This window comes from Lepidochelys olivacea (assembly GCF_965140295.1).
Source record: "Lepidochelys olivacea isolate rLepOli2 genome assembly, chromosome: 2".
In the NCBI taxonomy this organism is placed as follows: Eukaryota; Metazoa; Chordata; order Testudines; family Cheloniidae; genus Lepidochelys; species Lepidochelys olivacea.
In genome coordinates, this window is record NC_140412.1 from 68,013,802 (window position 1) to 68,085,890 (window position 72,089).

Genomic DNA, 72,089 nt, shown 5'->3' on the forward strand with positions numbered 1-72,089 from the left:
AGATAAAAAGACAGAAAATATAACACTACTATATAAATCCATTATATGCCCACACCTTGAAAACGGTGTGCAGTTCTGGTCACTCCAACTCAGAAAAGATATATTAGAATTGGAAAATGTAAAGAGAATAGCAACAAAAAATGACTAGGGATATGGAACAACTTCCATGTGCTGAAAGATTAAAAAGACTGGGACTGTTCAGTTTAAAAAGCAGATGACTGATGGGTGGTGGAATATGGTAGAGTTCTATAAACTCAGGAATGGGTAGAGAGCACAACACAAGAACCTGGGGTCACACAATGAAATGAATAGGCAGCAGCTTTAAAACAAACATGAGGAAGTACTTCTTCACACAATGCACAGTCAATCTGTGGAACTCATTGCCAAAGGATGTTGTGAAGGCCAAAAGAATAACTGGACTCATAAAAGAACTAGATACCTTCATGGAGGACGGGTCCATCAATTCCTATTACCCAAGATGGTCAGGAATACAATCCTATGCTTCAGCTTTCCCTAAAACTTTGATTGCCAGAAGAGATGGGGATGGATCACTCCTTCATTGCCCTGCTCTGGTTCCTTCCCTCTGAAGTATCTGGCACTGACCACTGTTGGAAGACAGGATGCTGAGCTAAATAGACCATTGGTCTGACTCAGTGTGACCATTCTTACGTTCTTAAAAATATCCTTAAAAAAAAACCCAAAGAACAAATGCCTCAGAATGGATACTCATGGAAAACCACAACACGTCAGTGCAGCAAAGAACATCTCAGTGGTTACAGATTGCAGGCAAATTAAATAAGAACAGAAGATACCCAAAGCACTCCCTGACAGATCCAGAGCAAGATGTTTGCAGTACATTTTCACAGTATCAAATGCACTTATGCTAATGAAATAAACCAAATAGACATAAAGTGATTTGATTGCTTAACCATAAAGGGAATTCACAGCTTTAAAGATCTCTCACTGTCTTGTAAACAAACTGTCTAGAAATATTGTATCATGTCTTGGTTTCGAAAATAGCAAAGTGCCAAGTCTGGTTTGCATTGTTACATTATACAGTATTTTCAAAGTTCTGTTCCACAGTATCTTCTGCTGTTGATGCTTTTCAGTAACAGTGTGTATAATACAAATAATAGTTTGTATTATAGTGTGTATTAACTAGTGGGCAATTAATTTATACTGGTGTAGGGAGAGACTATACAGTAAGCTTAAGCACAAGGTTTTATAATTCAGATTTATCTTTCAGCCTTCATACTCCATTTTCTGATTTATGAATGCTTGTTTTCTCAACCTGAATATTGTATTAACTCTGTTTTTTGCAGACATATATAGTGTGTTGGATTACAGCTTTTATTAACACTGCCATATTGTCATCATTGTAGCTGTTCAAATGTCCCGTAATCTCAAATTTGTTTCAGTTTAGTGGAACTGAGACTGAATGTTTGATCCACACTTGTTAATACAATCTATTATCTTTTTCAACGGCAAAGAATTCAGATAAATTTACACCTGGAACAGTGAGATACTGTGAACACTAGAGATGGAACATTAAAAGTTATATTAAATCAGGAGATGGTCCACTTAGAAAAAATAATGTAAATAGGAATAAGATATAAATGTATTCTCTTGTCATTCTTAGCTGCTGAATCCTTCCTCATAGCATGAATAAAAGAGTTCAACATCATACGTCAGTTGTATATCCATGGTGAAAATTAGGGGGTTTCATTTAGAAGTATAATATCTACATCTATAAAGAGACAGGGATCCTGGATGAATGATTATTATAGAACATTTCCAGTAATGAGAGCAGTTATATTAGCTGAGAAAAAGACAGTTCATTTATTACTCAGTAGGACTAAACCAGGTGTAGTCATCTTATTTCCAACTTTACCCACAGAATGATATTCCTCTGCATGCTGTTGTATTATTTATTCATTACTGTTAGGATATAGATATTCAGGCCTGTCTGTAAAGGCCTATATTCTAAGAATTTAGGTGTATTCTTATCACTTAGCTAGTTATAGAGGTATAAAAGAAAGAATCAAAATCACTGTCTGCTAGTGTAAGGGCCTTCTCTTACTGTGACAGTCTGAGGCCCTGTTCTTAGGCTAAGGCCTTTGGCTAAGCAGCAGAGGCAGCCACAAGCTGGGAAGCGAACGGTCACCTCCTCACATTTCAAACTAGTCACATTGAAATAAGGTGCTAACGGGCTGTTAAAAATACAATCCTGTCCTGATAATGCCTATCGCCTCCAGAGAAAGGGAAGTGCCTAGAAGATGTAAAAGGAAACTTAATTCGATAGCATCCTGTCTGGCAAGAACTCACTTATCAATAGCTGGGATGTGAAATCCTCATTTCTGTGTTGTTCTATCATTGTAGTCCCCATTTCCCTATTGTTTGTCTGCATAATCTCTGTCTGGTTCTGTGATTGTTTCTGTCTGCTGTATAATTAATTTTGCTGGGTGTAAACTAATTAAGGGATATAATTGGTTAAATAATCATGTTACAATATGTTAGGATTGGTTAGTTAAATTTCAGGAAAATGATTGGTTAAGGTATAGCTAAGCAGAACTCAAGTTCTACTATATAGTCTGCAGTCAATCAGGAAGTAAGGGGGAATGAGAACAGGGAATGGGGGTGGGGAAATTGGAATCATGTTTTGCTAAGGGGGGGGAATGGGAACAGGGACACAGGTAAGGCTCTGTGGTGTCAGAGCTGGGAAGCGGGACACTAAGGAAGGAAACTGGAATCATGCTTGCTGGAAGTTCACCCCAATAAACATTGAATTGTTTGCACCTTTGGACTTTGGGTATTGTTGCTCTCTGTTCATGCGAGAAGGACCAGGGAAGTAAGTGCGTGAAGGAATAAGCCCCCTAACCGTTACATTTTTTGCAGCCTGAAAGCAGGAGATTAGCAGCCTGTATCCTGAATTCTGCATTTACCAAGGATTTCCTGCCAGAGAAGATATGATCAATAAATATTCACTGATTGCTGGATTGTCTCTCTGCATGTCTTTCATCTGAGTCACTCTACTCACATTCACTAGGACAACAGGAAAGTATATCAGGAAGTGTAGGACAGAATGGAACCATGATCTGGACGGTTACTGAGGCAGGTTGGAAGGCATCACTTTCTGGGGGGTAGTTTCTGTTGTCCAGACAACTGTGTGGAACTGCAGAGCTGCCAAGACGGCACCAGGCTGGTTGGTGACAATGCCCACAAAGGGCTGAAAATGCAGCCAAGGATTGGAATGGTGCCGTGCATCACAACCATGCCTTCTGTCTGCAGACTATGCCTCCTTCTCTTTGCAAGGCTGGCAGCAGGGAGCTGATGTGGCATAAGTGTCCTCATGTCATCTCTTTGCCACCAGAGAATCTCTTTATACTGGAGTGACCCTACCTTGGCTGAATAAACTGACATTAGGGCCAGAGGGCAATAATGGAGCAGGCCTACAAAATCTTTGCTTCTGTGCTTCCATATCACACCCATCCCAACCTTTTCTGTTCATCTTGTGTAATACCCACACTAACCCTGTTCATTCTGGGTCACACTAACCGCATGCCTTCTCCCCGGACATCCAGGAGCGCTTAGTGCTTTAACTGCATCAAATCACACAGCACCTTGCAGACATTTCCTCCCATCTCACATCTCATACAATGAAAGAAGATTTTCAATTTGTCATACAGAGGCAAAAAACCCCAAACCCTCCTTCCAACACCATGCACATTAAACAACCATCTTAGGAATGAAGACAAAATCCCAAGAGCAAAGGGGAGAATAATTCTGAGTGAAGAACTAGTGCAAAATTGGCCCAATCTAATTTCCATTGAAATCACAGGTTGGATTCTCCAGTCCAGTAATATCACTGTGCGGTGTAAGAAGCCTTAAAGCAACTGCACCTGGCCAATAGAGAATTCGCCCTGCACAGGGGAACTCTCAGCCAACTGATTGATAGCTGATAAAGCTGACGAGGCAGTCACGTTCTGTTCCAGATGTGCCTCCTCTTCTGACATAAGGAGATGGAGAGGACATGTCACAGGCATTTTGGGGACAGACAGGAAAGAGGGCTTAGGAGAACAGAGCTCTGCTACTCTCCATTTTCTACTTTTGTAAGGTTCCTCAGGGACTTTATACCAGTGGCTTTCAAGTTGTCCCTCTGCAGCTATAATTTATACCAGGACTGGGTGGCTGAAGATCAGCCCCCTGAACAGATGTCCCGATTTTATAGGGACAGGCCCGATATCTGGGGCTTTGTCTTATATAGGCGCCTATTACCCACCACCACCACCACCACCATTCCCCCTCCCGATTTTTCACACTTGCCATCTGGTTATCCTACCACTACATCTGAGTACAGCAAATCAATGGAGTAGATTGTGTCCAAGATGCAGTAGAGATCTGCTTTGAGAAATGAAGAGGAACATTTCCCCCTAAACCTCCTTGTCCTAAGTTCTGTCTCAAGGGCAGTGCATGAAACTCAACCTCTAGCTCTACTTCTTTCCTGAATCGATACTAAATTGTGTTTTAAAAATAAGAGACAAATCCATGATTTTAGATTCCAAATGCACACAAGAGTTCTAATTTAATCTGATTATTCTATTAACATTGACTAAGTACTTGAGTTCTTGCAGTTTATTAATCATGCGGGCTCTCCTCAGAATAAAACCTGATACTCAGTTAGGAACTTATTTCTTGTGTGTGTTATGCAGAGCTTCACAGAACACAATCAATACATTAAAGATTTGAGAGCCTCTGAAGCCAAGCTGTTTTAATTAATTTACTTATTTTGCATTTTTCTTGTCTCTGAAATGTGCAAATACTGTGAGTTAACGAATAAAGTATTTGCACTACGAATGAAAGAGCTAATCTTTAAAAGGTCACTTGCAAATCAAAAAGGGAAATTTCAGTTATTTTACATATATATCCTGAATGTGCTGGACTAATAGGGAGACAAGGCGAGAGAGGTAATGCTTTTTATTGGACCAACTTCTCTTGGTGAAAGAGACCAGGGTTTGAGCTTACATGGGTTATATCTATATTGTGGGGGGGGGGGGAATCCTGCAGCACCGAGTCTTAGAGGCGGGTCAGCTGACTTGGGCTGACAGGGCTAAAAATTGCAATGTAGACGTTCGGGTGCAGGCTAGATCTTGGGCTCTGAGACCCTCCTGCTTTGCAGGGTTTCACAGCCCGCACTCCAGCCCAAGCCGGAACGTTTACACTTCAATTTTATAGCCCCAAAAACTGAGCCCTGCGAGCCCAAGTCAGATGACCTGGGCCAGCCATGGCCATGCTGTGGGTCTTTTATCACATCGTAGACATACCCACAGAGCTCTTCTGAAGGTCTGGGAAAGGTACTCAGATTGTCATAGCTAAATACAGAATGGAACAGATTGTTTAGCATAACTAGTTAACACTGCTGTAAGTGAAGTGGTCTGTTAACACCTCTGCAGTCATAGAACAAAAGAGGGGGGGTTAGTGGGTTCCATTGTTGTAATCATAAAACCAGTGTCTTTATTAAATCCATGATTTTTAGTGTCCAGCAAAGTTACGAATTTAAGCTCCCAGGCTCATGTTTTGAAGGTGTTCTGCAGGTTTACTTTGAGGATGAGGACTGAGAGGTCAGATATGGAGAGTGGAAAGTGTTCCACTGCTTTGTGGAAAGTGTTCACCCATGGATGATATTGTGTTTTTGTCTTTCATCATTTTACTGTGTGAGTTCATTCGAGAGCACAGTGATTGTCTGGTTTCATCCCCGTAGTTGTTGCTGGGGAATTTAGGATACTGGATGAGGTACACCACATGGTGTGGCATGTGTAGGACCCATGGATCTTGAAAGGTGTGTTGTGGGAAGTCACAGTCAACCTGTGGAACTCATTGCCCAGTGATGTTGTGAAGAACAAAAATATAACTGGGCTCAAAACAGAATTAGATAAGTTCATGGAGGATAGGTCCATCAATAGCTATTAGCCAAGATGGCCAGGGATGCAACCCCATGCTCTGGGTGTCCCTAAACCTCTGACTGACAGAAGCTGGGATTGGATGACAGGAGATGCATCACTTAAAATTTTCCCTGTTCTGTTCATTCTCTTTGAAGCCTCTGGCCCTGGCCACTGTCAGAAGACAGGATACTGGCCTAGGTGGACCATTAGTTTGACTCAGTGTGGCAATTCTTATGTAGATATTGATCATTGTAACATTGGAGATATTTCTACAGGTTTTGCATCAGTTGTTATGGCTGGGTCTGGTGTTGCTTTGAGTTGGTGTGTCCTGTCTGTGTGGAGCTTCTGATAATGAGCTTGAGGGTGGGGGAATTGTTTGAAGGCCAAAGAGGGAGTTTGGAACCACATCCTGAAAGAATCTTTCCTGAAGCCCCTCTTCTGGCCTTCAGACAACACCCCAATGATCAATACCCTCTAAACACACCTTTCAAGATCCATGGCTCCTACACATACCTATCCCAACATGTGGTGTACCTCATCCAGTGTCCTATAATGACTATGTTGATGACATGAGACCATCACTATGCTCTTGAATGAGACCGCACAGAAAAATGATAAAAGACAAAAGCACCCCATCTCTCATGAGTGAACTCTTTTCCCAAAGCAATCACCACATATCTGACCTCTCAGTCCACATCCTCAAAGGAAATTTGCACAACACCTTCAAAAGACTAGCCTGGGAACTTAAAGTCATAACTTTGCTAGACACTAAAAATCATTAATAGGTTTAATTAATTAATAAAGGCACTGGCTTTATGGTTTATTACAACAATGCAACCCACTAAACCTCTCCTCTTTTGTCCTATGACTGCAGAAGTGTTAATGGGCTGCTTCACTTGGAATAGTCTCTTACAGTAGTATTAACTAGTTATGCTAAACAATCTGTTCCACCTTGTATTTAGTTGTGACACTCTGAGTACCTTTCCCAGATCTGAAGAAGAACTCTGTGTAAAGCTTATCTCCTTTTGCAACAGGAGTTGGTCCAATAACAAATATTCCCTCACCCATCTTGTCTTTAATGTCCTGGGACCAACACGGCTAAAACAACACTGGACCAATAGAGGCATTCACCACATGGATCACTTTCTTCTCTTTGAAGGATCATCTAATGTGTTACCAGCCAACACCGGCTGTGCTGCAACATCTCAAATGGTGTGATTCCATGACATCACTACCAAGAAAACTCTGTTGGAATATGTAGCTGGTCCAAATAGGGGCTTGAAAAGAGTAAGTGGTACTCTTTATTTATGATAAGGTTAAAAAGAGAGAGGGAGGTAGGCACGTTTGCAGGCAGTAGAGAAAGGACAGGACTGAGCTAATAAACATGTTCTTAACATTAAACATATACTTAAGTGCTTTGCTAAATAGGGATGGTTTGCTGAACTGGGATTACTGAAAATTCGAGATGGACATGACTGGAGCAGTTGGATCCACACCCAAACTTTCCCAAATTTTACAGCACTTGGCTCCATGGATTGAGTTCTGTTCATTAGAGAGAAAGAAGCATGCTAGTGAATTTGGATCCAGATACAAACTTCCCTACAGTACAGGGTGGTTCAGATCCACAGTTTAAAACATGGGCCTATCTCTAGTGATGACTATTGATTGCCCCTTGGCATTCCACATGGGGTAACTGCTGAAAGACTGACTTTTGGGAATGCCACAGGGTCTTCACTTTCCTCTCTCACCTTTGAATTCAAATATATATGCCCACATGTATTTGTATACATACAACAGTGACAGTTGTCTATCGATACAAGAGAGATGGAATGGAACAAAAAGAGAACCCAGGCAAAATGGATGTTGAAATGAGCACACATGTGTTGCGGTTCAAATACAAGACAGCACAAAGCTTTAAGCAAGCAAACAGGCTGGTCTGCCAACGGACTGGTCCTGTCAGCTTTCCACCCTCTCCTTTATTCTTTCTCTCCCCTCCGCGCATTACATTCTCCAACAGATAAAAGGAATACACTGGCTTTGTTTAACATTCTTATTTACCATTTTCTATCGACCGCATTCCTTGCTCTCGGGCCTTGAGCCCAGTACTGGGAGGTTCATGTCATCTGGGCGAGATTCCAAGGTTCATGCCCTTGAGAGGAGCTGTGTGTGCACAGCTCCTACACAACACTCTGGCTGTGCCCTGAATGTTGCTGAGTGCCTGAACCTTGTATGAATCCTACATCCCCTCCTTTTTTGTTTATTTGTGCTCGGCCATCTCATGGTAGCCATCAATTTGCTTTTGCAATCCAATTAACTCCCGGACAGACAAGGTCATAACTCGTGGAGCCTGCCAGGGTGGGTCTCGACAAAGCCTTAACAAAAAGGAAATACATTGCACACAGCAACAGCAAAAAATAAGCTTAAGAAGGTAAAGTGTAATTGGCCGGGCCCCAATTAGCCATGCTAGAGTACTGGGAAGAGAGGTTCGTGTAAGCAGCGAGCATCATCTCATTCCCAATTTCCTCAGGCTGATGACATACAGGAATAAGGCACGTACCTAACAATTCTTCAGCTGCTACAAAATCAAATAAACAAAAGTGGGTAACATTTGCTATTGAAGCCAATCTTTCCCATAGGTTATATGTCATTTGGGCCCATAACGGAGGAAGCGCTCCCGAGCCAACCCCTACAGGAAATAGCAGGCACAAAAGGCATACAATCAATACAGAATTAGCAGTAATTTGGGCGAGAATTGCCACAAAGTCTCAGGAGTCTCTGGCTGTTGGTTTGCTGCCAGTCTTCGTTGAGCCGCGGCGACCAATGCTTCTACTGCTCCCCATGTCACGGGCTGGCTTGGGATGCTACGCCTCCTCCGTTTCCGTCCTGCCGTTGTTGACCCGGGAGGCACCGTGTTCTCCTCCAAGGTCAGCTGAAACTCCGGTATGGGGTTCGATAGCCCCTGGTGCCACGCCATGCTGTTTCAGTGTCGGTTGCACACACCGGGCCGGAACCCACAACGGTCCTGCAGGGAGAAACACAGCAGCATATCCCCGCCCCCAAGTGATTAAAGGCACTGGGCCCAGCCATTGCGGATCGGGCAGCTGACGGTAATAGACACGTGGTCTTTCCAGTACCTCGGACTTGTGAAAATGCCGATCTGCGGGGGTCTGCTGATCTGCGTTCAGCGTTAAATTATTTAAAGTAAACAAAAGGATATGCAATTGTTGCTGAATGTCTCCTAAGGTTCGGAGACACAGCTCCCCTTGTTTTAATTGTTTGTTGAGCAAGGTTTTTAGAGTGCGATTTGCACGTTCAACAATAGCTTGGCCTGTGGAATTATAAGGGATCCCATGTTTGAGACGGACGTCCCATTGGGCACAAAAGGTGGAGAGGGCTGTGGAGCAATAGGCTGGGGCATTATCCGTTTTTATCTGGCTCGGGCGACCCATAACAGCAAAACAGGCTAGCAAATGGTGACTAACTTTGGGAGTGGCTTCCCCATGCTGTGGGGTCGCCCACAGAAATCCCGAATAGGTATCAATGGAAACATGTAAAAACGAATAGGGGTGGAATTGTGGCACATGAGTGACATCCATTTGCCACAGCTGATTTGCTGCGGTACCTCTGGGGTTAACGGCATAAGAAAAGGTAGGGGCAGCAGCGGCACAGTGGGGGCAGGAACAAATAATAGAATGTGCATGATCAGCAGGAATGTAAAACTGTAGGGCCAAAACAGAGGTAGACTGATGAAAAAAGAAATGACTTTCAATGGGGTCAGAAAAAAGGGAATTTACCTGACCACGTAATGCGCGATCAGTGCGCGCATTGCCTTCAGTGAGTAGCCCAGGCAGAGGGGTATGACTGCGAATATGAGCAATAAAATAAGGGAAATTACGAGTGGTGAGGAGATACTGTAAGGACAAAAACAGGCGAAGAAGGTCCGCATCGACCTGAGGGGTGATGAGGGCAAGGGGTAAATGATCAATTACCTGATAAACATAATGCATGTCCACGATCAAATTAAAGGGACAATCAGCAAAAAGTTGAAAGGCCAAAATAACAGCAGCTAGTTCCAAGGACTAGTGAAGCTCTCCAAGCGCTATGCATGCAAATGTTGTTGTACAAGTGAATGAAGCGCTTTCAGCTTTTCTAGGGGGAGGGGCCACTGGTCAATCCATACGGGCTCTAAGGATTGCCATACCAATGGTAATGAGGATGGCAAGGTGGGTGAGGGAGGATTTTGGGCCATTATATATTAATATCGAGGGTGGTGTCCAGATTTGCAAGTAAGTCACGGCCCCAAATATTGAGGTGGACAGGGAGTACAAAAGGGCGGATTGTAGCAAGGGCACGGCCTCCTGGTTTAGAGACCGTGACCCAAGACAAACTTTGGTGCCCAGGTTTGCTACCCCCGATCCCCCACAACTCTTTAGAAGGAACTGTTGGCCAACCGACCGGCCACTCCGGATCACGAATCACCGTAACATCAGCTCCAGTGTCCACCAGCCCTGTAAAAGGAACATTATTTAAGAGAAGTGTTAACTGAGTTTTCGAGGGGTGGACCGACATTGTTAGAGCAACAAGTGGAGAGGACCTGTTGTGCGACGGCAACTGAGACAGCGTTGATCCAAAGCCGTTCCCACCCCTGGCTCGATCCTCTGCGGCTGGCACCTGATAGGGGACTAAAATCAATTGCGCAATTGACCGTCCACGCGGGAGCAACTGCGGAAGATGGGTCCATACCTGAACCTTAATAACGCCGGTGTAATCGGCGTCAATGACCCCTGGGATGACAAAAAAACCCTGTTTCCCAGCGTGTGAGCAAGGGAGAACCAGACCCACAAATCCGGCAGGGAGAGGTCCCGTCACCTGTGTAGGTATGGTGCAAACCTCCCCCGGCAACTGAAAATCAGCGTCCTCCTGCATAATCAAATCAAGCCCTGCACTTCCGGCAGTCGCCGCCCTCATGGAGTCTATGGATTTTAAGGCAGAGGAACAGTTGTCTGAGTGGGAAACACCCCCGTTTGGCCCTGGGTTCGGAGGAGACCCGTCGTGCGGTTTCCCAACCTGCTACGACACTGATTAGCCCAGTGATAGCCCTTCCGAAACTTGGGGCACTTCTTTGAGGGGCAGGTGGGCACCGTCGATGAGCGGCACTCCTGCTGAAAGTGACCGTCCTTACCACAGCGGTAACAACGCTTCCCCTCCTTCCCGCTTTTCCGCAGGGCGGCGGCCAGAACTCCAGCTTTATGTGCTTGTGTGCCGATGTTTTGGCACGCCCGCAGCATGTCCGACAGCTCTAGAATGCCAGCGGCTTGTGCCGCCTGGAGAGCACGGCGGCAATCCTCGTTCGCATTTTCAACCACCATTTTTAACAGGATCTCCTGAGCTGCCGCAGGATTATCCACCTGTCGGAGGATAGCCTCCTGCAATCTGTTAGTAAAATCCATAAAGGACTCTGATGCACCCTGACGGATACTGGCAAAGCTTTTGGTAGGCTTGCCTGAATCCGGGACCTTCCGGAAAGCATGCTGAGCGCAGGTGGAAATAATGGGGAAGACGGCCTAAGGGAGTTGAGACTGCATCTGAACGGTAGCAAACTGGCCCTCCCCTGCCAAGTGCTCATAAATGATACCTTGCTCTCTATATACCTGGGCTTGGCGTTCTGCCATCTGCCGATACTCACTAAGCCAAATAACATACTGACTGGGTGACAACATCATGCGCAGCAGCGCCTTCCAATCTTCAGGGACGAGGGTGTACCCAGTACCTAGTCCTTCAATGAGACCACGTACATATGTGCTAGTGAGGCCAAACTCGCGAATCGCTTTCTTTACCTCTCTGATCACTGAGTAAGGCAAACTGACCCAGTTTGCAACCTGGTTGCCCTGGCCATCATCCTGCCAGGTCACCGGACAAACTGAGACCAGATCAGCCAGCTCCTCTGCTGTAATATCTGAGCGAGTCTTCGCTGCGTGAACCATTTGTTGCACCAGCAAAAGCCCCTGAGCAGACGTGGACGACCCCCCGGGGGACCCCGGAGCATGGGGGGATGGCGATCACACACCGGCTCCGGTGGGAAAGGCAAGGGAGGCGGTGGTAATAGAGGCACTGGGGGCGAAGCAGGGGGAGGGATGGTTGCAGGAGCGGACGGGGGTGGCGGGATCGGCAGCCCCTCTGTTGGTGCGGGAGAGGGCCTTTCCGAGGCGACATGCTGTGTCGCATCGCCAGGAGGGGGGATGGCTGCAGGAGCGGACGGGAGTGGCGAGAGCACCAGCCCTGTGAGGGAGGGCCTGTCCGAGGTGACACGCTGTATCGCATCGCGGCAGAGATGCCAGGCATATAAAGCCTGCACGGGCGCCCGAGGCTCTTTGTGCAATGTCTGGCCCAACCGCTCTCAGTCCGCTAGCTTAAGGGTTCCGGCTTCAGGGTACCACGGGCACTGGGCACTCACCTCCTGTAGCAGGAAAGTGAGTTCTCGAGTGGGGCAATCATGCTGAGCCTTACGCAGTAAATACTGTAGCTCATTGCGGTGTTGCACTTGCAAAGCAGAGAGGGAGCTTCCCATACTTACCACAATGAAAAGTACTCACCGGGATCCACGAAGCGGATGAGTGACACGTCTGAAACCCTTGCCGGGTGAGGTGCGTGCTGAGGGCTCCATGTTTGGGCGCCAGTTGTTGCGGTTCAAATACAAGACAGCACAAAGCTTTAAGCAAGCAAGCAGGCTGGTCTGCCAACGGGCTGGTCCTGTCAGCTTTCCACCCTCTCCTTTATTTTTTCTCTCCCCCCCGCGCATTACATTCTCCAACAGATAAAAGGAATACACTGGCTTTGTTTAACATTCTTATTTACCAATTTCTATCTACCGCATTCCTTGCTCTCGGGCCTTCAGCCCAGTCCTGGGAGGCTTCCCACGGTTCATGTCATCTGGGCGAGATTCCAAGGTTCATGCCCTTGAGAGGAGCTGTGTGTGCACAGCTCCTACACAACACTCTGGGTGTGCCCTGAATGTTGCCGAGTGCCTCAACCTTGTATGAATCCTACACACATGGACATTGAACTGTGCATTTTCAGGCCAAATACCAGCTCCATGCACAGTCTCCTCACAGTCTACTACTATTAAGTGTAGAAATACTCTGCACAAGACCTTAGCCAATAGGTTATTACCTGGTTAGGGAATTTACACATGCCAACTTGTGGACCATGCCCCCGACCATGGCTCCTGTCATAAAAGGTCTATGGGGTGTTTCTCTAGTTAGACAGAGTTAGTGCAGACAATTTGGCCAACATGGAGTGAATGAAACTAGACTGCTTCTGCCTCAGTTGGTGCAGGAGTTGGACATAGTGCCCAGTATGGGACATTAAACAAAATGGGATACAAATAACAATCAAATAGCTGCTTCAGTCACGAAACACAGTCCATCCTGCACACTCATACTGGGCCTTGGATCAGGCCAGTTGTTGCGGGAAAAATAGCACAGACTCACAAACGTACATTAAAGTCTGTATTATAACAGTCCATACAGACACGAGACAATGGTGTGTTTGCACAGGCAATCTTAACTTTGGCACCTCCTATTTTTGAGTGCTTTATTGTGCAAAATTAAAATAATGTTAAGGGATTTTTCAATTGATTTTTTAGTAATATCCTTCAGTACATTGCCCTTCTGCGTATATTACAGGTTTTGCTAAGGCATCAGCTGCTGTACCATTTAGGTTAGATACCTAATTGCTAGTTTTACACTATAGATTACAGAATTATCTTCCACAGTGAAAATTAGAGTTGATGCATTTATAAGGTTTGTGGATACTATGAAACTTAAACCAAATGGAAGCAGCCTTCAACTGAGCAAAAGTCATAGGACAATATAATATGCAATTGTTGGGATGAATTTTTAGCTTGTTCTGGTTATGATATTGTATTTTTAAGTAGTATAAAAAGTTAATTCTGTATATCCTATCAAAGTAATGCTCTTTTAGATTCATTTAAGTAAGACCAGTTGGCTGAGAGTGTTGCAATATAATGAAAATGAACTGTTTTTAGATAGCATCTTTCATCAAAAATGACACCAGCCTACTTTACAAACTATGGGCCACATCCTCAGCTGATGTAAATCAGTACAGTTCCATTGACTTCAGTGAATCCATACTGATTTACACTAACTGAGGATCCGGCTGCACGTATGTATTAGTCATTTCATACATTCCTGAAATGGAGCCACTTTGGGGCAAATCATGGCAACTGTTTAATAGTGCACAACAACAGTATACTCTAGTTAGGAGAGGAAGTGGGAAATATCTTATCGGACTGAAACTATGGCGAAGTGACATAGACCTTGATCCAGAATTAAGAACCATGTGGGCACAGGGGAATGCCAGGGAACTGTTGGTAGCAGAAAATGGGGTCTTATAGAGATAGAACAATTATTCTCCCCTTGATTTTTCGCAAAAGCTGCAGTTAGTATCAGTAGATATATTTACAGATCAATTGATATGTACAGTTCTGACTCACATTACCAGCCTAGTTATCGTACTACACAGCAATAGTGAGATTTCCTGTAGGTAGTCTCTTAACCCATCACAATCATGATTTCTCTTTCAGATGGTGCACAAACCTCACAAGAGGTGAGCTTAAGAAAAATAAAAATCATTCCAAAAATTGCAATAATCCTTGACAATTTTATCTAGAACAGGCCAGTTAGCTTGAGTCATTTCTCATCTCAAATATAAGAAACATCTGATTTTGCTATAAGCGGGCCTTGTGTGATCCACAAAGCTTGGATCTGGATCAAAATGTTCCCATGTTTGCATATGTTTGGATCTGGGGGTTTTGGTTGGGTCCAGACCAGTTCTAGTTTTTATTATAGTATGTTATTGCTTTTGGAAACTAGAAAACTCCATCCACTATAAGAGAAATTAAACTTTAGCTAATGTCAAGTTATTTACCTCATACTGCTCAAAGAGGAGTTTTATGCTACCAGCCAAAGAACAGCATCATAATCCTATGGAAATACAGATATATTACTTATCTGTCTCTTAGTTATCTCCAACATAACAGCCTGCCTCAATCAAGGGAGCTCAGAACTTAGGCCTGGATTCTGCAATGAGTTCCATGTAGGTGAACACCTTCCACCGTGACTAGAGCTGGATGAAATGCTTCAGATGAAAAGTGCATATTCAGGTCACTCAAAACATTTCACAAATCCATTTGTTTTAAATTTTTTGTCTGACCACCAGATTGAAAAAAATCGGTTATCTGCAGAGCTCCACCCATGAGCAGCCCTCATGAAATCAACATGTAGGAGCATAGGACAGCTCACGCAGAACTCACTGCAGCTTCAGGACTTTAAGCTCTCATTAAGGGCTTGATCCAAAGCCCAGAGAAATCTCTGGAAAGAATCCCATTGACTTCAGTGAGCTACAGATCAGGCCCTATGATGAAGATATACACTCACTAAAGTAGTATTTATGGCCCTGATCTTCCAGTTGGAATCACATGGATGGAACCATGCATCTGCACAGAACTTGGTCTTCAAGAGATCCCGATGTGGGCACAAGGACCTGCCCATGCAGCTATGACTGTGGGCTAATGGTCTACAAGAGTTTTTTGTGAAGCACAGTACTGTAGATTGATTATCCCCTGCGGGATAGGAGTAACTCCTACTGAGTTCAAGAGGAATGATTGTAGAGGAGAATCAGACCTGTGGGGGAGACTGTTAACATGGCTGTTACTCTGAAACCTGTCATATGTGGAGGATGACTTTCCCTTACAAAAGTACATTTTAAAAAGTTCATTGCCCATGTAAAATGGAAATCAGACATTGTGATGAATGTACAGAGTGAAGTGACTCATTTGCAGCAGCAGTTCATTTATTTGTTTATCTGCAAAATTGCAGGGGAGGATATTTCACACTTCATGCACTTGTATCTACTTTAATCTTTCACACTTCTCTCTCTATATATATGCACACCAGGTGAATATTTTAAAAATCCAGAAAGCCAGTACCGTAATAAGGGTCTGGAGAGATCCAGAAAGACATAATTCTGTCTAGCACTAAAGAAACTTCCCCAATTCTGTGAAAGAGAGAACAAGTATGCAAGGAAGAGGAAATGGTGAAACTCACAGGTTAATTTTTTGTTCTTGGTTTTTGGGAATCCTGCCTAATGTTTTTGACATTTGAAGCATGCAGATCTCACAGCTAAAACAGCAAAGTATAATCACTGAACTTTATCGATTTTTCAAAATGTCAAATAAATCACTTGACTTTGCAGGATTTCTCTGGAACTTCACGATGGCTCTGTGCCTCTTCCTGTCTATTTCCTTTCAGGGTGTGTGTGTGGGGGGGGAGCTCAGGGGAGTGAAGGGTGGTGTGGGAAGGTAGGGGAGAGCTGTAGTAATGTCACAGGGCTCAATCATGAAAGATGCTTAACTAAGTATATGAGGCATTCCAATGACTTCAGTGAGGCTATTCATGTGCTCAAATGCTTTGATGGATCAAAGTTGTGCTCAGAACCTTGCAAGACTGACACGTAGGCTTTACAGGAGGCTGATGGGATTGCAGCACCATTGTGTCCTGTTTTGGACCCCCCACTACAGAAAGGATGTGGACAAATTGGAGAGAGTCCAGCGGAGGCCAATGAAAATGAACAGGGGGCTGGGACACATGACTTATGAGGAGTGGCTGACGGAGTGGGGCTTGTTTAGTCTGCAGAAGAGAAGAGTGAGGGAGGATTTGATAGCAGCCTTCAACTACCTGAAGAGGGGTTCCGAAGACGATGGAGCTCGGCTGATCTCAGTGGAGACAGATGACAGAACAAGGAGTAATGGTCCCAAGTTGCAGTGCGGGAGGTCTAGGTTGGATATTAGGAAACACTATTTCTCTAGGAGGGTGGTGAAGCACTGGAATGGGTTACCTAGGGAGGTGGTAGAATCTCCATCCTTAAATGTTTTTAAGGCCTGGCTTGATAAAGTCCTGGCTGGGATGAATTAGTTGATGCTCATCCTGCTTTGAGCAGGGGGTTGGATTAGATGACCTCCTTAGGTATCTTCCAACCCTAATCTTCTGTGATTCTATCTATAGTTAAAACTGGTTGTGATGCTTTCCAGGGTACCCAGAGTTGTGAGACACCTCGCTACCACCTGCCCTTGGCATGAGAAAGCCTTATCTGTACCTGCCAGAAGTCAGTTCCCCATGTCCTTTGGCCTCACAGACCTCATAAGCCCTATTGTTTCTCTACAGGTTAGCGACTGGCACACCCCAACCCATGAGCCCTCCGAACATTGCCTTGAAGTGTCCAGCCCCTGATCCCCTGTGTGCTCGCAGAATTCACAGATTTGCTGCTTCCAAAGAAGCAGTGCACCCCTGCTTACCAGTTCGACCTTAGATCACCGCTCCGCTTAACACACAGCACTTGGATATGTCTCTAGTGAAATTAAGTATAAGGTTATTTACCAAAATAGAGATTCAAATAATAGCAAGTAGAAATACTGGAAACAAATTGTTACATATAAAATCATAACATGCATTCTGGAGCCTAGACTTAATTAACAAGATAGGCTCATGTCTAACCGTGTCTTGCCCACCTTACACTTTACAGCCAGGCTGTCTAAGACCCTCCTTTCATGAGACAGGTATGCTATCAGCTTGCCTTCTTGGTGAAGGACCCCAGGTGTTTCCTTGCACCCGAAGATATACCAGAACAATCCTTTGTCATTGTTCATAAACAGGACACCATCTACTGTTTGGAAAATCCACAGGCTGAAACAATCTATCACTCGTGGCTTAGTATTCAAATAGGCCTACATTGTGAGGCGTACACTATACGCACTACAAATGACCTGACAGGGAAATAGGTGTCTGTAATCTCCTGCCTGAAAGGAACATTTCTGAGGTATGTCACCTCCTGGTGACCTGCCTTAGCTCAAGACCTGAGGAACATAATGTTTAGGATTGATACATAACTCCTTAAATATTATCTGTACATACAGTCCACAACAATTTATGGGCTACTGACTCTCAGTAGAGACCTCATATGCCACCCTTAGGAGAACTATTATGCATATATTGAACCAGAGGATCCCTGCAAAGCCCTACACACCTACACCTGTGCCCTCTGCTGGTGGGCATCAAGGGATCCCTGGGTCACTCTGGTAAATTTCACTTCCTTCATATATGAATACTAAATACCCTACTAACCTGTCTCTGAGATACATTCAGTGTATAAACTATCAAAACTAACTTTATTTTCCTATGATCAGTGGCTTTCTCTACTGCCAGGCTGGCTGGTTAGCTCCATTCTGCTGCTCCTCCAGAATTCATCCTTCTGTGATTTGATACAACTCCAAAGGATGAACTTTTGGAGCATGGAGCCAGCACATAAGGACTTGGAGTTTTCAAAGATTTAATCTTAAAAAATAAATAATACTAATTACTTGAGCCCTGTAGGCAGGCTCCAAAAAATTATTGGCCAGCTACAAGGGTTATTATTCTAAACTATTTTACTTACTCAAAATATATCAGCCAGATTGTGTGTGATAATTTGGAGGATAATTGGTCTGTGATCCTTTAAGACTGCTCTCCATACACAAATGAGTAAGCCACATTCTTGTGTCAAGCTGTCATATAAAGTACTAAACTAGAAATCAAACAAATAACAGATTTCCTTTTTGGCTGGTTTAAAAAAAATACAGAGACCAAAATAAATCCTCATTATGTTACATTATTTAAAATAAGATCAGTGAGAGAACAGGCTATCATGGGAAAAAATCCTCCTTTCATCGGTGATTAGTCCACAGGCCCTGAGAGGATGAGTGGAGAGACTCCTTTTATATGATGGGGAATCCTTCTTCCTGTATTGAGTTACAGTAGCATTTTGGAGGAAGAATGGTCCAGTAGTTAAGGCATAGTCTGGGAGACCCACGTTCAATTCCCCGCTCCACCACAGACTTCCTGTGGGACTTTTTGCAAGTTATATATTCTTTTTGTGCCTCAGTTGCCATCTGTATAATGGGGATAATAGCACTTCTCCCCCCTCCCCCCAGGGTGGTGGGATGATAAATGCATTAAAACATGGTGAAACATTCAGATATCAGAGTGGTGGAGCCTAGGTAAGTGCATATGATAGAAGGTGTACATATGGGGGGGGGGAGGCTGAGTGTCTACGTGATCAATTTCTCTTAAATCATGAGAAAATGTGGCTAATGTTGAATAGATAGCTCACTATATTGAATTAGATGAAATATATTTTTTGTCATACATGGCTGCCGGTGGGTGTTGCAGGGCTGGAGCACTCTTGGAGTCGGCACCTATGCCCCAAATAGCAATAATATTCATACACTTACAACCTGTCTGGCACATTTCTTTGTTGTACACACATCCCCAGGGTTCAGGGAGATCAGATTTGCAATTCTGGACTATGCATACAATTAATTCCAGGTTTATATTGATTTTCACACTCCAAAGATTTGAAAATGTCAGGATTTGAAATTTTTAAAGAGGTGGGTTAAAATTAACACACATAAAAGCTGTGAAGAGCTGCACACCTATGATGCTGGATATCATGATGTGGCTATTAAGCCACTTTCCCTGTTTTCATTGTGAGGATTTAATATACCTTACTGATATAATGTTGCTGGAACAGCAGGAATTGAAATTTAGTATCAGCAATTATGATCTGGAGAAGATACTCCTTGCTATTCCTATAAGAACATAATACATAGGTGATATTTTTAGTGTTGACACCGTTGTTGTATGCAGTAAGATTGTAATGTTCTAAACATTATCAAGAACTTCTCTGAACCTTTGTTATTTTTACACATTCCCCAAGGAACTTTTTACTCACATCTTTTAAGCCAAAACAGTCTGTGAACTTTACTCCCCCGCACATCAAGTTTTATGGCTGATATAAAACTGTGGATCAAATTGTTAAAACTCACTGCGTAGCACATGTAGAATGTGCACATAACCCACTGCATGGAGAAAATTGGCATTATGCCTTTACATGAGCATGTTTACACGGGTGACTGTGACTGCAAAAGGAACTTGTGTAGATCGTTGCCCATTTGGCTCATGCAGAAGTCTGTATGCAAGACTGCGGCTGAAAATTAAGGTAATCAGTTTTGGCAATCTAGCCCGGTATTCAAAATATTTGTAAATTAAATATATGCAGGGAGGGGTTTAATTTTTCAAGTCCTGAAATGGTTAAGATTTGTCACTAGAAATGAGGTGTTTTCTGCAGCAGGATGTCTGTACAATACTCTGAGGTGAGTGATGTCACTTGGTTTCAAATATCCTGATGGCTCACGCTTAACATAATTCATTCTAAATGTTAAGCTCCAAGGTCAAGAGAATGAAAACACTGACTTATTTGATATCCCATTAAAAAAAGTTCTTTAGAAAGACCTTCCCATAGCACTATAATAAATATTCTTTATTACTGAAAACAATCCCACCATTCAGACAACAACAGAAATGAAATGCTCCGTATGTTCAAAATGGTGAGGTACTTCAAGACTATTTGGAGTTCAGATCCTGCAAACACTTACACTGGGGCTTAACTTTAAGCATGTGAGTACTCCTGTTAACTTCAATATCACTGCTCGTATGTAAAGCTAAACACATGCATAAGAGTTTGCAGGACCTGGGCATTGGCAACTTGGATCTTATTTTAAAACTTTACTAAAAAGCAATTCACATAAATGTAATCCTTCTTCCAGGTGTTGCTGGCAGCAAAAAAGGGCAAGGTTCTATTTTCTGGGGGGTTCCTTCTGAAAACTTTTGGCTTAAACCCCTACCCAGAAACCTATGAAACTATATATAACACCTTGGGTGCTTTTGATAGTCTTCCCCACTTGCAAGCACTGAATGCACGGATTTTAAAACAAAGAAAACTTTATAAATGGGGGGTGGCAGGGGAGAGATAACCAGAGATGAAAGTAAGCCAGTATGTCCTGGTACCCCGTACTGGCAAGCAGCAAAGATGAGTTATATGGGCTTGTGGCTCCAGCAATATTGAGGGCCCGGCTCCACCAATGTCTGGGGCCGGGTCTCCCTCCCTAGTCCCACCTGCTGCCCCCCCCATTCCTCCCCCAAGTGGCCCCTGGCCCCCCCTTGCTGCCCTAGAATGCCTCCCTGGGTCCCAGAGCACAGCGTCCCTATCTCTCCCCTGCAGCTCCATGCTGCCTCCCTGTATCAACTGCCGCCACAGGGTCCTAGCGCTCCCCATCCCCTACTGCCAGGGCAGGCTGCCTTTACCCTGCCCTTCCCCCTCAGACCCTTTCATTTTCCGTCGGGACGCTCCACCAGTACAGCTGCCCCCCCTGCCCGCACTCACCGCTCCTGCCCCACGCTGGGCAAGGGGCAGCCCCATCCCCCAACCTCAGTGAGGCTACAGTGAGGGGCAGCAGCAGGAGATGACGTGCACTTGTGATGGCAGCCCCCCCCTCCCCCAGAGCACCCACGACAGGGGAGGCGAGGGAGATTCCTGGACATGAGAGGGGCCCTAGGACCACGTGCAGTGACAGTGTGGGGGTGAGTGTGCTGCGGGGGGGTGGGGGTGGGAGAGGGGGCCCCCTCCCCCAGAGCTCACTGCTGCCGGTGGGGAGAGGGCTGGGGGGAGTCCTCCTCTCTGGCTCCAGTCCCGGGGAAGCCTGCCTTCACCCCAAACTCATCCCCAGCCCTGTCCCACCCCAGAGACCATACCTCCAGCCAGAGCCCTCATCCCCCACACCCCAACCCTCTGCCCTAGCCCTGAGCCCCCTCCCACACCCCAAACCCTCATCCCCAGCCCTCACCCCTGCACCCCCTCCCATCCCCAAACTCCCTCCCAGAACCTGCACCCCCTCCCTCCGCACCCCATCCCATCCCCAAACTCCCTTCCAGAGCCTGCACCCTGCACTCCTCCTGCACCCCAATCCCCGCCCCAGCCCAGAGCCTGCACCCCAAACCTCCTCCCCAACCCAAACTCCCTCCCAGAGCCCTGGGGTAGTGGTGGCAGGGCTCCGGCGGCTATTTAAAGGGTCTGGGGCTCCCACTGCCTCTACTACCCCAGGCCCTTTAAATAGCCACCGGAGCCCTGCCGCCACTACCCCAAGGCTCTGGGGATGATTTAAAGGGCCCTGGAGGGTAGCGGCAGCTGGAGCCCCGGGCCCTGCTGCTGGACCTCCGGGGCTCCGTCAGCAATTTAAAGGACCCAGGGCTTCGCTGAGGTACCGGCAGCTAGAGCCCCAGGCCGTTTAAATCGCCCCCGTGCCCCAAGGTTCCCAGCCACCTCTGCAGCTGGGAGCTCAGGGGGTGATTTAAAGGGCCCAGGGCTCCCAGCTGCTGCTACCACAGCCCTAGCCCTGGGCCTTTAAATCCTGATTTAAAGGGCCTGGGGATTTAAAGGCCCCACCTCTTCTGGTAGAGGCCACGCCTCTTCCGGTTGAGGCCCTGCCCCCTCCTCAGGACTGTGGAGTACCGGCAAGTCCTTTAAGTTACTTTCACCCCTGGTGATAACAGAAAAAATTTGGGAAAGCCAGCATATAACTAATTAACATTATTAGGTCAGACTCCCATCCCACAGGGTGCCTTAGCAATAATCCAAACCTCAGTCCTCTTCTTGCAGTTCTGAGTGGCCATTGTATTCTAGCCACTGCCATATTCCCCAGTTCCCTGCTTGCAGTTTGTTGTCTGGGGTCGGAGACGTTCAAGGATTCTGGCAGGTCAGTACTGCTTGGGCTGCTCCAGGGCCTCTATGCCACATGATCCAGCTGAGGCAATTGCAGCTTTAATTGCTGGGTAGGAAGGCCTATCCCAGAGTCTCTTAGAAGGCTATTGTTCTCTCCACAGCTTCAGCCCAAGCTACCTCAGGTATGTTTGGTGCAGTTCTCTTATCCCTTCTTTTCCCAACAGAGCCAATAGCATTTTATTGCCCCCAAACTCAAAACTTAACTGTATTTTAACTGAAATGCCCCAAACTGTCTCAGAACTGAAATGCAAGTGAGGCCTGCCCAGTTCATTCATTGCCCCTTGCTCAACCAACAGATGCTGAGAGAGATTTCCTGCCGCAACAGAGCCTTTGCCCATCTGGACTTCTCAAGCAACTCTGGGCCACTTTTCTCCCATTTCACCAACAGGTGTCATAGTCCGCTCACTATGCTCTTGGGCTTCAGGCCACACATACTATATCTCAGACCAAAACGTAGACCCTCCACAGACCTTCTTTCTTGTTATTGAACATCAAACGGAAGACCCTCAGCTGACTTCAATGAAGTGATGCTGATTTACACCAGCTGAGGATCTGACCCCAAAATTCAATTCTAAAATTAGATATACAAACTTTATGAAGAAAATGCAATGGAAGGAGTTCAAATGTGAACATTAATAAAATCAAGACAATGACTATTTGTGCAATATTTATACCTTCTGATTATTCATTTATATCATCTAGTAGAAAAGTTTACAAACCTTAAATGAAATGTGACATCTGGCTGGGGGCTAAAAGTGACTTTCAGAAACGAAACACATTTCTTACAAGGGAAGCTAGGGTGGCCACTCACGCATCCCTAGAATACCAGACATTCCATTACTTCCTGGAATGGCATGGTTCCGCTGCCACTTGTGGGACCTCATCTCCACCAGCGTGACCCCACATGAACCGTGCATGCAAGAACTCAGCAGCGGGGGCCAAGCAGTGCACTTTTCAAAATGGCATCTCCTGTCCCTGATACCAGACAAAACTATGTCCAGTTTTGTCTCAGTACCACACAGGACGTTTAAATACAGGACTGTCTGGCTTAAAACCAGACAAATGGCCTGCCTGATTTAATCCATTCAACCCATCACCCTAAAATGAATAACTGACATCCACAGTGAGAAACTCCTTGTGAATGAATGATTTCCAACACATTGTAGCAGCTTCAGATGAAAAGAACTTTCTGGTAAGTAATTTGGTCAAACTTCCATCCCTCGAGGTAGAAATGTCCCAAGAATTGCTGAATCCCTTAAAAATAAAGGTTTCTTTGCTATTTTCTCCTTTAGAGAAAATGTTATGAACAACCCAAAAAAAGATATTATTTGTCCTGAAGCAGTTCTAACTGCCTGCACTTTTTATCTTGGTAAAACAAAATAAAATTTGCTTGGCTGTGCCTATGACCCTAACTAGAGCTGATAGGAAATATCCCAGTGCAATGTTTTTCCACTAGAAAATGCAGATTTGATGAAATTGAAACATTTCATAAAAACATGTCAATTTTAACAAAATTTCATTTTGGAAAAAAAATTGAAATAAATATTTTGATAAGATCAAAGTATTCTATTTGGACACTTTTGAAATGGAACATTTCAATTTGTCACTTCAAAACAACTTTTGCTTTGAAATTTTTTATATAATAGAGTTGAATTTGGAATAAAAGGAAATTTACAATATTTTGTTTTCATCCCATTTCAGAACAGAATTTCAAAATTGAAGAATTTCCTATGAAATAGAAAAATTAAGTATCAGCCTTGCTCTACTCTTAACTATTAATAGTGAAGAAAATGACTATGGATGGCTCTACTCTACACTATAAACTTACATTGGTATAACTTCGTTGCTCAGGGGGCATGAAAAATCCACACTCCTGGGCAACACAGTTATTCCAACCTAACCCCTGGTGTAGACAGTGCTATGTCCAAGGGAGGGCTTCTCCCATTGACATAGCTACCACCACTTCACTAACGGCATGGCTACGCTTGCAGATGTAGAGCGCTGGGAGTTAATCCAGCCTTCGGAGACCGCAGCAGGGAAAACACTGCCGTGTGTTTAAATTGTCAGCTGCAAACGTACTGGCATGGCCACACTAGCAGCTCTTGCAACGCCACAAAGGTCAGTGCATTGTGGTAGCTATCCCAGCATGCAAGTGGCTGCAACGTGCTTTTCAAATGTGGGGGGATGGAGTGTGACAGGGAGTGTGTTGTGTGTATGTGGGGGGAGAGAGTGGGTTTTTGGGGGGCTGAGAGCATATCAGCATGCTGTCTTGTAAGTTCAGACAGCAGCAGACCCCCCTCTCCCCCGCCTCTCTCTCACACACACTCACAGCAAGCAGCATTCCACAGTAATGGTTGCTTTGTCCCGGAGCAGATAAGCAGCCGGCTGTCAGAAATGGAGCTTTGAAAGGGCATATCCGCATTCCTGCAGCTGATTCCAAAACAATGACAAGAGTGGCCACTTGACTTCAGGGGATTATGGAATGTTTCCAGAGGTCAATCTTAGCGTAGTAATGCAACACCTCATTCACTGACGCCCGGGCGTTTCAGCCGGAGCGCAGCAAGCTTTATGCTTCTCGTGGAGGTGGATTACCAGGAGTGCTCCAGCTGCAGAGTCCAGGCGCTCTACATGCCTTGCCAGTGTGGACACATCGGGAGTTAGAGCGCCCGGGGCTGCTTTAATGCACTCTAACTTGGAAGTGTAGCCAAGCCCTAAAGCACTACAGCGGTACAGTGCTTAAACACTGCAGTGCTTAAAGTGTAGACCTGCACTAAGGGTCACATTTTAAAGAGCCACCTGCTTAAGGTATTTTTAGATACCTTAAGCAGTTGGCCAGTTTTTCCAGCATGCTTAGCACCCAGCAGCTTCCACTGTTCTCAATGGCGGGTGTACACTGCTATGTGCTGATGGAACTAAACTCATCAGGGGAAACAAAACTGCTCCCCAAGGAGCACCCCCACTTTCTACAAAAACTTTTTTGCTTCCTCATTACTTCAGAGCTAATTTAGCATCCTACATTACTGGCAAATGATAAGAATTCGGGGAGGAAGATATAGTAAATCAGATGATCATCCATATGGATAGGCTGATGCTAAAACAGATTTTCTAAGTAGTTTCTACATCTTTTGAAGATTCTGCTGGAAGTTCAAAATCTAATGTTGTAAACATCTTAGGGCTGGTCTACACTAGAAAATTAGATCAAACCCAGCTGCGTTGCTCAGAGCTGTGAAAAATCCACACCCCTGAGTGATGTAGTTAAGCTGACCTAAATCGCTATGTAGACAGCACTAGGTTTACAGAAAAGTTCTTCCATCAACTTAGCTACCTCCTCTCAGGGAGGTGGATTTACTACAGTGATGCAAGAACCCCTCCGAACTCTGTAGTAAGTGTCTATACTGAAGTCCTAGAGTGGAGTAGCTGCAGCTGGGCTACTGTAGCATTTTAAGTGTAGACATAGCCTTAATCTATGCATAACCATGCCCCTGATTAGGGCATCTGTGGATTTAAAAGCACAAACCTGATACTGCTTGAACTAAAGGACTAGATGAGTTATCTTAGTGGCAGTAGCAGACTCAAACCTCTATGTATGGTCTCACCACTGGGGGGTGACAAAGAGCCACATTGTGTTAGCATGGCTTACATTTATACTGCTCATATGTCTGCCACCTCTTTGTTAATATGAGGAAGATAAAAGGATTTGTCTAGGGTCTGTGACATTAAATAATTCACCAAGTCAGCTCTTTGTCCAGGCTCTAGCCAGAGGGTGTGTGCATTTTCATTTATAGCTGAGTATCAGATTGTTGGATTTTTTTTAGTTCGTGTTGGTCAACTGAACTTGGCATTCTTTCTATATATGTGCACACAGAGACATTATGATGGTTATTTATTTATTTTAATGTAAAAAAATTCAAAGTCTGGCATGTTTAGACATTGGCATACTCCACTGCCACTGCTTCAAGGAAATAAGTTGTTATTTGATTTCTTGGAGGGATTAGTTCTTGTCAAATATATATTTTAATGCACTTCTGGTCTCTGATGAATTATGTAGTAATACCCTTTTCTGGTAAATGAGGTTTGGAAGAAATCAGGTCAAGTTTGATCACAAAAAATTGACATAAAATTCTGAAATAACCCTTGGACTGAATGAAACAGTCACTCTGGAGGAAACTACTTCAGTAGTCAAAACAAAGGACAGGTTCCTGAATGACTTAGACATGCAATTGCCCTATATTTTTCTATAGATGACATTGCCAACAACAACCACCGACTTTGATGAGACAACTATTAGAATTTGAAAGGGTCTACTAAATGAGGAATGATAGAACAACAGCCAGAAGTCAGTGGGCTAGATCATGACTAGCCCTACATGGCTGAGTAAGTGTCATGACTGGGGCATGGGCAGTCTGACCTACTGGTCAGAGCAGGAGTCAGATCAGGTCAGATACCAGGAGGTCAGAGTCCAGGGCAAGCCGGAAGGCAAAATCGAGTGTCAGGTGTCAGGAAGCAGGCAGGGTCAGGTTACCAGGAGATCAGAGTACAAGACAGGCCAAAGGGAAAATTGGGTGTCAGGAGGCAGGCAGGGTCAGGTGAGTTAGAGCAGGTATTGCCGAGGGAGTAGCATCCCTCCACAGGGAGATCCCAGCTGCATGGACAACTTCCTGTTCTTTTGCTGGGTTTATACAAAAGTTGTGAAGTAGTCAGGACCCCCAGCATTCTGCCAGTCAGATTCCAGGACTGGAATCCTCAGTTGTGGTTCAGCTTCTATCCTAGCAACTGTTAGCAGGTCACTGGGTGGTAGGTTGGAATTTACTAGCTCCGAGGAGCCCTCTGACCCAGCTCAGCTGGGGAAAGAGAAAGGTCCATTTGAAGGAAAATACAACAGCATCCCATCAAACAGCATTTGGGGAGGGAGGAAGAAGTAATTCCCATTTTGGATCTGGAAAGCCCTTCCCCCACTGCAGTAGAAGGGATCATGGGGTAGGGGAGATCTGAGTGCATCTGTGGAGGGCCAGGTTCAATCCAGCCATTTGTTTCCGGTTTAGTGATGTGTGACCAACAACAAATTGAATTTAGAAAGAGAAGCCACCACAGTGTTAAATTCTGGCTCCAAAATAAGGCAGACAATAGTGAGCAATCCCTAAACCTGCAGTGTGAATAGCAACCTTATGAAATGGTTGTGCATGTGGCATAGATGGACACACCATCTATGTGATGTGGCAGCTCTGCAAAACTGTTGTGGAGAACATAACAATCCCCCCTCCACCTTGCGAAGAGCTGATTGTTTGTTTTGTGGAGCGGTGCTGCTCACTCATCCCGGACATATGTTGTTCAGTGTGGGATGGTTTCAGTGTTTCCTCCACTTCAGCTTTGCTTGGCCAACAGCGAGAGAGTGATCAGCTCACTCGAGGATAATTTCAGATGCTCTAGTTAAGTCTGAGAAAACGTGGTTGTGTATTCAGTACAGCCATACTAGTCATGCCAGCTTGTTCAAGGCAAATCCAATCTCTCTCTCTCTCTCTCTCTCTCTCTCTTGCAGCATTATTACATTACGTCTATTGCAATTAAAAATAGAGTTGGCACATAATTTCTAATTAAACGCTCACCACTGCCACTCTTGGTCGTTTTTTTAATTACTGATTTATAATTTCCCTGACAAAAATCAAATTAACAGTTTTGAATATTTTCAGGCTAACAGTCTCCTTTAAGTTCTGTATTTCTACCTGCTTGGCTTTGATTGGGACAACTGACCTTCACAGATCACATTGGGAAGATTACTTATCATGCAGGTTTTACATTTAATTAAATGTCAGACACACTACTTTTGAGTAAATATTTCTTATGCATCAGGCTCAGAATTTATCCATTATCATTTAGAATTCCAGGGGAGACAATTTCTTTTTATCTTCTTTCTCTAACCTATATATCTTCCTGCATTCTGTCTTTAAAATATCCAGAGGGTAAATTAAATGCTCTATGCACCTTCCATGCACAGAAAAGGACTACCATTGGGTTGTAAAGTTTATTTAAAGAAGGACTACTTCACTTTTCTTTGTACCAAAATCTCATTAAACTGACATGTCCTTTTTTCTACTTCCTTTCCTATCCTTGCTTATAAACAACATAGTTGCGTGTAATAGATTCCTTCTCTTCTACAGCTGGTTTCCTTTACCTGCCTGATTTAATGTTGTAACTAGAGATGGTCAAAATTTTTCAACCAAACTTTTTTTCCCACCAACAAATGACCTTTCAAAAATGAATATTTTTCACGAAAAAAAGTCAATATGGTCCGAATTTATTCATTTGTTGTGGAAAAACTTCATGCCTTTTTCCTTAAGTCATCGCAGAAGTTTAACTAAATAGCTTTCTTCTTCTTCTTCTTCTTCTTCTTCTTCTTCTTCTTCTTCTTCCATAAACCAGATAAACTAGCTAACTGTTTTGAATTTGAAAAGAACAAATTGATTTCACCCCCAAATAATGAAAAATGGTCATTTTTGAGAACTTTGAAATGAAAACCAATCTAAACTTGTTCACAATAATATTTTTGATCAGCTCTAGTTGTAACAAACAGAGGTAGGCAAAACCATCTTGATAAAATGAGAACTGTCCTCAGACTTTGTCTTAGCCCCCAAATAAACCAGCTGTATATATTCAGATAAGTCATTCTCTCCCAGCTTCTCTGCCCTGTAGATAGCTGCTAGGTGGAGCATGATGCTGCATTTCTCTTTATCTTATGCTGCTTATTGGGGAGAGTGCCCATGGCTCCTTCTCTGCACCTTAAAGTGCCTGCCAGCATAAGACAGTTTGACCATGCACAGGATGGGCAGAATAACCCTACAAGGGATCAAGAAAAGGTAGAGGGAAGAGTCTGTTGATGGGAAAAGAGGTCACAGAGTAGGAGAAAGGAGGGCATTTTAAGTGTGGGGAAAGCTTAGAAGGTCTGGAGGTTCAACTAAGGTTCACATTGACTTGGATAAGCAACCAAAAAATATTTGAAACTTACAAGTTGGCTGACGGCTTGTCTAGACGAACAGTTAGCATGTGGCAAGCTGGGGTATAAATCTACAGTGCACTAACTGTCCATCTAGACCCTGCTACTGCACGTTAAAAGTTCTTTCCTAACAGGAGTAGGTCAAAGTGCACTTGATTTGTGGATGACCTCTACCATGGAATTACATATGGGTCCTGAGATGACTCAAGAGTCCGATTCTGGAATTGCAAATACAAAAAGAGGCTGAAAATATTTGTTCAAATCCACAAGGGAATTGGCTTTCATCATGCTCATGCCCTTTTAATTTCCTCTTTCCAGGTGCAATTCATAGCTGTGCAGAGGGCCATCACAAGGGTTACATACTACTTAAATTCCACTTATGCCCAGAATAGAGAATTAGATGGAAAATTACGTCTGTGCTATAGAATTCTAGAGGAAGGGTAAACAAAAAAAAATGGAGAAGGTATCATTTTCTATCAAATGCATATGTTTTAAAGTAACCCAATACAGCCCTATTCGTTTTGTCTCTATTAAACTCTTGCAAACTTTCACACAAGAGAAAGGGACACGTTTACAAAGAGCCTCCTTAATGACATCTATAACATCTGTGAACACACCCTTCAGCTTATGTACAATTTTAACATTTTGTGCAAACATACTGAACCTCTGCCTTCACAAAATAAGTACCATGTTAATGTTCACAGTTGCCCAGCCTGCATGCAGAAATGGGACAGGAAATTGCACATGTGATAAAAGGGTTGGAACTTCTGCACAAATACTGTGAGCCTGGAGACTCTGGCAGACCAGGTACCAGCTCCTGGCCTTAGGCCTCAACTTAACACAGCCAAAATGAGTCTGGCTCACCTGTGTGTCTGTATTGTTAAAATAAGTATTAGAGTCATAAAAATGTGTTTAGTGTTTAGACTTTATGAAATGCTTATAAGATGCTGCATGTATTAATCTCACATAACAACCGTACCCCATGTTATAGGTGATATTAAATGTTTACATTGCAATCCTCTGTAATTGTGTATGTCATCAAACAGAAAAGAAGCGTTAAATAATATAAAATCCTGGCTTCTTATAGAAGGTGTTAGGTCCTGCTCACCAAGAAGACCCATGAAACCAAATGAACAAGTGTGGAACATCAAAGAACAAAGATTTTGTTAACTGCATTCCTTTTCCACACACAAACACACATCCGCCTCCATGAAGAGGAGAGATGCATGTGTACTCACACCATCAGTTTGAACTCTGGGGGGAAGGGAATAAAAATCCCTAATAAGAAGAAACTTTATCTCTATGTTACTTAGACTTTGGAGAGGGGAAAGATTTCTAAGCATAAGCAAGGGATCCCCAGCTGCTTGGCCTGGGTTAGCCCTAAAGCACATCTAGAGCTTGCTTATTATAGAAGCTTCTATTACCTTTTGAAATTTAGAGTGGAACTCATTTGTGTTGTATACATGTTTACCTGCTTTAACCTTATAAATAACTCTTGTCCCTCCCCACTCTGAACTCTGGGGTACAGAAGTGGGGACCCGCATGAAAGCCCACCTAAGCATATATTCTACCAGCTTAGGTTAAAACTTCCTCAAGGCACAAATTCCTTTCCTTGTCCTTGGACGGTATTGCTGCCACCACCGTGATTTACACAAAAATTCAGGAAGGGTCACTTGGAGTCCCTATTCTCCCAAAATATCCCCCCAAACCCCTTCACCCCCTTTCCCGGGGAGGCTTGAGAATAATATATGAACCAATTGCCTTTAATGTAAGTACAAACCGGACCCTTTATCTTTAGGACACTAAAATCAATCAGGTTCTTAAAAGAAGAACTTTATTATAAAGAAAAAGTAAAAGAATCACACCAGCAAAATCAGGATGGAAGGTAACTTTACAGGGTAATAAAAAGATTTAGAACACAGAGGACTCCCCTCTGGATTCAGTTTTACAGTTACAAACAACAGGAATAAAACTACCTCTTAGCATAGGGAAAATTCACCAGCTGAAACAAAAGATAATCTAATGCATTTCCTTGCCTTACTTACAATTTTTGTAATCTTATATGAATCATTTTAGATCTGTTTTCAGGAGATGTTGTTCCTGCCTGGTCTCTCTCTCTGTCCAAGAGGGAACAACAAAGAGAGCCACAAACAAAATCGCCCCCTCCCCCGCCCTGATTTGAACATATCTTCATTCCTTATTGGTCTTTTTGCTCAGGTGCCAACCAGGTTATTTGAGCTTCTTAACCCCTTACAGGTAAAGATTCAGTACAACTACCCAGGAGGGATTTTATGCTATCCTTATCTGTATGTATATGAAAACTCTCTTATTTTCTTTTCCTAGTTAATAAATCTTTTGATAGTTTATTATAGGATTGGCTTTGGTGTGAGATCTAAGGTGCAACTCACAAGGGGTAAGTGACTGGTCTATGGGACTGGAAGTAACTTGAATATTGCTGTGATCTTTGGTGTAAGGGACCATCTGTGACAAAGACAGCCTCACCTGGGTGGCAAGATAGATCAGAGTACTCAAGGTGACTGTATGTGACTCCATGGTTGGGCTGCTATAGTGCCTAAGGAGTTTACACTCGATCCTTGGTTGGTGAAATCTAAGTATAGAACTTACAACCAATTTGGTGTGCCCTGCTTTCTAACAGTCTGCCTTGAGTCTGATACTCATGCTTTTGAGCCACTGCAGGAGAGCTTGACAGGCATAATTATGAATGCCTTTATCAAGTCTGACCTACAGTCTCTCGGGGAGCCTAGCCATTTTTGACCATTTTGTAGGCACCATGGTGGAAAGTAGTTTTAGGATGGGATTTGAAGGAACATAATACAGTGGCTTTATGGATTTGGAGGGGGATGGGGAAAGCAACTCTCATGCATAAGGAATGGCATAGAAAAAAGCATGAAGGGTCTTGGGAAAAAATTGGACTAACGGGTAATGAAAGCTGGCATATCTGCAGAACTGCCGGGGAGCAGCCAATGGCTCATTAGCACATTGGACTTGGTAGGTAGTGTAGAGCTAAGCTCTCAAGGGTCTTAAAAGTAAAGAGCGGTATCGTGTGTGTCAGTAATAGTGTTCTCTTAGATTTGTCAGGTAAGCAGGGTTAAGAGTTGTGAAGGGCAAACCATAAATATACAGACCATAAAAGGTTTGGAAGTACAGGTTGAACAAACACCCCAAACACTGCAATTCTTAACTAAACTTCTTGAACCGCCAGAGTCTGCAAAAGAGGGCAGGAAATCTCATAAGAGCCATCTCCGTTATGGGATTTCTAGTATTTTCTGCTCCCAGTTTGGACAGGTGCAACCTGGTGGTTTAGGACATTCCTCCTGCGTCTGCCAGCTGATGGCAAGACACTTGATTAAGCAGACATTTAATTAGCAATCGTCCTTCCTCCAGCGGTGGGACATGTATGCCCATTATGATTATTACTGTACTAGGACAAAGCGTGGGACACATAGTAGGATAGGGGGCTAATTCTAAATCTGCTAGAGTGTCTTGCCATCAGCTGGAACACACAAGTATCTTCCGACTACCCGCATTCCCCTGTGTCCTTCGGACTTCCACTCAACAATGTTATTCTGGCTAGATAATAAGCAAACAATTACATGGAGAAGACGCCAGACAGAAGAATACATTTAACACCAGTTTAGGCCTTATAAGAGAGCTACTCTGCATTACTTTTCTATTTAAATTATGCCCCAAATCAGTATAGATCTGGGGAAAGTGTCTTTAATCTGTATTGACGTATCTTTCCAGTGTAAGGAGCACTGCAGTTTGATTGTTTTCCTCTACCTCATTTAAGGTATGTCTACATTGCAAGTGAAGGTGTGATTATGCCATAGGTAGTATAACCGTGTTAGGTTTAGTCTAGCTAGCAAGGGTAAGAACAGTGTGGATGTGGTGATACGGGCAAGCAACTCAAGTACAAATCCCAACTCCCTGGCAGTCTTGTACTCGGGTGGCTTGAGCACAAGCTTATGGCACCACGTCTTCACTATGATTGTTACCCATGCTAGCTAGATTAAAGCTAGCACAGATATGCCTACCTGTGTTACTACCACGTCTGCACTTGTAGTGTAGACATACCCTTATAGTGCAAGTTTGCATCAAAAAACAGAATTGCCCTCCTTTGGGATGGTATTGCTCCTCAACAGTGAAAGCCTTTTCCTTTAAATACTGCATTTTATCAGTGAGCTGGGAGTTCAGTAATTCAGTAGAGAACAGAAAGGGAAAAATCTTCTAAAAACAGATGGAAGCACAGAAAATATGTGGATGGCAAAACAGCCCTTACAAAAGAAAAATGACACATGCTATTTCAAAGATATGAAGGGGTTTCAAGTAGATATTTACATTTGTTATCGATATTGTTCTCTTTTTAAAGAGACAAAAAAAGTTTCCCTGGCTCCTCCACCGTACAGATCACTGATTCCACCACTTTATGCATTGCCTTTTGCAAGTAGACATGAATGCAGCCCCATCTCTCTGGGAAACTTTCAGATAAACATAGGATTGATTATGCATTCAGGACCAATTAATGAATGTTTTTAAAGGCACAGGGACATTATCCTCTTGCCTGCTTTCACTGGCTATGTGTGTACATCACTCAGCCTTTTAGCTTTTAGTTCCTGTCTTTAATATAGTTCAAGTAACTTACCAGGTGAGTGAAAAAGGACTGTCCCACTGTACTCCTGCTCTCCCATGATCATCTGCTGCCCCTGTTCATCAATGAGCTGGACTGGGAGCTTGAAGGAAACTTTACTCCCAACACTCATACCTAATTTACCAGCATGTTTCAGCTCACACATCTTCTTTGTCCAAACGGAAGAATCAGAAGCAATAAATATGCATGCATACAGTTCTCCTGAGTTGCTTGGCTCTAGCATTTGGTCAGTAGACCATACAGCCTCTTGAAGAGCAGACAAATAAAAAGCACTGGGTCTAGGTTAATTGGATTTCTGAGCACAGAAATTTGCAGTTCCTTCTCACAGCTCCTTGGCCTTCACAGAGCATTTATTTGGCCATCAATTTGATGTCCGCAGTCTTCTTTTTGAAACTGCACTTCTGTGCTTGCAAGGTAAAGATGGTGTGGAAAAAACCCCTACGGCTTAGTGAAGAAATACAAAGTGGCTTGCTGATTTGGGTAATGCTCTGCTGAATGGCTTCTGCATGCTTTCTGATTAGAATGCAGCATAGGCCTCATTGCTGTCCTCTAGCCCATGATGTCACACTAAGGATTTTTTTTTGAGTGGAGGATGGGCTTTAAAGTGTTCACGTTCTTTCAGCTTTTGTGTCAGACCTAGCAGGCCCTCTACTGGTTGCACTAATTGATTGTATTTTACTAGACATTTCCTCCACTGCGTAGTACGTTGCAATTAACTGTTAAAATTGCTCTTTATCCCTGTACTCTACATCTCTCTGTGCAGTTGGCATTACTGCAGTTTTAGCTAAGATGTACACGAATGCAAACAGACAAATAAAATGGATACGCAAAAAGCAGCAGATAACCAAAACCTTATTTTTCATCTTCTGTGGGACAAATTCAGTTCTCCATTATGCCCCATGTAATCCTATTAACTCAAATGCATCCACTCAGGGTGTAAATCACGAAAGGGTACTAGGCTTAATACAAGCTGTGAAGACAGCATTGATAGCCATAAAGACAAAAAAGGCAAGGCTTGTTTCTCTCTGTTTAAGAAATATCACTTATAATGAATTGTTTATAACAAGGAGGAACAGAGAAATAGAACAAGAATTAGGGCTTGTCTACATGTACAGCATTGCAGCTGTGTCACTGTGGTGCTCTAGCTACTACACTGACCGGAGAGCTTCTCCCATCAGCCCAGTTAATCCACCTCCATGAGCGGGGGTAGCTATGTCAACAGAAGAAGCTCCCCCATCAACATAGCACTGTCTACACTGGGGATTAAGTCAGTATAACTATGTCGGTCAGGGGGGTGGATTTTTCACACCCCTGTGCGATACCCCAGAGCAACATAGTTATACCAATGTAAGTTTGTAGTGTAGACCTGGCCTTAGATACAGTACTTCTTTGGCACCATATATGTAATAAAATTACAGAGCTTCCAGGTTGAGGAGATTTAAAGCTGAAAAATTAGAGACACAAAGTTGGAGATTTCTCCCCCATCTGCTGAACAAACTCCTCCAAAGTGCAGGGTTGGAGAGATGCAAACGTGATTTGTGCACATCTCTACATAAAATTAATTCATTACACACATTTTAAAGAATATGTTCCAGGTTTTTAAAGGTGAAGGGCTGTGCAGTGCACACAGAAGTGTGCTTGAGCCAGAACTATGTCTGCAAAGTGAGCAACTGGCACCCGAATGGGCATACGAGAACTATCTTCCCACTTGTGCATGCATATATTGAATTTGCATGTAGTTGGCATAACTGTGTGCACAAATATAGATACACAAATGTATGCACAACTTGCAGATCTTCATGCAGTCTGGTTTTATACATTTAAAACATCTGAGTGGAAAGTGGAAGACAACTCATTAGCAACAGTGTATCAGAAACTGAGAGCTGGACGGTCAGGCCTAAAGGTTGGAGCAATGGCAGTCAGGCTTAGTGGTCAATGCAGGGCAGTCAAACTAGGAACTGGAGCCAGAGATCAGAGCCAGAAGTCAAGATCAGGATCAGAATAAGGCTAGCACTGGGCTGGAGCAGGACTGGGAACAAGGCTTGAGCCAGAATAGCCTAAGGCCTGTGGTCTGTCACCGCTAACAGGCAGAGGAGAGTTCCAAGCCATGAAATGATGGTGTTCAGACTGAGCGGCTGTGTCACCTGTGGGCCTTATATACCTGCCCTGAGAGGCACCAGTCCGACTTGTGGATTGGCTGGATCCTAGCACAGGAATGACTGGTCATCACATGTGGCTTCATCAGGCTCTAGTTCAGGGATAACTCATCCCCTCACACAATGCAGAAATGTGGACAGGACTGTTTTTCTTCCATGCTTCCTTCCTGCTCAAATCCTCAATCAGTTTCTTAAGCTGCAGGATTTTTCCAAAGAATTCATGACCCCACATCATACACTTCAACTTTCAAACCTGCTAGTTTGAGAGACAAGCCACTGAAATGTGCAAATGTTCAAACTGTGGCACTCTCGTTTTTTGTCTCAGAACTGAGCGATTTATAATGGTTCTTTCACTGTATGAATTATGTAAACCATTTTAAACATGAGGCTGTAAAAATAAATTCCATCGTGTACAACCCTATAGACTCCTGCACCTTTACATTCCCAGCACAGCCCTCTACCACTTGAGTAAAGGAATAGCTGTTACTCTCTCTGCAGACCAAACGCTAAAGGAGAAAGTGACACATAATTTGCCCATTGGATCCGTAATATTTTCCAGTCTGCAGTAGAATGTTGGCAGTCAGGATTCCCGGATTCTGTTCTGTTCCTTTCTTTGAGCATGGAGTGTGGTCCAGTGGTTAGTGCAGTGGTTGTCAGAAGGCTAACCAAGCTCACAGATATGGGGATGGTAGTGTGACATGGTCAATGAGACTTGGGTTTGCCACATCAGAGAGCTGTTCTCAGCTCCACCTGAACTAACTTTATGCAACCTCTCACTTGAGTTATTCCTAAAATGGGGATAATGATACTTATCTGTGTTCTGGAGTGTAAGGCCTCTCTCTATAATAAAGGCGGTAAAGAATTACATACAGAAGCCAGTTGAGGTGAGACATGAACTCATGGTCTGGTCATCAGGCTCAGTATCCCTTGCCCAAGACAGAGAGAAACAGGGAGCATTCCACAAAATCCACTTCACTTTGATATCTCGCTTTGCCCTGCAGGAAAACCTCACTTCTAATTATGCAAGTGCCTGTTCTCCCTTACATGCCCATGTTTTATGTTGGCAGCTTTAAAATGTTTGCAGTGAAACTAGTTCCGCTGTTACTGACCGATCCTCTTGCCCTCATGCAAAAGCCCAAATGGCAAGTCATCATCGATTTTTTTTTAAAAGTAAAATCCCTGAATCCAAGACGTCTGAGGGAGAGATACCAAACACTGCATTAGCTGTGGCTCAATCTTTATTTGCAAGCAACTGAAGACAGCATTTCTTGACTTCATTTTTCCAGGTGTTTGCATGGGAGAAACTCCTCCATTGCTTGGTCTGGGCCACATTTTCGAAGAAACTCTCAAATGCATGCAACAGAACTTCTCCAAGCATGGGATCATAGATGACTGGTTCCTCCCCATACTGGGGAGGAAGAAGCTAAAGGGGAGGACATGTGACCTTCCCACATGTCTCCTCCCCACCCCAGGGATGGGGGTGCCTCCGGCTTGCTAGGCTGCTGTCCCCGGAAACCGAGCCTGGGTGAGGAGCAGCCTGCCACTGCAGCCAGATGCTCACCCAGGCAGCTGCTGCACTGCACCAGGCAGCAGTCCAGTGTGGTCAGAAGAGTCTCTGGCCCAGCCCCTTCTGCTGTGGTTCTGGCCCTGCCCCTCCTCTCCCTGCCTGAGCTGGCTGCTGGGGGGGCACTTGACCCAGGATGCCCCCTCCGACATGTTGCCTCTGCATGGGATGGTGTTTCATGTTTTTATTTTCAGAGATAGTACAGCCTAGATGCTGAAAATTATGCCATAGTTGCAAATGGCCATCTATCTTCATAAATGATCTGGAGGATGGTGTGGATTGCACTCTCAGCAAATTTGCGGATGATACTAAACTGGGAGGAGTGGTAGATACGCTGGAGGGGAGGGATAGGATACAGAAGGACCTAGACAAATTGGAGGATTGGGCCAAAAGAAATCTGATGAGGTTCAATAAGGATAAGTGCAGGGTCCTGCACTTAGGATGGAAGAATCCAATGCACCGCTACAGACTAGGGACCGAATGGCTAGGCAGCAGTTCTGCGGAAAAGGACCTAGGGGTGACAGTGGACGAGAAGCTGGATATGAGTCAGCAGTGTGCCCTTGTTGCCAAGAAGGCCAATGGCATTTTGGGATGTATAAGTAGGGGCATAGCGAGCAGATCGAGGGACGTGATCGTTCCCCTCTATTCGACATTGGTGAGGCCTCATCTGGAGTACTGTGTCCAGTTTTGGGCCCCACACTTCAAGAAGGATGTGGATAAATTGGAGAGAGTCCAGCGAAGGGCAACAAAAATGATTAGGGGTCTGGAACACATGAGTTATGAGGAGAGGCTGAGGGAGCTGGGATTGTTTAGCCTGCAGAAGAGAAGAATGAGGGGGGATTTGATAGCTGCTTTCAACTACCTGAAAGGGGGTTCCAAAGAGGATGGCTCTAGACTGTTCTCAATGGTAGCAGATGACAGAACGAGGAGTAATGGTCTCAAGTTGCAGTGGGGGAGGTTTAGATTGGATATTAGGAAAAACTTTTTCACTAGGAGGGTGGTGAAACACTGGAATGCGTTACCTAGGGAGGTGGTAGAATCTCCTTCCTTAGAGGTTTTTAAGGTCAGGCTTGACAAAGCCCTGGCTGGGATGATTTAACTGGGAATTGGTCCTGCTTCGAGCAGGGGGTTGGACTAGATGACCTTCTGGGGTCCCTTCCAACCCTGATATTCTATGATTCTATGATTCTATGATTCATTCACACAGGTGTTTGTCTGAGGCACAGCACTGACATTTTACAAATGTGTGTCATTTAGCTGAACCGTTCACCTCTCCTTCTTCTCCTGATCCCATCCACCCTGTGTCAACTGGAGCAAAGAGCAGCACTTCATCACCTTGCATTTGTACAATACAGTGGAATGAGGTCCTGTCAGTCAGCACCCAGGCACAAATGGAAGAAACCAGGGGATAGCAAAGACCTTTTTGGTTATCTACCAGGTGGGCACTGGACAAATGTTGCAGGTTTGGAAATATACAGGAGATAAATGGGTTCAGTACAGTGTATTTTTTACCTAAAGTTTTCCATGTCCTTAAGCTTAAGATCCTCCTTTTTCAAGAAGACAGGAGCTTGAAATGGCCACAGAGCAAAGACGTGATGAATGTGCTTTTTGACCAATTTATTAAGATTTGCAGCAGGCATTGTGTGCGTGGGTGTGACATCCTGGGGCACAAGCCAGACCAATGAGTAGCTGAGTCACCCCTGCCTTGTAACCTGGGGTGCCTGCCCTTTATGGTGCCTTGCTGCCGTAGCCTCCAACCTGGACTGAGAATTGGTGCAGTTCAGTGTTGCCAGTTTTTGTCATAGCATATGTTAAAGTAAAAAAAAATTCAAGGGGTGTAGACAGGGATTAAAGAGTGAGAACTGTGCCTGTGTGTGTGGGAAGGAGTTGAGAAAAGAACAATTAAAACTTAGTAAGGTGTGTTGGAAAAGTTAAAAGCTGTAAAGAAAGACTTCTCTTTTTTGCAGCTTGTGAGTGTTGGTTTAATCTCTGCTGAAGAGTTCACTGCAGTTCAGGCTTGGCTTCCAATTCAAAGCCAGAGCACTGCAAAGATTTTAGCACATCAGTAGAAATGCCCAAAAGCTGTTATTCACCCTCTCATATTTTTACTTTAGGTTAGGGGTGGGGGCAGGGGAAAAGGAAAAAGGGATTGGTGAAAAAACACTTATTTTGTTGAGAAATTTCTGGAAGGAGAAAATACAGTTTTATTGTGGTGTGCTTTGAAATCAGATTTGTGGACTCTTCTCACTTCATGTATCATGATAGAGGGCCAAATCCTCTGCTGAATTCAGTGGAGTTAGTCCAGATTTACATATGATTAACGGTCATTAGCTGACAAGTTGAAAACACCTGCAGTATTCTAATTTTTTTCTCTTTCTGTTTCTCTGCAATGAGGTATGTTGGTGTGCAGGTAGGGGAGACTGTGTGTGATACCCATAGAGGCAGAAAGTGCAATAGCTAGTGGGTGTGAAGGAGAGGACTGAGGGAGGCTTTGAGAGGAGAATGGGTGAGGGGCAGAAGGGTCTCTACCCATAAGAGCACACTCTGTTCCAAAACCTGGCAATGAACCCAGGAGTTCTGAATTTCTATGTTCTCTGCCATTAGTAAATACCTGTGAAACTCAGAGCCAATCAGACAGGGTGCCAGGAGTGCCATTTGGACTAGGCCTCAAACTCAAAGGGGGTCTCAAATTTAGACACTTGCATTGCGTATTTTTGTCCGTTTGTCTGCATCAGTGGCTTCAGGTGAACGCACCTTCAGCGTGTTGAAGCAGGTAAAGAACTATCACGTTCAGCTATGGGACAAGAGCATTTGAATGGGCTCGCCATGCTTAATATCAATTGCATTTTTTTTTAATTATGGCTAGGGCTTCAAAAGCTGGAAGTGGCCTGGGCCTCTCTGGACCTCTGAGAGGGCCTGGTGAAACTCACTAGCAAGGTGTATGTCTCATCTACCTCTAGTGCCTGATCGCATACGTAAACTACTACTGCTAACAGTTACTTGGTTAGTCAAGCAGCACGCATCCGTGTGGTGGATCTAAATGTTCCAACACTGCTGATCTAAATGTTCCAAGCTTAACTGAGCCCCCTTGTGTGTGTGTGTGTGTGTGTGTATTATGATGCAGTCGTTAATTACATGTTTATATACTGTTTTTTCCCACAGGACCCTTACCTCATTCAGGGCACAGGATGCAGCTGTTCTGGGGATGATCCCACCTCATTTGTTGTAGAAGTTGGAAGGTGTGTAGTGAATGAGGCAGGGATTGCAGTAAGAGAAGGGACAATCTCATAGTTAAGGCAATTCATTACTGCCCTGGAGAACTGGATTCTCTGTTTACCAGAGAGTTCCTATGAGAGGCTGGGCGAGTCACTTAAATCCAACTTTTCACAGGTGGTCACTAATTTGTGTGTTCCTCATTTTCTGAATGCCCAATTTGAGTCCTTTGGGTCTGATTTGCAGAAGTGCTGAGCACTCACAGCTGCTACTGAAATCAATGAGAGTTGTGCTTTGAATATATAAAGTGCTATCATATATTAAATACTCTGAAAAATCAGGTCCTAGGTGCCTCAAATTGGACACTCCAAATTAGTGGAATATTTTATCTTGATCTCTGTGCTTCAGTTCTCACCTGTAAAATGGGGATAATAATAGCCCTTCATCTCACAGGGTGTTGTGAAAATTGATTCATTAATTTTGTTTGATTGTTTGTGAATCATTCTGATACTATAGTGATGAATGCCATAGAAAATCCCATGAAGAAGTTGATAATTCTGTCTTCAGAGCAGATTTTGAATAGTGTGCAGTAAATAAAGCCTGGGGTCATGCACTGAACAATGAGTAAACGCAATATTGAATAGCTCATTCAGTTAGTGCATAGGAAGAATGGTACTGAATGAGGCAGGGGTATTGTGAGAAAAAAGCATGTGAACATGAAATTATAGACTTACAAGGGGGGCAAACTGAAAGTGCAGAAAGGGGCCTTAATTCTAGCATTTTCTCACTTTTAAGAGCTTAACTTCAAAACCTAAAAAATGTTCTTTTAACGTAATTTTCTGTGTGTATTATATATGTTCAATACTAAGGGTGGGGTTTTCGAAAGGGTGCAACATTGGCCTAATTCTGCTTCAATTTGAAATCATTGGCCTTTGATGTCAATGGGAACAGATTTAGGCCTATGCTTCGACCTTTTGAAAATCCTACTTTATAAAGCACTTCAGCGATTAGACTATAACCAGTCTCTCACTTTTTTTTTTATGAGCCTATTATTTAGCAGCACAGATTTTAAAGGGATTTCCTGATAATTAGGTAAAACTTGATCTTGCCCACTGTTGTATTTCTGTAAGGTCTTCAGTATAAAACTAGTGCATTGAAGGTGCACAGTATCCTCTGTGTGGCAGTTAGAAGCAGCCTCCAAACTGTGTAGTTATAATTTTTGCTCTTTAAACTTATTTTAACTAAAGCAAATATTTTTGTTTACTACAAAGACTATAAGGGACCAGGGGACAGGCAGGCTGGCCTAGCCGTCATAGCTAGGCTGGTGTCCACAAGTCCAGGACAGTCACGAGGCAGTAGCCAGCAAGCAAAAATAAGAGTAACCACTAGAGCCAGAACCAATAACCAAGAGTCAGAATCAGGCCAGGCTGGAATCAGATGGCAAAAGTCAAGCAAGGATCAGACACTAGAGATCAGAAGCAAGGTGAAATCCGGCATCACAGCAAGGTAAACACCTATATGACTGCCCAGACAACTTCCTGGGCCACTCTCGAGGGTTAAATAGTATACCTGGCCAATCAGAGGGCTGCAGGGTGCTGCCACTCTAGATCTTGTGGGTGGTACTTCCTGCAGCGCCTAATCCGCACAGTGCTGCCTTGAGGTAGTTCTGCATAGCCTTCCTGTGGTGATGTAGGAGTATCAGCTACTATCACAGACTCCCCAAACCCAAGCCTTCTAGTCCCAGGGTTTCTTACACCGAGGCTCAGTCTTTCTGTACTTTTTAATTTCCATCAGTCCTGTAAAATTATCCTTAGTTCAGTGGGATTTCACAGTGATTATTAAATGCAAATCAATTAATACACACTTATACCCACAAAAAACTTGGGGGAGATAAGCATTTGGCTACCTAAGTAGTGTGCAGGGTCTGATCTGGTAGGCGCCCTCTGAGCATATCTACTGAATCAGGTTCCATTCGAACTCTAGCTGGAGGAGGAAGAGGAGGTGGTGTGGTGCCCAGCTTAAAACTTTTATCCTACTGGTTAGGGCACCCACCTGGGAGGTCCAGTCCCCTGCTCTAATCACTGTTTCATTATTTATCCACAGTGCAACAGCTTCAACAGGAATGACTGAAAAAAGCCCAAATCAGAATATCCCATAGCTGAGTGGTTACCACGCACCTTCTGAAAGGTGGGAGACCCATGTTCAAATCCTTTCTCCCCTTCTGCTTGAAAAGGGACTTGAACATGAGCCTTCCACATCCCCAGTAACTGCTCTAACCACTGGGCTAAGAGTTATAAGGTAGCCACCACCTCCTCCTATGGCCACTTTGTGTGAAGCAAGAAATGCCTTTGGTGGGCAAGTTACCTGACTCCAGGCAGCTGGTTCATAGGCGCCTCTGGGCCTAGGGGGTGCTCAAGCCCCATCCCCACCCAACCCCTTTCCCCAAGCCTGCACCCTCTTCCCGCCCTTGATCCATCCCACACCCTCCCCCACCCTACCCCTTCTCCCAAATCCCCACCCATAACCCACTTCTTCCCATCCCACCCCACCTCTTCCCACCCAGTTCCAACCCCTCCCCTGAGTGTGCCCCGTCCCCGCTCCTCCCCCTTCTTCCCAGCGCCTCCTGCACACCGCAAAACCGCTGATCACAGCGGGTAGGAGGCACTGGGAGGGAGGGGGAAAAGTTGATCAGTGGGGCTGCCAGTGAGCAGGAGGTGCTGGGGGGAGGAAGCTGGCTGCCAGTGGGTGCTAAGCAACCGCTAATTTTATTTTTGTGGTTGCTCGAGACCTGGAGCACCCACGGAGTCGGCACCTATGGGCTGGTTCTTGTTCAAGGATTGCTAAGCCTATCTAGGTAGCTATGTATCTCTGAGAGGGGGAAGAGCTTAGCATATAACTGTCTGGTTGGCATCTCTACTGGCTACTGTAGGCAGCTTCACACCTAGCATGCTGGCTTTTGTAGATTGCATTCTAAGGAACCTATCTTCCCCCATTCATTGTATAGGGAATTTAGGCACCTAACTCGGCATTGAGGATCACAGTGTTGTTCCTGTGTTTTTCTAGGCTCCTTAAGTTAGGTGTTGTAACACTCAGAATTGCAGTGCTTAAGTCCCTTTGGGGATCCCACCGCAAGTGCTGAAGCTTTGCTGTCCCCATCCTGTCACATGCAGAGAGAGATAATTCCTTCTCCTCTTTCAATCTGCTTTAACTGCGGAAGCCCCAGTTCATCAAAGCACCTAAGCATATACTTAAATCCATCCCTAATCAGTGAAACACCTTCACATGTTCTCAAGTCCCATGGTGCAGCTCGGAGATTCAGAGCCTATTCATTTCCAAAGTCTGTGTCATTGAATTTAAATCCTGCAACAATTGGGATGTGACTCTCCTGAAACCATTGGACATAAAACTCACATAATAGCAAAACTGGCTATAAATCCAAGTTATAAAAACCATTATATGATGAGTAGTTTGACGTTGCCACAGTTCTACTGTTAAAGGATTCTTCTGTTGCCAAGTCATATTATGCTACAGTGCATACATTTCTTGTCTATCATTTTATTTAATGATGGTGCCAAAGAGTGCTGAAACAATATTTCAGCTCCTCTATGGCTACTCTGTAAAAATTATCTTCACTGTGGTGAATATTGTTGTGGAAAAATGTCTCTCTTTTACTTGTGCTGCATTCACAGCAGACATTTAGATTATAATTCTGTAAAGTATGAATCAGGACTGAGTGCAGGTTGCTCAGGAGTTAGAAAATAGAAAAATAATATCAGTACTTTTGTGAGACTGGGGGCGGAGGGGTCTAGGTGAATAAATAAAAGCCAGTTGCCTCCAGCATCACCCTCTCTTGGCTTTTTAGTCAGGTTTTCTAGCAGTGGTAGTAATTCTGACCCCAAAGGCTCAGCTCTAGATAATCACTTGATACTTACTAACTACGTGGTGTTAATTAATTGACCCTCTCTAAATCTGGTGGGATTATTTTTATTGTTTGCTTTCAATCTGAAAATTTCATTCCATCAGTAAATTTCGCTAATTGTAAGTGTGCTACCAAACAGTGTTTGGAAGGGAGGGGAAAATCAAGTATATAGAAAGAGGTATTAAAAAGACCATTCCCCAGGCTGACTGGCAGCCTTCACTGCCATGCAGATGAGACAGTGAGGACTGGGAGTCACAGCGGCAGGGCTGTGCTGACAAATTTTGAAACAATTTCTGCCTCAATCAATGATGCATGTCATTTTCCCCTGGTTGAAATGTACTCTGCACAAATAGGTCTGCACCATACTCTTTTCTTCACATGAAAAGAACAGCCATGGCTCCATGTCTAGTTGGCAGCCGGTATCAAGTGGAGTGCCCCAAGGGTCGGTCCTGGGGCCGGTTTTGTTCAATATCTTCATAAATGATCTGGAGGATGGTGTGGATTGCACTCTCAGCAAATTTGCGGATGATACTAAACTGGGAGGAGTGGTAGATACGCTGGAGGGCAGGGATAGGATACAGAAGGACCTAGACAAATTGGAGGATTGGGCCAAAAGAAATCTGATGAGGTTCAATAAGGATAAGTGCAGGGTCCTGCACTTAGGATGGAAGAATCCAATGCACCGCTACAGACTAGGGACCGAATGGCTAGGCAGCAGTTCTGCGGAAAAGGACCTAGGGGTGACAGTGGACGAGAAGCTGGATATGAGTCAGCAGTGTGCCCTTGTTGCCAAGAAGGCCAATGGCATTTTGGGATGTATAAGTAGGGGCATAGCGAGCAGATCGAGGGACGTGATCGTTCCCCTCTATTCGACATTGGTGAGGCCTCATCTGGAGTACTGTGTCCAGTTTTGGGCCCCACACTACAAGAAGGATGTGGATAAATTGGAGAGAGTCCAGCGAAGGGCAACAAAAATGATTAGGGGTCTAGAACACAAGACTTATGAGGAGAGGCTGAGGGAGCTGGGATTGTTTAGCCTGCAGAAGAGAAGAATGAGGGGGGATTTGATAGCTGCTTTCAACTACCTGAAAGGGGGTTCCAAAGAGGATGGCTCTAGACTGTTCTCAATGGTAGCAGATGACAGAACGAGGAGTAATGGTCTCAAGTTGCAGTGGGGGAGGTTTAGATTGGATATTAGGAAAAACTTTTTCACTAGGAGGGTGGTGAAACACTGGAATGCGTTACCTAGGGAGGTGGTAGAATCTCCTTCCTTAGAGGTTTTTAAGGTCAGGCTTGACAAAGCCCTGGCTGGGATGATTTAACTGGGAATTGGTCCTGCTTCAAGCAGGGGGTTGGACTAGATGACCTTCTGGGGTCCCTTCCAACCCTGATATTCTATGATTCTATGATTCTATGACCCAGATCCATACTTTTCCCCAGGTCTCCCCTGGCAGTTGGGGAGAATAGCAAGCACGCCTGTGACACAGCAGGCGCCTAAGTAAGCCACAGCTGACTCAGTCCCACGCTCTGAGAAGGCAGGGAATTCTAAGAAGAGGTGTGGTCCTTAGCATTACTGGGGAGAGTGGTTTGGGATTATGTCCCTGTCTACTCTTCACCACTGCACACTGCTGGAATAGAAGAAATGGAGCAGGCCTTCTGCTCTTCTGAGCCACCTAGGTCGTTTGCACTCTTTGGAAAGTGCAGTAAAAAGATGTGGCTATATCAAGTAACTCACCCTCCATAATCACTGGAAAACACAATTGGTAAGTAGATTTACCCAGCACCTGATAAGATGCTCTCATTGCATTTCCAGATTTCAAGAGTGAACCAGAGACTGGATAGACCCTTTAACTTAATTTTTTAAAGGAAAATCACCAATTCCATGCCTGTCAGAATGACCCATCCTCCCTGTGTATGAGCAGTTGTTGTCACATGAGAAATATGGCAAATGTGTACTCTGGGTTTTGCAATGCACTCAGCAAAGTGGTTGTTTAGTTCTAGACAACCCTATGGGATTCCACAAACTACACCACAGGAACACAGCAAGTTTTGGCCATGCTAAATGTAGTTATAAGTCATGCAACTGAGCTTAGATAATGAAAGCAAGCTAGAGAGTTTGTTTATTTTTTAAACATTCCAGAGAAAATAACACAAAATACAATCAACAGTAAACATTTTCTACAAATGTAGCTATGCATATCAGATGAAAGAAAATTCTTTTTTCAAGATAGCAGGCTAGTGTGTCAGACAGCACCATATGCTGTTGTCAAAACACATAGCCCCCTTGTGTTGAAAACTATTTTCTATATAGGTAGAAAGAGCAAGAACTTGGTCACAAGTGGTCCTACTAAGTCTGAAGCCTGCCTGATCATCACCCTTAGCCTGCTGTACTGTGGGCATGATTCTTTGCAGAATTAGTCACTCAAGAAGTTTGTAAGCACAGCTCAGAAGTGATATCTGAAGGTTAGGGCCCTACCAAATTCACGGTCATGAAAAGTGCGTCACAGACCATGAAATCTGGTCTCCCACCATGAAATCTGGTCTTTTGTGTGCTTTTACCCTAAACTATACAGATTTCACAGGGGAGACCAGCGTTTCTCAAATTGGGGATTCTGACCCAAAAGGGAGTTACAGGGGAGTCACAAGGTTATTTAGGGGGGCCTGCAGTATTGCCACCCTTACTTCTGCACTGCCTTCAGAGCTGGGTGGCCAGAGAGTGGTGGCTGGTAGCGGGACTCATTTAAAAAATGGAGGGTTTTTTTTTTTTGAGCTTTCAATTTTCAGATGAAAAAACAAAACTTTATGAAGATTTTTTTTTCTTAACGAGCACTACTCAACAGTTTATTGTTGGTGTAACTCCTTCGACTTCAGCATAATTATGCCTGCTTTAGGCCTTAGGCCTGCATTCAAGTGTACATTGCTGAATTCCTCCTCCCCACCAATCCCCAGCAAAATCTCATTTGAATCAGTTGGGCTCCACATGGGTCTATGTGCATGGATTCAGTTGCAGAACTGAGACTGTTAGTTTGATCAGAATCAGGCTCATACATGCTTCTTTCTAAAGGCTGCCCCACGCAATGTTCCAGTGAGCAGTATGATGAAAAATCTCGTCTGTATAATGAATTAACACTTATTCCCCTTCAAAAATTTAGCACTCAACCTGACAAAGGCCAGAAGTGGAAGGAGGAGGATCCAAGCCAGCTGTGTATATAAATTGTAACATCCCTGGGAATCTGGAAGTTATCTGTAAATAGATCTTGTTCACTTATAATGTGGTTAATATCGATGTTGTTTAATCAGCTGCACATCATATTTGATCTTACTTTAAAATGTTCATGACATTTTATGATTTAACAACCACACAGTATACCCGGCATTTTGTTAGAGACTATTTATCATTAAGTAGACAAATCATAAAGTCTCCTCCTCTTGCAGTACAGCCAGAGTTTTATTCAGAAGGGAAATTTTGCCAGCTCCGTAGGGCCCAGATAATTTTACGATTTTCAGAGATTTATTTCTATACTCTGAAGCTACCCATTTTTAACCTTGCGTACCTTGCATGTGTAACGGTAAGTATTTCACTGATACAGAGGGTAGGTATGGATTTAAATACAGTATACAATTATGTCAGAGTATAATTTATATTATCCTTAGGGTCCTATCCCATAAATCCTTACACAATTGATTCATTTTACTCATGTGATTAGGCCTTTGGATTTACTAAGAAGAATGCTCACAAGAGTAAAATGACTGGTGAGGTTTGCTAACCCTCCATCAGGCAAAATATTTGTTTATGAACCCAGGCCTGAAAGGAAGAGGAAGGTGTGATGTTCTGTTCCTCATGAGAACACCCTTCACCCCCATGTTCATCCTTATAAAGTGATTGTGTGGTATCCAATGCAAAGTGTGTCATGTTGGGTGTCTTCGGAAGGTTCATGATACACTGAGCATTTTTGTTATAGTAATTGTTGTTACAGTAGTGTTATAGTAATGTTATAGGTTGTAATTTCATGTATATAGTTATGAGGCTGAAAATGTGTCCTCATGGCTTAAAATGGGCCCAGGCAAAACTCTCCAGGAACAGAGGGGCAGTTCACACTTCATCAGGGCATGTATGGGACAAACCCAGCCCAGCCTCACAGGAACAAAGGACACTGGCCTCGGCAACAACAAAAGGATCTGTTGGACTCTCGAGTGAGTCCTTTTGTCAGTTTCGGACTACAATGAGGTAATGCTCACCTGACCCTGAATGGGGGGGGCAAAGCGAAGAGGGAAGAAAGAACATGATAAAAGGGAGAGACGTTTGCCATGCTCTTTCTCTCTCTTCCACCTACACCTATAGACACCACCACCAAGCCAGTGAAGTGCTGATCAAAGGGAAGAGCCTGGCTGAAGGGCAACCAGCCAGCCTGTGGTGAGAAGCGTCTAAGTTTGTAAGGACACTGAAAGTGTTAAGATCATCTTAGAAAGTGTTTTGCTTTTATTTCATTTGACCAAATCTGACTTGTTGAGCTTTGACTTATAATCACTTAAAATCTGTCTTTGTAGTTAATAAATTTGTTTGTTTATTCTACCTGAAGCAGTGCATTTGGTTTGAAGCATGTCAGAGACTCTCTCTGGCGATAATAAGCCTGGTGCATATCAATTTCTTTGTTAAATTGACAAACTCATATAAGCTTTCAGCGTCCAGCAAGCATAACTGGACACTGCAAAATGGAGATTCCTAGGGTTGTGTCTGGGACCGGAGATATTGGCTAGTGTCATTCGGTTGCACAATCCAAGCAGTTTACATACCAGAGGCTGTGTGTGAACAGCCCAGGAGTGGGGGTTCTCACAGCAGAGCAGGGTAAGGCTAGCTCCCAGAGTCAAGGACTGGGGTGACCTAGCAGATCACCGGTCCAGATAATACCAGGGGAATGTCACAGAAGGACTTAAAGAAAGATAGTGATACCTACTATAAACAAAACACCAGATTGAATTTAAATGTAATTTTAAAACAATTACATAAATTCAGTGCCCATCCAAAATACAAGACTTAAATCCTCTTTTATAATCATAGATCAAGTATAGCATGGACACCAGAAATGCAAGCTTTCCACTCCATCTTGCCAATATACCTCGTCCTAATCTGAATGGATCACCTATGGAGCTGAGAAGATAGTTCACTTTTCATGTCCGTTCAATCTGTGGTTTCTTTGCTGAGCCCACCAGTAAGGATGACAATTAATTACAATTATAATAGTGGTTTATGCAGTGTTGTCATAGGGTGGGCTCTCCTTCCCCATATGTTCCACTTTGCAAACAGTCCTCACACACTGCCCTGTAGGGGAATCAACACTCTATGCTTTATTTACATAGTATACAAGTAAAGTCATGTCCCCACAGCATAAAGCTTTCCCCAAGCTCCTACCTACTCCTGAGGTAACAGGGCAAGAGGTGGAGGGAGAAATCACACTTTTCTGATATCCAAGGCTTCTTTGCCCTTCCTTCCAGCCTCCCCACTCCCTTTCCATCTCCTTTTGAGCCATCCCCAGCAGAGGAGCTGAATCTCCTTGTTAATTGGTTAATCACCCAGTCCTTAATAAAGTATCTCCCAAATTAGGTCCCTGCTGGGAAGTTTACAGAGTGGATGGAGCTGTGAATCAGCCTTAGGTTACTCCAACTCTGCCACAGATGTAAATACTCGTCCAATAGGGCCTAGTCTCAGACCATGAATTCCTTTTAAGCCACCAGGCAGACACTGGAAACCTTGCTGATATAGTAGTTATTATGCATGACAATATAATTCATGGCAAAATATTCTCAGATGCTCCTTTTTCTCTCTAGAAAATATATGTTCCTCTGAGAAAATTTAGTCCTATAGCTAGGGTTGCCAGGTGTCCAGTTTTCAACCGGAATGCCCGGTTGAAAAGTGACCCTGGCAGCTCCGGTCAGCACTGCTGACTGGGCCATTAAAAGTCCAGTTGGCATGGGGCTGGCAGGCTCCCTATCTGGCTCCGTGTGACTCCGTGTGACTCTCCCGAAGTGGCGACATGTCCCTGCTGCTCCTAGGTGGAGGAACGGTCAAGGTGACTTGCCCCCGCCCCGCCCTGAGCGCTGGCTCCACAGCTCCCATTCGTCAGGAACCATGGCCAATGGGAGCTGCAGGGGTGGCACCTGTGGGTGGAGCAGCACGCAGAGCCCCATGGCCATGCCCCTTGGCTCGAAGACAGTCGCTGCTTCTGGGGAGCTGCTTGAGGTGAGCGCCGCCCAGATCCGGCACCTTGAAACCCCTCCTGCACCCCAACCCCCTTCCCCAAACCCCCTCCCAAACCCCAACGCCCTCCAAGAGCCCGCGCCCCACACTCCCTCCCACACCCCAACCCACAGCCCTAAGCCCTCTCCCACACCCAAACTCTCTCCCGAAGCCCAAATCCCACACCCTCTCTTGCACTCTGAATGCCTTGTATCCAGCCCGGAACCTGCTCCTGCACCCCAAACCCCTCATCCCCAGCCCCACCCCAGAACCCGCACCCCCAGCTGGAGCCCTCATCCCCTCCTGCATGAGGGATGGAGTGGGAGGCAGGGGTTAAGAAGAAGGGGCGGGGCAGGGATGGGGAAGGGCAGGGCCTCAGGGAAGGGGCAAGGCAGCGGCCGGGGCAAGGCTGCTCGCTTTTGTGCGATAAGAAAGTTGACAACCCTACCTATAGCAAAGCAAAGCACATGCTTTCAGCACAGTATTTGCGCACATGCTTAACATTAATCACGAGTGCTTAACTCCTATTAAAGCCAGTGGAATTTAAGCAGAGGGTTAAAGTTAAGCATGTGTTTAAGTGTTTTGATGAACTGGGATTATGGGCATTCAGCTTTAGAACAGTCCACGGTCACCTCAGTCAAAACAAAAGTAAAGTTAATCATATACATAATGCTTTTAGATCCTCTGCAGAGAGATAATATAGTAAATGTAGATTATAATTATGATTTATTACTATTGTTGGTGATGGTGATAAGGAGGAGTAATCCTAAACTGGGATTCTGTAATTGATAATTCCTGAATCAAAAGGTAACTTTTTATATGTGGGGAAATTACATATTTTAAATTATGCTTTATGTGTTTCTTACCAAATTATTAAATATCCATTACTGAAATAAAGATGAATTGCAGTTTAAAATATTTTAATATATGTAACCTTAGTATTTAAAATTATTTTTTCTGTAGTTTTGATTAATTAAATATCATAATGCATTAAATACTTTTATATCTTTGTCTAGCAGAATGAAAGGGCAAAAGCAAAGTAGGTTCATACAAGTAAGTTAAAGTTAAGATCAGTCAATAGACTGGGTGAAATCCTGACCCCACTGAAGTCAATGGCAAAACTCCCATTGACTTCAGTGGAGCCCGGATTTCACCCAGTGAGTTTAGTCTCTGAGATGTATTTGAATACTTTTTTGCATTGATTAAGTGAATGAGACCCAGGGTTTACCTATACAACAAGTTACTGAGTGGCAAGCCAGGGTGTGAATCTACTGTGCACCAGCTTGCCACCCAGTAATGTCCCATGTGGACACTGCTACTGCAGACTGAAGTCCTGTGTCCAAATGGGATGTTACTGTATGGCAAGATCTGTAGAGCCACTCCTTGGCTTGCTGCACAGTAACTTGCCATGAAGACAAGCCCAGATTATCCCAGGGGGTGTTTTAAGGTACAGTACTAGGTTTTTATATATAAAACATATGGACTTGCTACATCCCTCCAGTACGTAAATCATCATCATCATCATCATCATTTTCCTTAAAAACAAGCTACTGGTGCTGGATCATGAATGTAGGAAACTCAGCTGATTTTCCAAACTGTACCGTGATAGCTGCTGGGTAGCAGAGTGCAGGGTTGAGTCCTACATAATTAAAGTGCATAGGCCTAATGTGACTCATCTGGACAAACTGTCCAATAATCTGCCCCTAAATCCAATCCTAGGGGAGCTCTCATCCCTCACCTCCTCTTGCCACCCACCAGTACTCTGTATTAGAGCAGGGAAAATGGTGCTTCAGAAGGCTTTGAGCCAGTTTCCCAGAGATGAGCGTTGGGTAGGCAGGTGAAAAGGACAGAAGAAAAGCACTCCCAATAGCTAGAATCAGCCACACTTCCCTCGAGAACCCTCAGCCCAAAGCCAGCCCCTAAAACAGCCCCCTCATCCACTATCAGCAACACCAACCAGACTTGGACCACACCCACGTTGACTCTCTCCTTCCCCACCCACAAACCTTCCCAATGTAGCTCTCACTCACCATCCCTCAGCAACACCCCAACCAACACCAAAAAAAGGCTCAGAATTCCCACTCAGGAACAAAACCCACTTGTGGTTTCTTTCAAGGCTTCAGTCCCACAATATTTTGCAGCCACAAGAATAGTAGGATTGGGTGAGTCATAGCAAGACAATGCCAGTGGTTTTGGGGTGCCAGGTGGAAAATGGTTGAGAACCGCTGCAATAAATGACCTTTACATAATTTGAAGATACTTTAAGTTACATGACATGGAAGTTAGCACCCCAAAAGTTCAATTTGTATCTTCAAGAAAAAGCAGCCTCGTGGGCTACATTCTGTGTGACGGTGGTGTCAATCTGGAGTGACTCCATTGATGTAAATAAAGTTACTCCAGATTTACATGAGTGTCACAGAGCAGACTCTGTTCCAATAGGTTTTGCTTCTCTTATGCCAACAACACATTTTCATTTTGCAGAGAAGTTTTACTGGTGCCATTTAAAGAGGCAGATGGAAGGAGAAAGGAAGCACAGTCACTTTCAAAGACTGTGTGCATATTGCAAGTAATTTAATCTCTCATCCAGAACAGGCCTTCTCTATTTTAGCTAATGTTGATTTAAATAACATTTTTGTAAATGTGAAAGAAATTTAATACTTAGTTTTTACAATGATAATTATTCTAGTATTTCCTGGACTTGTGTGCCAGATTCTGATTTCACTTATACCAGGTTTACACTAGTTTAACTCCATTAGCCCCTGAGTAGTTACTCCTGATTTTCATCAGTGTAACTAGGAACAGAATAAGGCCAGATGTTATTTTCATAATAACTAAATTGTACATCATAAAATTATTATTCACTGTGAAAATAAATAAACCTTCATGGTTCCATGGAAGCAATTGTAGCACTGAATATGATTAAAATAACAAAAGCAGTGATGGTTTGAAGAAAGGACTGATCCTTTCAACATAACTAGGGGACTTTCCTCTTTATTGGGTAAACTGTTGGACATCAGAGAAGCTCAATCCAATTGGGGCCAAAGGGAAAATCAGAGACAGGGAAAGGTCTGTACAAGGCAAGATTAAGGTATAGGCACTTAAGGGCTCCAGCTGATGGAGTCAGTTTCTGATGTAATCACATAAGCTTTTTTAAAAAAAAGTTTCTAGACCTAATAATTGTGAAGAAGTCTTGAAAACGTGAACTGAGTGTGACCAATGCAGAGATATTTGCAGTCTGAAATCATAGCTCTGACAGGTGCAAGCTATTCCCAGTGGGATGTTAACTCCAAGACCCACTCATCTGAGGAGCTCTTTAGCACCACCCCAGCATAAGACTCTTTATCCAATAGCAAAATTTGTTTTCTTGGGGATCAAGATGAGGTCATTCTGAAACATCCAGATGGCAATGTTGTCCAGGCATCATTCCAGATTAGAGACTGAATTTATATGGCCCATAAGGGTAATAGATATGCATCTGTGTTTCAATGATACTTCACCCATGATTAGAAATATCACCAGCAACATGGTCCTTTGAAGGATGCTGTATATCAAAGCTCTTACTGATAGCACAAAGTTGTCCAACAGCATCAATTTAATCTTTTCTTCTAAATATAATTTGAACCACAGGAGTAAGTTCCTGATACAAGAGTAATGTCCTTTTGTCACTCAGGAAACAAAGCATGATAAGTTATATACAAATTTCCAAGAGGCCCAGCATGACCAAAATGCCCAAGTGACCCTGATCTAAAATCAGAAAATCATGCACGTTGATAAACATGGACTCAACTCCAAAGAAAGGCCAGAACCCAGACTGCAACCTTCCTAGGGTGTCATTGATATTCAAGTGCACCTGGACTTTGATGTTATGGTAAAGAGCAAAGACAGGTTCTAACTAATGACATACAATATATAAATTTGAGTTTTAAGAGCTATACAATTTTTCAGTGTATTAAATTAACACTGGAACTGATATTATGAAATTATAATCTTGACTAGGTTTCACTGCCATAATACTACTGCCTTTTACTTTGACCCCAGTCTAGATCAGTATACATTAGGGTTGAAAATATACATTGTTGTAATATAAAAGAAAATTGGCTGTATCTAGAATAATATATGCCAGTTCCTCTAACTAAAGGAATGATCTTCTGGCCAAAATACAGCCACTTAGCACCACATGGAACAGCAAAGAATCAGTACGTAAAACTGGACTTCATTCCCAGAATTACTTTTCCAAAAATACACATCTTCTATTATGTTCCAGTATAACTAATATTTAATACAGCATAGCACTCCTATGTAAACAATTATGTTCCACTTCTGTTTGTTTAACATATAACACTTCAAAGGCACATGTTGAACTTTGGGGTTGATATTTGGGGTTGATACTCATCTCATTTTTGCATGTAACTAAATAGTATTATTATGTATTAATTATTTGATTTGCAAGGTCCCATTGTGCTAGGCACTGTAGACACTAATGCTGGTTGAATTTTTAAAAAATTAGATTAGGGCTGTCAAACGATTAAAGCAATTAATAGTGATTAATCACGAGATTAAAAAGATCATGATCAATCACAGTTTTAATCATACTGTTAATAATAGAATACCATTTATTTAAATATTTGTGGGTATTTTCTACATTTTCAAATATATTTATTTCAATTACAACACAAAATACAAAGTGTACAGTGCTCACTTTACATCATCTTTTTTTACAGTGCAAATATTTGTAAACAAAATAATAGTATTTTAATTCACCTCATCCAATACTGTAGTACAATCTCTTTTTATTGTGAAAGTGCAACTTACAATGTAGAATTATTTATTTTTATATAACTGAACTGAAAAATAAAACTATGTAAAACTTTAGAGCCTACAAGTCCATTCAGTCCTACTCCTTTTTCAGCCAATTGCCAAAACAAACAAGTTTCTTTACATTTATGGAAGATAATGCTTCCTGCGTCTTATTTACAATGTCACCTGAAAGTGAGAACAGATGTTTGCATGGCACTGTTGTAGCCAGCGTTGCAAGGTATTTATGTGCCAGATGCACTAAACATTTGTTTGCCCTTTGATGCTTCGACCACCATTCCAGGGGACATGCTTCCATGCTGGTGATGGGTTTTGGTCAATAACAATCCAAAGCAGTGCAGACTTACGCATGTTCATTTTCATCATCTGAGTCAGATGCCACCAACAGAAGGTTGATTTTCTTTTTTGGTGGTTCGGGTTTTGTAGTTTCTGCATCAAAGTGTTGCTCTTTTAAGACTTCTGACAGCATATTCCACCCCTCATCCGCTTCAGATTTTGGAAGGCACTTCAGATTCTTAAACCTTGGGTGAAGTGTATAGCTGTGTTTAGAAATCTCACATTGGTACCTTATTTGCATTTTGTCAAATCTACAGTCAAAGTGTTCTTAAATCGAACATGTGCTGGGTCATCACCTGCGACTGCCATAACATGAAATATATGGCAGAATGTGGATAAAACCACAGAGCAGGAGACACAATTATCCCCCAAGAAGTTCACTCACAAATTCAATTAATGCATTTTTTTTAACAAGTGTCATCAGCATGGAAACGTGTCCTCTGGAATGGTGGCCGAAGCATGAAGGGGAATATAAATGTTTAGCATATCAAGTATGTAAATAACTTGCAATGCCGGCTACAAAAGTGGCATGTGAATGCATGTCCTCACTTTCAGGTGACATTGTAAATAAGAAGCGGGCAGCATTATCTCCTGTAAATGTAAACAAACAAACAGCGATTGGCTGAACAAGAAGTAGGACTGAGTGGACTTGTAGGCGCTAATGTTCTACATTGTTTTGTTTTTGAGTGCAGTTATGTAAAAATAAATAAATCTACATTGTAAGCTGCACTTTCACAATAAAGAGATTGTACTACAGTATTGGATGAGGTGAATTGAAAAATACTATATTCTTATTTCTTTTTACAGTGCAAATATTTATAATAAAAATAATAATATAAAGTGAGCACTTTGTATTCTATGTTGTAATGGAAATCAATATATTTGAAAATGTAGAAAAACATCCAAAAATATTTATAATAAACTTCAATTGGTATTCTATTATTGTTCAACAGTGCAATTAAAACTGCTATTAATTGCAATTAATTTTTTTAATCAAGTTAATTTGTTTTGAGTTAATCGCTTGAGTTAACTGCAATTAACTGACAGCCCTAATTTCAATTAAAAATAAAAATTAAAAGATTTTTGTTGAGTGGGGGGTTTAATTAGCTATAGAGGTAATTAAACATAGCAATTTTAAAATATGTTGAAATTTGGAAAATTGAAATTTGGAAATGAAAAAAAGAAACAACAGTTAATTTTTTTTGAATCGGTGACATTTTTCAATGTTTTTCTACCAGTTCTAGTAAACACACAGTAAGAAATAGTAATTGCTCCAAACAGCTTAAAATCAATATGGACAAAGAAAGGGAGGAGAAAAAGAGTCACAAAAAGTTACTCGATCAAGGTCACAGAGCAGGTTGGTAAACTCTCAGTCTAATGCCCTACCCTCTAGACTATGCTGCTTGGTACCAGATATCTTGTTTGAAATCAAGATGATGAAGATGTCATCAATGTAGCACAAGTAGAGTAGGGGCATTAGGGGACGAGAACTGAGGAAGCGTTGTTCTAAGTCAGCCATAAAAATGTTGGCATACTGTGGGGCCATGCGGGTACCCATAGCAGTTCCGCTGATTTGAAGGTATACATTCTCCCCAAATGTGAAATAGTTATGGGTGAGGACAAAGTCACAAAGTTCAGCCACCAGGTTTGCTGTGACATTATCGGGGATACTGTTCCTGATGGCTTGTAGTCCATCTTTGTGTGGAATGTTGGCGTAGAGGGCTTCTACATCCATGATGACATATTCATCATCTGGACCCATGGAAAAGAAGCCCTTGAGGAATTCCACCATGATTTCAACAATTTCATCCCACCATCAACCTCAGCCTGGACCAGTCCACACAAGAGATCCACTTCCTGGACACTACGGTGCTAATAAGCAATGGTCACATAAACATCACCTTATACCGGAAACCTACTGACCGCTATTCCTACCTACATGCCTCCAGCTTTCATCCAGACCACACCACACGATCCATTGTCTACAGCCAAGCTCTACGATACAACCGCATTTGTTTCAACCCCTCAGACAGAGACAAACACCTACAAGATCTCTATCAAGCATTCTTACAACTACAATACCCACCTGCGGAAGTGAAGAAACAGATTGACAGAGCCAAAAGAGTACCCAGAAGTTACCTACTACAGGACAGGCCCAACAAGGAAAAGAACAGAACGCCACTAGCCATCACCTTCAGCCCCCAACTAAAACCTCTCCAATGCATCATCAAGGATCTACAACCTATCCTGAAGGACGACCCATCACTCTCACAGATCTTGGGAGACAGGCCAGTCCTTGCTTACAGACAGCCCCCCAACCTGAAGCCAATACTCACCAGCAACCACACACCACACAACAAAAACACTAACTCGGGAACCTATCCTTGCAACAAAGCCCATTGCCAACTGTGTCCACATATCTATTCAGGGGATACCATCATAGGGCCTAATCACATCACCCACACTATCAGAGGCTCATTCACCTGCACATCTACCAGTGTGATATATGCCATCGTGTGCCAGCAATGCTCCTCTGCCAACCGGACAGTCTCTACATAAAAGAATTAATGGACACAAATCAGACGTCAAGAATTATAACATTCAAAAACCATCCGGAGAACACTTCAATCTCTCTGGTCACTTGATTACAGATCTAAAAGTGGCAATTCTTCAACAAAAAAACTTCAAAATCAGACTGCAATGAGAGACTGCTGAATTAGAATTAACTTGCAAACTGGACACCATTAAATTAGGCTTGAATAAAGACTGGGAGTGGATGTGTCATTACACAAAGTAAAACTATTTCCCCATGTTTATTTCCCCCCCACCCCCCCGCCCCCAACTGTTCCTCAGATGTTCTTGTCAACTGCTGGAAATGGTCTGCCTTGATTATCACTACAAAAGATGTTTTTTCTCGCCTGCTGGTAATAGCTCACCTTACCTGATCACTCTCGTTACAGTGTGTATGGTAACACCCATTGTTTCATGTTCTCTGTGTATATAAAATCCCCCCCCTATATTTTCCACTGCATACATCCGATGAAGTGAGCTGTAGCTCATGAAAGCTTATGCTCAAATAAATTTGTTAGTCTCTAAAGTGCCACAAGTACTCCTTTTCTTTCTTTAGAAATATGAAATATAAATCTCAGGTCCTATTGTAGTTATGCAAAGTGTGGGCCATTAATGGTGGCTTGGAATTTTAATGGCTCCCATTAATCAGGACAATTCACTGTAGATGGCTCTGTTTTACTTGTAAGTCTTCCAGTATACCTGTGGGCTGGCAAGTAGGTAATGAAGTCTTACAGTGACATGTGATCATGTCACCTGAACTGGAATCCATCTTTAACCTGGTGCTTTTCCATTGAGAAGAAGGGGTGGGAACCCAGAGAGACAAAGGATTCCTGCCTTATGCAAAAGATATATAAGTGGGTGGAACAGAACAAATGGGTCGGCCATCATGAGAAAACCCCTAGCGACCACCTGAGCTGGAACAAGGACTGTGCTAGGGGAAAGGATTGTGCGCAGACTAGGAAGGCATCCAGTCTGTGAAAGAAACTTATTGAAACATCTCTGAGGGTAAGATTTTATCTGTATTCAGTTTTATTACTGTTCTAGACTTAGTCTTGCATGTTTTATTTTATTTTGCTTGGTAATTCACTTTGTTCTGTCTGTTACTACTTGGAACCACTTAAATCCAACATTCTGTATTTAATAAAATCACTTTTTACTTATTAATTAACCCAGACTATGTATTACTACCTGGGGGGGGTGCAAACAGCTGTGCATATCTCTCTATCAGTGTTATAGAGGGCGAACAATTTATGAGTTTACCCTGTATAAGCTTTATACAGGGTAAAACGGATTTATTTGGGGTTTGGACCCCATTGGGAGTTGGGCATCTGAGTGTTAAAGACAGGAACACTTCTTAAGTTGCTTTCAGTTAAGTCTGAAACTTTGGGGCATGTGGTTCAGACCCTTGGTCTGTGTTGGAGTAAAGTAGTGTGTCTGGCTCAGCAAGACAGGATGCTGGAGTCCCAAGCTGGCAGGGAAAGCAGGGGCAGAAGTAGTCTTGGCACATCAGGTGGTAGCCCCCAAGGGGGTTTCTGTGTTCCAACCCATCACAACTGGGTCAAACCAATGGTCATTTTGTCCAGTATCTTGTCTTCCAACAATGGCCAGTGCCACATGATTCATAGGAATTAACAGAACAGGCCAATTCTCAAGTGAGCCATCACCTCTCATCCAGCCTCAGCTACTGGCAGTTGGAGGTTTAGGGACACCCACAGCATGCGATTGCATCCCGGACAATCTTAGTTTATGTACATTGATAGAGTTATCCCCCATTAACTTATTCAATTTGTATTTGAACCAAGTTATACTTTTTGCCTTCACAACATCCTCTGGCAATGAGTTCCACAAGTTGGCTGTGTGTTGTGTGAAGAAGTACTTCCTTGTGTTTGTTTTAAACCTGTCAGTTCAATGGGTGACCTATGGTTCTTGCGTTATGTGAAGGGGTAAATAACACTTCCCTATTCACTTTCTCCAGATCATTCATGACTTTATAGACCTCGATCAATCCCCCCTTTGTTGTCTCTTTTCTAAACTGAACGATCACAGTCTTTTTAATCTTTCCTAATATGTATGCTGTTGCACGCCCCTAATCATTTTTGTTGCCCTTCTTTGTACTTTTTTGCAATTCTAATATATCTTTTTTGAGATGAGACAACCAGAACTGCATGCAGTATTCAAAGTGAGGGCATACCAAGGATTTATATAGTGGCATTATGTTTTCAATCTTATTTTCTATCCCTTTCCTAATGGTTTCTAACATTCTGTTAGCTTTTTTGACTGCCACTGCACACTGAGCGGATGTTTTCAGAGAACTATCTACAATGACACCAAGATCTCCTTTCTTGAGTGGTAATAGCTAATTTAGAACACATCACTTTGTATGCATGGTCCCAGTATTAAAGTTAGATTTATCTCTAGTTATTAGATTTCTTCAGTAATTCCAGTGCATATCAAATAGGAACTCTTTTAGACAATATTAACAATACAGCATCAAAAACATAGCATAAGAAAAGCAATGACATTCTTAACATAAAGTATTCAGTGCACCTCTTCAGTCATTTTATCATCCATCTTTACACCTCTGTTCCATTCATGTACATCCTGTCACGTGAAAATAGCTACTCTGATTCTTTGTGTTTTACTAGTCCTTCCGCTATGTGTAAAAGGTTATAAAGTCACCCCAGTACCAGATTAGTAGAGTATCTGTCATTTAATTGTTTTTGATCCAGCTCAACTATCAAATGCTTTTGAGGATATTTCTACTATAAGATTTTATTAGTGTTCATTGTTTACCACATCAAATGTTTTATGTGCATTGTCAGGTTTAATTAAGAGTTGGCTTGAACAGCATCGATTATTGCCTTTGCTAATATTGTAAAGAAACACACTACATGAGAAAAGGAGTACTTGTGGCACCTTAGAGACTAACCAATTTATTTGAGCATGAGCTTTCGTGAGCTACAGCTCACTTCATCGGATGCATGCCGTGGAAACTGCAGCAGACTTTATTTATACACAGAGAATATGAAAAAATACCTCCTCCCACCCCACTGTCCTGCTGGTAATAGCTTATCTAAAGTGATCATCAGGTGGGCCATTTCCAGCACAAATCCAGGTTTTCTCACCCTCCACCCCCTCACACAAATTCACTCTCCTGCTGGTGATAGCCCATCCAAAGTGACAACTCTTTACACAATGTGCATGATAATAAAGTTGGGCCATTTCCTGCACAAATCCAGGTTCTCTCACCCCCTCACCCCCCTCCCAAAAACCACACACACAAACTCACTATCCTGCTGGTAATAGCTCATCCAAAGTGACCATTCTCCCTACAATGTGCATAATTAAGGTGGGCCATTTCCAGCACAAATCCAGGTTTTCTCACATCCCCCCCACCCCCATACACACACAAACTCACTCTCCTGCTGGTAATAGCTCATCCAAACTGACCACTCTCCAAGTTTAAATCCAAGTTAAACCAGAACATCTGGGGGGGGGGTAGGAAAAAACAAGAGGAAATAGGCTACCTTGCATAATGACTTAGCCACTCCCAGTCTCTATTTAAGCCTAAATTAATAGTATCCAATTTGCAAATGAATTCCAATTCAGCAGTTTCTCGCTGGAGTCTGGATTTGAAGTTTTTTTGTTTTAAGATAGCGACCTTCATGTCTGTGATTGCGTGACCAGAGAGATTGAAGTGTTCTCCGACTGGTTTATGAATCTGAGTTATAATTCTTATTATTATAAGAATTATTATTATATTGTTATAATTCTTGACATCTGATTTGTGTCCATTTATTCTTTTACGTAGAGACTGTCCAGTTTGACCAATGTACATGGCAGAGGGGCATTGCTGGCACATGATGGCATATATCACATTGGTGGATGTGCAGGTATATGAGCCTCTGATAGTGTGGCTGATGTTATTAGGCCCTGTGATGGTGTCCCCTGAATAGATATGTGGGCACAATTGGCAACGGGCTTTGTTGCAAGGATAAGTTCCTGGGTTAGTGGTTCTGTTGTGTGGTATGTGGTTGTTGGTGAGTATTTGCTTCAGGTTGCGGGGCTGTCTGTAGGCAAGGACTGGCCTGTCTCCCAAGATTTGTGAGAGTGTTGGGTCATCCTTTAGGATAGATTGTAGATCCTTAATAATGCGTTGGAGAGGTTTTAGTTGGGGGCTGAAGGTGACGGCTAGTGGCGTTCTGTTATTTTCTTTGTTAGGCCTGTCCTGTAGTAGGTAACTTCTGGGAACTCTTCTGGCTCTATCAATCTGTTTCTTTACTTCAGCAGGTGGGTATTGTAGTTGTAAGAAAGCTTGACAGAGATCTTGTAGGTGTTTGTCTCTGTCTGAGGGGTTGGAGCAAATGCAGTTGTATCGCAGAGCTTGGCTGTAGACGATGGATCGTGTGGTGTGGTCAGGGTGAAAGCTGGAGGCATGCAGGTAGGAATAGCGGTCAGTAGGTTTCCGGTATAGGGTGGTGTTTATGTGACCATTGTTTATTAGCACTGTAGTGTCCAGGAAGTGGATCTCTTGTGTGGACTGGACCAGGCTGAGGTTGGTGGTGGGATGGAAATTGTTGAAATCATGGTGGAATTCCTCAAGGGCTTCTTTTCCATGGGTCCAGATGATGAAGATGTCATCAATATAGCGCACGTAGAGTAGGGGCTTTAGGGGACGAGAGCTGAGGAAGCATTGTTCTAAATCAGCCATAAAAATGTTGGCATACTGTGGGGCCATGCGGGTACCCATAGCAGTGCCGCTGATCTGAAGGTATACATTGTCCCCAAATGTGAAATAGTTATGGGTAAGCACAAAGTCACAAAGTTCAGCCACCAGGTTAGCCATGACATTATCGGGGATAGTGTTCCTGACGGCTTGTTGTCCATCTTTGTGTGGAATGTTGGTGTAGAGGGCTTCTACATCCATAGTGGCCAGGATGGTGTTATCAGGAAGATCACCGATGGATTGAAGTTTCCTTAGGAAGTCAGTGGTGTCTCGAAGGTAGCTGGGAGTGCTGGTAGCGTAGGGCCTGAGGAGGGAGTCTACATAGCCAGACAATCCTGCTGTCAGGGTGCCAATGCCTGAGATGATGGGGCGCCCAGGATTTCCAGGTTTATGGATCTTGGGTAGTAGATAGAATATCCCAGGTCGGGGTTCCAGGGGTGTGTCTGTGCGGATTTGATGCCCCTCTGCCATGTACATTGGTCAAACTGGACAGTCTCTACGTAAAAGAATAAATGGACACAAATCAGATGTCAAGAATTATGACATTCATAAACCAGTCGGAGAACACTTCAATCTCTCTGGTCACGCAATCACAGACATGAAGGTCGCTATCTTAAAACAAAAAAACTTCAAATCCAGACTCCAGCGAGAAACTGCTGAATTGGAATTCATTTGCAAATTGGATACCAGGGAGTGTACAAAATAACAGTTTGTAATCATTAGTTTGAATTCTCATTTACTTCATCATTCTGCAGCATTCCCTGTGGGCCCAGGTTGATGATACAACAAACATGGGAATTAACTGTTGTACTGATTTCTTATTAGGTAGAGAAAAAGAAAAGAAATGTCCATGAAACTAAGCTTCAGCCTCTGAAATATAGATTGACAAAAATTAAATATGGTTTATAACATTTATTTTAATTTCTGTTTCAGGACAAACACATCCCTGTTCTAATTCCACAATGAATTACAATGGGGATGTATTTGGCCCATCCTCTGTATATGTTAGAAAAGTTTTGTAGGGCTGTACATATCCCTTTGCTGTTTGTATCGGTGGATGTCGTAGACAAAAATCAAGAGCATATGCTGAGTTGGCTTTGCTGAGCAAGAAGTTTTGTTCACATGTTAGTACCCTAAGAGGGTTGGATAGATAGAAAATAATGGAGCTATTTGAATAATTCTAGGAGGTTAATATGATAATGATACCCAGTTGTATTTCTCCATTTAATTGAATCTGGGAGGTACAGCACAACCATTTATCCATGTATCTGGCTGAGAATGTGGTTTAGACAGCAACAACTTGCTGGAGATTCAGCCCAGACAAGACTTAAGTAATGTTAATAGGGGAGGAGGAGAGAGAGGAAAGCAATCAAAAAAGGGCAAATTTTGTATTTGTTGCCCCCAAATGTAGGAGATGGATGCCTGCCATTTCTCACTCAGCTTTGCAATCTGTGCATCATCTTTGATAACACATGAGGTTTAGAAATAAGAAGATAATCTGCAGGTTAGTAAAAATTAAGGTAATAATTTTCAAACACGGTGACTAAAGATAAGGTTATCTACACATAAAAGTTGTATTGCTTATACCATATGAGAAGGAGAATAAGCTAACTCCGTATAAGGCACTTTTATAGTAGTATAACTGCATTCACACTAGGGGCTGTACCAGTATAACTATTTTCGAAAACAAATTACACACCTAACTGAAGAAGTTATACTACCAAAAAACAAAAACAAAAACAAAAAAACCGCGTGTGTATATCAGGCTTTGGCTCCTAAATCCATATTTGGGTACCTAAATAAAAATGCCTAATTTTCAGAAGTTCTATAAGTGTTCTAGTGCCTAAATGTGGATTTAGGAACATAACCCTAGATAAAAAAGGTTGCCAAAACTCAATTTTTCCTGATAGCTCTAAAATAACAAATATAGAAGATTATTTTTAAAAATAGCTGTTTAGCAGTAGTGGCTTTGACAATATTATTGAAACTATTTGTGAAGTCCCTATTTAAACTGATTTTTATATTTCAGATCTTATTAAGATGTTTAAAATTACCGATGTAATTCTATGGAGCTTACCTTGAAAGTGGAGGGTGACACATCGTAAAAATAATAATTAAACTGAATTATATAAAACACAAGTGAAAGGGATTGAATAACCCAATCCCTTAGTCACAGAGGGTAATAAAGAGAGCTCAACTAGAAACATTCTATAATGTGGAAGCCGATAAGCCAAGCAAACAAATGATTTGGACAGAGTTATTTTACATTGTTTCTGATTTTTTCTTGCTCAGATATTCGTGCTATTGTACATAATGAAACTAAAATGAGGCACCATGCTGTTTACAAAGACATAATTTTCATGGCTGAAACACCAATATAATGAAACTCTCAAACAAAATTAGTTCATTACCATTCCATGATTTGCCTCTTGGTATGTGTAACAGAGTGGGCTGCCACTATAAGGACCTGGGACCAGCCAGCCCAGTCCTGAAGTGGAGCCCTGTTAAGAACAGGTTGGGGCCTGGTAGTTTGTAAGTGGTCAGCGATTGCCTGATGAGCACCCAACTCCTATTAAGGCTGAAAGAGCTCAATTTGAGGGAGGACAACTGCCACAGGTTGGCTCCTATGCCAATCTCTGGAATAGGGTGATTTCCAGGCAGATGGCCTATAAGAGGGCTCGGGGAAGAGCTGCTGGGATCAGGGACACTCTGACAAGGAAGCTCCTGTTCTCAGGGGAAAGGATCTGGTTTAGTTGTTGGATTTATATTCAACAGTTTATTTGCAGAGGTTGGCTGAAGACTATTAGTACCACCCATAAATAAATCCCTAAAAAACAGGGTGTGATTCAGATGGTGTCAGTCCTTCCCAGTCGGAGGGACAGGCCCGCAGACTACAGTGTACGTTTTCAGTTCTGCATGGAAAGCTGTATAAGCCTTTACCCTAAGATATCGTATCTCCTTATAGGCAACATAGGATAAAAATATATAATAGACTTTGACTGTTGTTCTTTGCCAAAAATCATACTGAAAACATTGTCTTGAAATATATTTTGAAGATCTAGGTAACTTTTTCTCCAATCTCTCTGCCTACCACCCACTCATATTTCGGATCCAATCCTACGAGGCACTGAATTGCCAACTCCTGTGGTAGTTGATGTTTCTCTTAAACCTCCAACTTCTGGAATTACGTGAGTTTTTTTTTTTAAATGAAAGCCAACTTTTGTGCCCTCCTGGCTCTGGAGAAAAGCCTGCAAACATGACCCAAGTTCACTCTAAAGGCTCAGAAAGCAAGAGACAAATAAGAAGAATGTGCAATGTATTATTTGTCTTAAAATCTCATGATTTGAGGGGCCAGACTCATGAGATTTCAATACTTGGGGTTGGCAATACTGTCTTCTGCAAAACGCTGAGCACTTCCATGAGAGTTGAAGGCACTCAGGCCCAGATCCTCAAAGGTATTTGGGCACCTAATCCCAATTAGATCAATGGGAGTTAGGCATCTAGATATGTTTGAGGGACTGGGCATCAGCACTTTGCAAAAATTGCTAAGCACTGTGCAGGACTGGGCCTTCTGACAGCCATGTTAAATGGTTTAAAAAAATGAACATTGTAAACAAAAATAGAGACAACAGTTGAAGGTGCATTCCTTTCTCCCATGCTTTGTCTTATCTACTAAGACTTAGCTCTTGAGGGTGAGGATGTTCCTTACTGTATGTTTGTACAGAGCGCAGCAAGAGATAGGAGCCTGTGATGCTGGCAGGTCAGATGCCAGCTCTTGCCCAGGCTGCAGGCATTAGCCAAGAACTGACAAGCTCGTAGCTGGAGACCAGACCAGGTCACCTGTTATGTTATTTTTGCTCAAAATAGGTATTAGTCTTATAAGAATGTATTTAGTGTTTAGACGCAATGAAACACTTGTAAGTTGCTGCATGTATTGATCTCACTTGTAATGTCTATCAGAAAATATGCAAGTTTTGCTTCATAACTTTAAAAATGTTTGCCCTGAACTTGTGAACTCAAGTATGGGAATCATTCCCCTCCTCCCCCATCCAGAAGTACTATCAGAATAAGATGGGTGACCAAGAATCATTACAATACAAAGGATTGGTTAATTGCCCTATTGCACCTGGGAAATTATATGTATAAGGAAGCTTGTTCTGTGGCTTTCAAAGCTGAATGAAGGAAATAAAACAAAGCCACAGGAAAAATGTCCATCTTTTTGGTCTGTTTGAACTCTGACAGGGCCAGTCTCCAAACTGAAACCAGAGATCCCCAGGGGTTGCCTCCTGGGTCTGCCCTGTGAAAGACATTTGGAATTGACAGATCACTACAACTCTGTCACTCTTAGGATTTAGCTGGTAACTCATTTGTGTGTATATATTTGCTTGCTTTAACCTGTAAATAACTCTCTTCCTTTTTCCCAGTTAATAAACCTTTAGATAGCTTATTACAAGGTTGGCTACAGGTGTTGTCTTTGCTGTAGCATCTAGGGTACCAACAGATCTGGTGATAAGTGACTGGTCTCTTGGGACTGGAAGCAACCTGAATGTGGTGTGATCTTTGGTGTATGTGACCACTTATCACTAAATCCTACTTGTTTGGTGGCAAGATGGACTGGAGAGTCTAAGGAAATGGTTTGTGACTCCACAGTAAGACTATTATAGTGATCCAGGAGTTCACGGTTCTTACTGGCTTGGTGAAAGAACACACCACCAGTTTCAGGTGTCTGCCCTGTTTTTGACAGTCAGCTTTGAGGTAGGTGCTCACGGTCATGAATCACCCCAGACAGCATGACAGAGCCAATCAAGATTGTGTCCCTAGGCTCTGTCATAATACAAATGAATAATAATAATATTACCTATTTTAGCTGCTCATTTCTAGATGATTCTGCCTAAATACTAGTATTTTTTTAAATGTAAACTTTTGCAGCAAAACATCTGTGGCTGTGTCTTAAAAGCAGGACAGGTTTTTTCCTCCTCAAGCCCTTAGGCATCTAGGTAAGCACTCCAGACAGCCAGTATTCAGCATTAATACATCATGTTTTGTGCACGCTCAGGGTACGTCTACAAGGCGGAAAAAACCCGCAGCACCGAGTCTGAGCCTGGGTCAGCTGACTCAGGCTCACAGAGTCAGACTGGGGATGGCGGGGGGGGGGGCGGTGTCTACAAATTGCAGTGTAGATGTTTGGGTTTCAGCTGGAGTTTGGAGGGGGGGTTCCTTTGTAGGGTCTCAGAGCCTGGGCTCCAGCCTGAGCCCTGTGAGACCGAGTCAGCTGACCCAGGCCAGCCACACCTGTACCGTGGGTCTTTAACCACAGTGTAGATCTACCCTCATAGTCCAGTCCAACAGCCCTTACTCATGTGAGTAGCCCCAATGATGATAAGGGAACTATGTCCATGAACAAGAGCTGCAGGGCTGGGCTCTTGCATAATACCTCAGTGATGGTAGGCATTTGGTTTCAGGCCTTGCTCAACTGAGAATACAGTTTGTGAGATCTGTTGTTAGTACTTGAATGCAACTTGAATCTGTTTCCTCCAGCAGCTGTTCAGGTTTCCCCAGATGGAATTTATTCTTCTGACACTTCTGGAGTACTAGAGCCATATGTCAGGTTGGATACAGAATCTAAGGCCAAGTGTACACTAGCGAGCTGTACCAAGGCAGCTGCACAGCTGAAAGATCGCTCGTGTAGCCACTCTATGCGAACCCCACATGCTTTGTCCTACGTGAGGTGCCCTGTCTAATTCTTAGGAGTTCCTGCTTCTTGTGGTAGCCTGTTCCACACATTCTTTCACCTCTGGGGAAAGAATATTCCTAAACTCCCTTAAGCCCTGATCCTGCACCACAGAAGTCAGTATGAGCTGGATCAAGCCCTTAATGCCCCTCACTTCTTACCTATATTCCTGTAGGGACTCAATTTTGGATGTCAAGCGGAAGGACAGTAAATGTGAGAGGTTTGCTTTCCTCACATGACATTGTCCAAGGTTATTTTAATCATGGCTTTCTAGTGCTACCATCCTCAGTTAATTTTTTTGTTTTAATTTTTCTACTGTTATGCTGTAGTGCAGTGGTTCCCAAACTTGTTCTGCCGCTTGTACAGGGAAAGCCCCTGGCAGGCCGGGCTGGTTTGTTTACCTGCCATGTCCGCAGGTTCGGCCGATTGCAGCTCCCAGTGGCCGCGGTTCACTGCTCCAGGCCAATGGGAGCTGCTGGAAGCGGCAGCCAGTATGTCCCTCGGCCCGCGCCACTTCCAGAAGCTCCCATTAGCCTGGAGCAATGAACCGTGGCCAGTGGGAGCTGTGATGGGCCGAACCTGCGGACGCAGCAGGTAAACCGGCCCGGCCCGACGCGCCAGGGGCTTTCCCTGCACAAGTGGCGGAACTAGTTTGGGAACCACTGCTGTAGTGGATGCTAATGTCCTATTTTAAAATGCTACACCAAATTCTGCCCACTTTTACAGTGTGCAGTAACATCATGGACATCGCTATGGTTTTCTCCAGGCTAGCTAAGCAGAGAATTCAGCTTGCTAGATCTTGTCTATAGTAGTATTTTTCTTCAGATTCCCTACCACAAATGGGAATGCTAATGGAGAGTGGCTGGTCTACTGCTGGTGTCTTAATTGCCATGTTGCTCAGATGTGCTTGAAGCAGGAATAGATTACGAAGTGGTTAAAACACTGGTAGACAGTCTATACTAGTGCTCCAGCTGTTGGTAGTGAAAAGATAGATATAGTCTAAGTGTTTCATACAACTAAGCAAGATCATTCAATTAATTAATCGAACTGGTGAAATTTAAACAAATTGTCAGAAAATTCAGCCAAGTCCCCTAATATTTTAGAGATTGATACATCAAAAATTATAATAGCTCATCATATAAAATAATATACACCCTGTGGAAAGGATAGCAACATCCCCATCAGATAGTGTAAGAAAATTTTTAATATCTGATAACAGTTACTTAAATTGTAGGTCCTTTTGTTTCTGGGAAATCCTTGTGTAATCCTTTTAAATCATCTGTAAAAACTAAATTGCTATTGTCTTAATCTGATTGCATTTTACTTCCTTCACCTCCTTTTTTGTGCTGCTTAGTTAGATATGTCTTTTGTGATGAAAGTGCAAGCTATAAAAAGAGAGGTCACTGAATTTATCAAAACTCTTCTAAAGTGTAAAATCAAAGATTTGAAACAACTAATTACCATGGTTTCAAACAAAAGAATCAGAACATGGGGTCAGGATGACTCTGCCACACTCTGCTACACTCACTCTCTACTGGTGTAAAGTCCGTGCCTAGCATACCTCTCTACAACAGGTAGTCTGCTCTTACTAGCACTGGGACTAGGTCAACACAAATCACAGCATCATAACTGGTTCCCTGTTGGCTCATCCTATTTCCCTGTGTTGAACGGAATTCAGATGCTGGCAAGAATTCAGTCCATTGTTTATATTTAGAATGGAGCAATTCTAATAACTTTCCAATGGAAAATGTGATCACTTTAGTACTTATATTTATGTCAGAATTACATATGTATAAGTATAAAAGGACATGATTTGCTTCTGACAGATGGCAAATTATTGTCCATAGAACATCATGCAAAAAACAATCATTAATATACTACAGAACACAACAATGGGTCAGGGAAATCAAATAAATTGGTGCTTCTTAAGCTTTTGTTACAGCCGATCACTTTTTAAGAAAGTCTTGTACACACCTCTATTCCCATACTCCTAGTCCTGATCCCACACTTTCCATGCAGCAAGCAACCATAGTGCCCAGTTACATGAAATAATACTATTACGATAGCAACAATGACATAAGGTCTGGGATTTTTGATGGAGCCTAATAGGAGTCAAACATTCAACTCCCCTGAAGTCTCAATAGGAGCTGGTTGCTTAATTCCCTTAGGCATCTTTGAAAATCTTACCCAAAATGCCAGAGGGAACAGGATCTGGCTTTAAAGAGGCAAGCCAAGAAATTCTGTGTAAATTAATTTAACATTTTGGTACTTAATCACTTCCTCATTAAAACCAAAGCTATAAAATGTATTACTCAGTAAAGAATGGTCTATGGCATTAAAAGAGATTTTGAAGATCAATAAATGCAGCACTGACTGAATTATTCATATCTTCATTTTCACACATCATTAAATTTCCTATTCAGGTGAAATTCTGAATTGCCAACTGTTTAATAAATGATCAAGAGTTCAATGATGTATATAATCTGGACAGTTTGT

The 72,089-nt window shown here is 43.1% G+C and overlaps 1 long non-coding RNA gene across 1 annotated transcript; it reads right to left on the reverse strand.

Annotated features, from left to right (window-relative positions):
* Positions 1-7,852: 7,852 nt before the first annotated feature.
* On the reverse strand, positions 7,853-34,825 carry LOC311517280. The gene is made up of 2 exons (XR_014710652.1): positions 34,322-34,825; positions 7,853-8,961 (listed from the first exon to the last, which is right to left on the reverse strand). It is a non-coding gene; the product is annotated as an uncharacterized lncRNA (long non-coding RNA).
* Between the last annotated feature and the right edge of the window lie 37,264 nt (positions 34,826-72,089).